Source organism: Ursus arctos, unplaced genomic scaffold, assembly GCF_023065955.2.
Source record: "Ursus arctos isolate Adak ecotype North America unplaced genomic scaffold, UrsArc2.0 scaffold_10, whole genome shotgun sequence".
NCBI classification, from domain to species: Eukaryota; Metazoa; Chordata; class Mammalia; order Carnivora; family Ursidae; genus Ursus; species Ursus arctos.
The window spans coordinates 62,170,238-62,242,326 of NW_026622764.1; the positions used below are offsets into that span (position 1 = coordinate 62,170,238).

At 34.0% G+C, this 72,089-nt stretch overlaps 1 protein-coding gene across 12 annotated transcripts; it reads left to right on the forward strand.

Moving 5' to 3' along the window:
• Positions 1-1,230: 1,230 nt before the first annotated feature.
• POSTN (periostin) lies at positions 1,231-35,101 on the forward strand. 12 transcript variants are annotated; one of them, XM_026493161.4, is made up of 23 exons: positions 1,297-1,474; positions 2,786-2,884; positions 7,538-7,602; positions 9,268-9,425; positions 11,004-11,168; positions 12,043-12,189; positions 12,693-12,834; positions 13,970-14,182; positions 14,994-15,128; positions 16,267-16,415; positions 17,528-17,664; positions 18,474-18,604; positions 19,109-19,239; positions 19,343-19,445; positions 19,551-19,618; positions 20,277-20,322; positions 23,504-23,584; positions 26,553-26,642; positions 27,367-27,456; positions 28,168-28,245; positions 28,627-28,710; positions 33,252-33,293; positions 34,331-35,101. In XM_026493161.4, exons 1-23 carry the CDS (start codon positions 1,356-1,358, stop codon positions 34,366-34,368), a joined length of 2,511 nt encoding a protein of 836 aa, XP_026348946.2. In that variant the 5' UTR covers positions 1,297-1,355; the 3' UTR covers positions 34,369-35,101. The 12 variants fall into 12 exon arrangements, with proteins under 12 accessions (XP_026348949.2, XP_026348946.2, XP_026348948.2 ...); XM_026493163.4 differs by lacking the exon at positions 28,627-28,710; XM_057309112.1 differs by lacking the exon at positions 27,367-27,456.
• The last annotated feature ends 36,988 nt before the right edge of the window (positions 35,102-72,089 follow it).

The window sequence follows — 72,089 nt, forward strand, 5'->3', positions numbered from 1 at the left end:
TTTTGGTGCCCCAAAGCAAAATTCTATAACAAGTTTAACATAACTCTCCTGATACCTGGAATCATCTCAGGCCCATCCGGCCTCCCCTAAAAGCCCTTGCAAGAGAACATGGTGAGGCAGTATCAAATTTCTCTATATCGCCAGTGGGGAAACAATACCAATGTGCTATTACAGAGGGAACACTTTGTGACAAGACGGGTTGGAATTACACTTCTATTTTAGGATAGTGAGCAACTTATGTTTTCAAGAAGACTCATCGCAGGTTATCGTTTCGGCTTATTGTTGACGTCTGACATTCAGATGTCTTTTACCTGGCGTTCCGACCATTTGACGTACCATGTGCGGAGAGGTAAGAGCTCATATTCTTTCGGATTGGAATCGCATGGTGTAACATTGAGACTTTGGTTACTTTTGATAAAAAGCAGAAGAAGACTTCTGGCAATGCTCTTTTTTCTTAATATGTCTTTAATCTATTACAGCTAGATTAGTAATACTTGTTTCCAACAGGGGCTGCTTTTGTCCAGTGGTTGTGAGATGTGCCGCCTAGACAAGTTCATCATCATGTGAAGTATGTAATGAAAAAACAATAAAGCACAAATGTTTTTCTTTTCTGCTTCATTTCAAGAGTTAGGAAAACTTGCCAGAAGTAGATTTATGTTAACTCTGTCTATTCCTTGATATTTAAAAAGAGAAGTGAAATGGGAAGTATCTCTCCAGTTTACTAGTATTTCAAGGAACATGTGGTCTCTCCTATATTTTCCCTCAGCAATTAAAGTTCTTATTTCATATTTTGTACAAGTTTTAGATCTATCCAACATCTGCTTTTAATCAACAGCCATTACTGCCTTATGATTATCAAACTTACATTTGCTTTCTGGTGAAAAATAATAACCTTTCAGTTCTGATGTGAACTAAATGTAAGAGATGTGATAAGATCAAACAATGATCTCATTGAGCACGGGGACATATACTCTGCAAGGGATGGATTGCAGACTAGTCCTTCAAACCCAAACAAAACCATTTTCCATAAACCCCTCCAAAGTACAAAAGAATAAAACTGAAATATGAACATGCAAAGAGTGAGTTATTAAGGAGGAATATAAATAATTTAACAATAAAAATAAATATCTTCTTCAGAATGAGATGTAAAAGAGGCTCAATGTGTTCAGTAAACATCGCTAACAAAAGTGCACGTTAGCTGCCAACTTGAAGTTGCTGATGTTTTTTGGAGAGAGCTCAGATTCCCAGGTTATACAGTGCTCCCTCCCACGACTCTGACATGTATATAAACTCTGAGCTCTCCAAAGCCCACTGCCAGTTCTCTTCGTGGACTAACTGCAACGGAGAGACTAAAGATGATTCCTTTCTTACCCATATTTTCTCTACTCTTGCTGGTTGTTGTTAACCCCGCAAACGCCAATGGCCATTATGACAAGATCTTGGCTCATAGCCGAATCAGGGGCCGGGATCAGGGGTAAGTCAGTGGTTAGGTTTTATAAATCTTTTTTTCCCCCCTTAGCTTGCTATATGTATAAGTATCTCTAAAGTTCCTTAAATACACCAGGGGTTTTTTCTACTTATTAGAAAGTAGTAAGAAAAAGGAAAAAAGGAGTATTCTGTGATTTATATGTGTGTTTTAAACTTTAAAAATCACTGTCAAAATAATTTGCATGTAATTGCTTTTTCTGAAGCATTATATAATTTTAATCTAGTTGACAGCATTTAACAGGGCATTTCTTTATTATTTCATTTATTCGTATTTTTATTTCCTTCCAAAAATCTGAAAAGAGGTTTTCAAAATTAAAAATATACGGTTAGGGCTTTCATTATGTAAACAGCTTTGAAATATCTCACATGATGTTAGGGACATTTTCATTTTAGTTATGTATGAAAATTAAATAATGATTAATGTAACTAGTTCTTTGAATATTTTAAAGCATTTAAGAATGCTTTTAAATCCTGTATTCTGTAAAATTTGCAAACATAACATATTTCTTGGAATAAATTCAACTACAACTTAGCATTTTTAAAGTTAATAGGCATAATTTAGTAACTTAACCAACTATTTATAATTTTTTTTTTGAAATGGATCTTGGCACTTCTTCTAATGTCTCAGAGGGATTTTCACAGAGCTCAAAATTTCCTTTGCTTTACAGTGCAAATAAGACTTCCTATCTTTTTAAGAGAGAAAGACACTTAAAATTCTGGCAGAGGATGTTCTGATCTACTATTTCCATTCAAAGAAATAGATTTTCCTTTGTGCAGCCCTATTAATCAGTTAATTTTAGCACTCATTTACTTCTGTGATTACTTACCTGGAAAATTACAGCCTATTGTGTCTTTGGACCTAGTAAAACCTGTCTCTTTCCCTCTCTTGATTCCTCCTTGTTCCAGAGTCCGGTGTTGCAGATTAGAGTCCAAAACGAGCACATGTTTGGTTTAAAAAGGGTCAGTAGATTGTCTTGCTATTAAAAGTAACAAGAATGAAAACAAAATTAAGTTGAATTTAATGCTGCTTGAATATTCCTACTAGATTAACTTTTGAAACACTGGAGTTCTCCTTTCAAGGATGTATAATTTCCTCTCTCTTTTTCTCTCCCGTAGACTTTAGTTTTTCTGATGATTCAGTGTGCTTGGATCAAGAGGCAGATTTGTGCAAGACTAAAATCACATCTTTGAAAACTGAGTCCACATGTTAACTTTTTTTTCTGAACCATCTGACCTGAAAATATGAAAAACTCATTGTCATTAGGACACTAACTTTCTTTTCTTCTCTGTCTTCCAGCCCAAATGTTTGCGCCCTTCAACAGATTTTAGGCACCAAAAAGAAATACTTCAGCACTTGTAGGAACTGGTACCAAGGTGCCATCTGTGGAAAGAAAACGTAAGTCTCATCTTTTTCTTAATGTGCCAATCCCAAAGATGTCTATGTCTTTCCTTGGACATATACACCATTTTTCTTGAAAATATTCTCCCAGATTGCAAGCTTTAAAACAAAAATTGGATCATAAACGTGAATAAAGGAATTCTCCCTGCATTTCTCCCTCTGCTAGTGGACCTCTCATGAGCCCTGAATTTATCTGTCGTGGAGATCCAAAGGAAAAAATCATATGGCGATGCATAGAATCAGTGTGAGACTGTGTCATTTCTACCCTTGGCTTCGTTCTCTTTTTTGGGCGAGACACTTAATCTCTATGCCTCATTTTATACAAATGGTTTCCTCGGTTTCCTCATTTTATTAAAAAAAAGAACAAATTGATCTAAAATATCAGGATTTTTGTAGCACAAACTAATGTTCGTCTACACTCATGTGGAAATTATCTGAAATACTCCAGTTTACCGCAAAATTTTCATCAAAGCTTGAAGTTGGAAAGAACTTAAGCTTCACCTCTTCATTTAATCCAGTTATTCCATCCCAAACTACCAGATTCGCAAGGGTCCACAAAGGTGATAAAGACCATCATTACATATACCATTTTAATAGCCAAAAAGACAATTACTCTTTACTTAGTTATATATTTCACTGATTAACTTAAAATCAGAAAGTATTTTTTATTACTTGATAGAAATATGTATTGGTTTAATCTCTCAATAAATGTTGGTAGGAAAATACAATCCTGAGCATATAAAAGTTGAGAATTACTCATGTGGTCCAAGTTCTTCATTTTAAAGTGAAGAAGCTGAGTCATAGAATAAGTTACTATATCAAAAAAATTAGAGATACCATTGCTGGTCAAGAAAACAGTGCTTCCCATTAATTTGGACTCACTCTCAATGAAAGATGCCTTGAGAATCAAATACCTGAATGAGAACCTGCTTAGTACATCATCATTAAACTTTAGTTACCCTAAATAGGTGGAAGGATTGGGGGATTGTTAAAAACTTATTCTTAACTTAATAATGTTGGTACAAATATTAAATATAGCGTCACTGAACTTGGAGCCTTCATTTCTTTACCTGTGAAATGTGGATTTTATAGTTACAGTTTCTGGGGGTAAAATGATTTGATGAATGTGAAATTGCTAAGTAAATCACAATATCAATTGTTCTTAAATTGAAAGTGCTTAAACAAATGGGTATATATGGGTGGGAAAAGGAGTTGTGACCACACGCCTATCTAAAATGCATAAGACACATGTTGTGATGAGCACTGGGTGTTAACTAATGAATCATTGAACACCACATCAAACACTAATGAAAATAAATAAAATAAATAAAATGCATAAGATTGTCTTTATTTCCAGATAAAAATCATGTATTCAATGCATATAACCTTAGCTGGACTCTACTTCTCCATGGTCACTAAACCTAGAACACCACAGAACTTTGCTGCTTGTTCCTGTTCATTTGCTTAATAGAGTTTCAACTGATGATACTTTTTGGCCTGGACCTTATTCTTATTAGTTTGCAGACATCTGCTAGACTTGTGAGTCATTCATACAATTACAATGTAAGTCAGTGGTTGCAATGATCTTGGCCATGATGCAGGCTGGGCCCCATTTGGGAACTCCAAGGCTCTAGATTCTCCTCCCTTTTTTCTTCATATTCGTGGTTGCCATGAGGCATATTTGAAATGCACACCAACTGCATAAGGACCTGCTCTCTGAATTATTCAGGGGATATATTTATTACATCCTTCCTGGAAGTTAGGAAAGTATGATATAATCTCACTTTAACCATCTAAATATATTGGAGATGCCAAGGCTTGTACAAAGGTTACGCCAACATTCTTTCTTGTTCTCCACTAGAAAAAAAAAAATCCTGCTTTGAAGCCTGGCTTTTTACCAGAAACATAACAGTGTCTCCTTTGTTAAATTATATTAGCTTATTTCCCCCAAGTAGCTTCATTTTCACAAACACATTTACATCTGCTCTCTGAAATAAATGTAAAGGCTAGATGCTAGTTTCAAATAATCAAATAAATCAATAACATTGACAAGAGGGATGCCTGTTTTGCCATCTGCTTGCAGCTGCTAAAATTTCCAGAGATATCGTTAGGACTTTGTATCAGTTGACAGAAATGTTCGTCTTTTGGTTGAACAGTTGCTTTGTGGATTTGAAGGAAGTAATTGGGCAGGTCTAATGATAAACACGAATTTCCTAAGTTTAAGATATTTCCTACAACATATATTGGCCGAATAATACAGTATTTTGTAGACTTCCTATCAGCTTGCATTTTCATGAGATTTTAGATAACTAATCAGAAAATGAAGATAAATTTTTCACTTTCAGAGGTGTGCATGGTAATGATTTTTTCTTTACTCTTGTTTTATCCTACTAACCATATGGGAAATTTAAGTTTGGTGTAGAATAAGTGTTTTCCTGAAGAAACCTACAGTTTGTTTTCAAAATATCAACTCAGATAACCATATTGTTCAACTATTAGCTGAAATTGCAACTGTTTTGGAATTTCATTCCATCTGGCGTACTAATTGTCTACATTAAGGCTAATCCTTGGGTCATATTAGCATGTGTTAAAGAAATTTTTGTTACATTAACAATTTCCTCTTCTATTCATTCTTTTACTTCAAGTCAGTACTATCAATACTGGACCAATAAACATGTATCTCACTTTTTTAATTGTTTACAATATATGCTAAAGCTAATGTGGAAGAAATTCTGAATCAATCCTTTGGCATCCAAATATTCAAATTTATTTATATGGGGATCTAAGTAAATAAATTGTTTCAGGGGCCATTTTAGGATTTGTATAAGGGTCCCATATAGTTTCCATATGTTCCTAATACCAACTATTCTTGAAGTTATTTTAAAATTGACGAACAATTTGAAATTACCATTTTCCACTTAATTTTGTCCATGTTTATTTTTATCTATCAACTATCTTTAAGTCAGTTTTCTATGCCAGAAATTTTTCTTCTCATTCACCTTTTATACTGTACTGCATACATGTATATGCATAAATAATGTTACATTGTACTTTTTAAATTGACATCAAGAAAATAGAGAAATAAGAATCTAAGATCACAAACAAGACCACAAATCATGGATAATCAATTAATGGACCTGGCTTTAATTTGAAAAGCTTATTTACTTTTTTTTTTTTTAAAGATTTTTTATTTATTTATTTGACAGAGATAGAGACAGCCAGCGAGAGAGGGAACACAAGCAGGGGGAGTGGGAGAGGAAGAAGCAGGCTCAGAGAGGAGGAGCCTGATGTGGGGCTCGATCCCGGAACGCCGGGATCACTCCCTGAGCCGAAGGCAGACGCTTTAACCGCTGTGCCACCCAGGCGCCCCTACTTTTTAAACTATAGAAGACCATTTCTTACATCATTAATAATTCTACTTTTTATAAACTTGCTATTATTGTAAATTTTTTCATACTAAGAAAACATTTTTTATTCTTATAGTGATCTTTTTCTTAAATATATCCAAATACTCTCATTCATTCGTACTCTTTGAATACAATTATCACTAGAAAAAAAAACAGAAATAAATAATATCTGAACTAGTTAATGCATGTTTAATTATTAAATTACAAGATAATCAGTCTTAAGTAATTATCTTAAATTGCATGACATGGAATTTATCAATTAAAAATTACAAAATGGTTTGTATTTCCTCTTTACTTATAATATTCCCCCATTTACAATTTTTGTTTTCTACATTCACCTTCATATTTCTATTGAGAGGAAACAGAGCATTATGTAAAATTTTAATTAAAAATACTACCTATGCTACATTTTGAAGACCAGAAAATATCAAATGGAATTTGATAAAATGAAGCTCAGGATTATATTTTTAATAAAGTAAGAAATAAAAGCAATTATATAGATGATTTCAGGATACTATTTTCCCACAAAATAGAGTAATTTAAACAAACTTATTTTGGATATATCTTTGTTTGCTGAATTTTCTGGTTTGTTGCCTTAATTATGCCTTTATATAACTTAATACACTTTGTGAACTTTGAACAAAATAGTATTTCCTTGAATATTGTATTGTAGAAGATTTTTCTCAAGATTGTATTTAAAATGATCAAACTAATAACTCTACTGGCAATTCAAACCTAAAATATTATTTTAGTTAGCAGTGGAACAGCTTTTATTGATTGGAACGAGTTAATATATTTACTGATGTTTCTCGTTTCTAATAACCTTATACTGATAAACATTTCTAACTATTTATATTTCACAAAATGATTTCCGAAGTATCCTTTTATTTGGGACTCACAACTAGCCTGTGAGTAGGTACCATAGCTACCACATCCATGTTAAATAGGTGGAGAAACTGAGACTCAAATTTGTTAAATGACTTGCTCAAGATCACACATCTGCCAAGGATAGAACTGGGAACCGAACCTCAGTCATCTGCCTCAAGATCCTGGAACTTTTCTACAATGTCATGACATTATATAGAGAAATCAAACTAATATCGATAACTTGGTATCAGGAAAAAAATCCAATTCTAGAGTCTCAGAAATCGTGGCAATAAGTGGTATATTTTTTGCTAAGATTATATGGAAATGAATTCTACGTAGTTCCTCATTTTAATATTGATTTTCTTCCAATATACAGGACTGTGTTATATGAATGTTGCCCTGGTTATATGAGAATGGAAGGAATGAAAGGCTGCCCAGCAGGTAAAATTTCAATTACTGAAATAAATGAGGAAGTTGTCTTGTGTGAGGAAAAAGATTTGAGGTAGCTCAACTTGTAGAGAAGCTGTGTGTGTGTGTGTGTGTGTGTGTGTGTGTGTGTGTGTTTAGCACCATGATAAATCCTAAAATATACCACCATCTTTGTGTTAATCGTGACTTTGTCATGGTGACAAAGTATTAAAACATACTGCTCATGCACTGAATGTTGAACCATCTAACAGAAGCTTGATTATAAATTTAAATTAGTTCAACTTTTCCTTCAAGAATGAAAATCCTCTCTACAAAATCCATCTTTAAATTTGTCTACAAACATGGAGTGGACTAGTCAGGAAGGCATAATCTTCTGTAATTGAACAGCTCTGATTTTATAACATCCTTCTTATTGAAAATTGTTTTTCTAAAATTGCCAACTAGAGAAAAAATAGTTAATCCAGTTCCTCTTTGAAATAACAGCCATTCAGATATTCAACACCAATCATCACATACTTCCTCTGCCTATCCTCTCTTTCTCAACAGAATTCTCTTCTCTGAGGTAATCATCCCCAGTTCTTCTAATAAACATAAACTTTGGGGCCCTCACCATCATGGACACCAATGCACAAAAAGCCTCTAACCCAGTCATCTTCTTTCTGAATGTGATTCTAGACTGGTGTCTGCATTCTCTGTGGGTCCCAGCAGCTGAGAGAATAAAATCAAGACAAATACTTCCCTTTGGGGGGGGCCCTGAACTTTGGTTAATGTCATAGATAACCATGTCCTATCATTAGCTCATAATGAATTCATGATTAATTAAAATTAATTACAGGTCTTTCTATCAAGTCAGGCCTTTCTCTAGGATTTATTTTTTTCAACTTGGGTGTAAGGACATACATGGATCTCTGTTAATTTTGACTTGTTTTTCTCATCTTTTTGGGGTCTTTTTAAATCCTGATTTTGTAATTTAATTTATTAATTGTGTCACCTCATCTTTATATATTCACAAATGTAATAACCATTTCTCTCATGATATTATCCAAATCATATGAGTTTTCAAAAAAGATAGGGTCAAAAAATGAATAAATTAGCTGCATCAACTTTCAGGTTGACATTCATATATTAATATTGCTTCTGAAGTTCAAGAGAAACATTCTGGAAGCGTCAGATACTTCCATCCTTTTCCTTCCTGAAGTTAAGCTGAGAAGAAGTAGTTTCCTTTCGAAACCTAAATCTATAAAAATTAATATCATTAATTATACCATTTAGGAGTTTAGGCCAACATGAAAGAAAATAGTATCTTTGCCATCCTCAGTGAGAAGTGAGGAGCATCTTTTTTTTTTCAGTGAGTCAGAAAAATTTACGGATAATTATGATTGAACAATTACTGACATAGCAGGAGTCATATCTACATATGCTAATTGTTGACCAGGATGATAATTTATAATTCATTTTCCCTCAGCACAAAGGATATATGAAATAATAGTTTTCAATGGTAGTTTATTATTTAGCCCTCAAAAGACAACTTTTGTATAAAATTGATAATTCATAGAATTTTATTGCTAAAATTATCAGTTAAATGTATTGAGGAACGTAGAGTAAAGCTTAAATGATTGTGAAATAATATTCTTGAAATATTATCCTAAGTAATTCTTCATTTCTTGATTATTTCAGTTTTGCCAATTGACCATGTTTATGGCACTCTGGGCATCGTGGGAGCCACCACAACACAACGCTATTCTGATGTCTCCAGACTGAGGGAAGAGATTGAAGGAAAGGGATCATTCACTTACTTTGCGCCGAGTAATGAGGCTTGGGACAACTTGGATTCTGTAATTCATCATTTTTATTAATATAATTATTTTATTGTCATTTTAATTGATTTGTTAACTTGGAAATTAATAGAAATTTTATATCTTTTATTATACATATATGAGGATACATAAAAGAATGAGTTATTAAGTGTAAGGATGAAAGCGTTTTGATACATCCATAAATGGAGTAACTCCCCAGCAGATTCATAGAATTATTTTAAAAAGGCGGACCAAGAGTGGACTGAACTGGTGTTTATTATTATTCTATTTTACTCTTTTCCTCTCTCCTTTTTGATTGGGAAGAAACATATTGAATTTTAGATGACATATCTAATAGAAAGGTAAGTTAAGAAGCCTAGTGGAATTTAAAATTTATTATAAGGCATATTATAAAGATACAATTAATTATTTTTAATTATATGGGAATATATTTAGCTCAGATATTGACATATTTATAAATGTGTATAGATGTTTAAATAAAGTATTATAAACAATGCATTTGATTTTCAGACTTTTTGTGCATAGTCTGTAATACGCTAAATTTCCAATCTGTAACACTGGTATAGAAATATATTCCTACTTTCTACTTGATATGACGGTGAATCGATATTTACTACTAGAGTCAAATAATATTTAGTAAAACTTAGGCAGATTCCTCTAGATATGATCTTGTTACATTAATTGTGTGGTTAATTGCTTGCATTACGGAACTCTCTCTGCTGGACGTCCTTGACCGTGTCTCTTAACCACCTTTCTGGTTCCTTTTGCTGACTCCCTCTTCTTCCTTCACTTAAGAATGAGTCTTACTAAAGTCTCTTCTGGGAATTAGACTCTGCTCTTTATGTACACTTCTAATGGCTTTAGCTATCACTTTAGTGCATATAACCATGAAATCTGTTTCTGTAGCTGTTCTTCTTGGAAACTCAGGAGAATATTTCTAATGTCCATTTCAATGTTTCTCCTTAGACACAGCACTGCATCTTTAAACAAAAACTTATCTAAAACATGTGCCATTTTCTTTCTCCCCACAAACAATTGCTTTTCTGTTGCCTTTTTTTCCCATAATTGGCAGTACCCATCTTAAGTGTTTAGACTTCAAAATGGTGAGTCATCCCACTTCTGCTTTAATTCTTACAAACTGTTGTTAGTCATCAAGGTCTCATGTTTCATCCTCTTCACTAATACTCTCATTTTAGCTATGCTTTATCACCAGATTAACCTTCCCAAAGCCCAGACTAATCATGATATTCCAATGCCACAAAATCTTCAGTGGCTCCTTGTTGCCAGTTTACTCAGGCATTAAAGCCTTCCACATTATTGTGCTCCACACTTTTTCGAAAATTCTTTCTTAACATTATCTAAGAAACATGAAAGTATGTGCTAGCCAAACTGAACAATATCTGCCCTCCCAACATTCATCCCTGTGTCAGCAACTGGACTTAGAATGATCACTACTATTCCTACCTTATCTACCCTTTAAGGCCTATCCCCAAGCCTTGAAGAGCTGCCTTTCCTCATTTGATCCATAGTGTGATTATAAGTATTTTAATGATGAACTGAAATAAAATAAACTGCTATCATTTCAATTTTTCCTAGGATATCCGGAGAGGCTTGGAGAGCAACGTAAATGTTGAATTATTGAACGCTTTACATAGCCATATGGTTAATAACAGAATGTTGACCAAAGACTTAAAAAATGGCATGATTATTCCTTCAATGTATAACAATTTGGGGCTTTTCATTAACCATTATCCTAATGGGGTAAGTTTCATGAATAAAAGGTACATTTCTGAGTAATATTGCTTTTAATTTTTTCTATACCTTTTATATCATGTTCACAGAAATAGTAAAATGTTAGTGAATATAAGTACTAGATTATGCCTTTTCCCCACAGTGGCTGACTTCTACAAGAGAGTGATTGGGAAGAGGAAATTAAATTCACAGTTCTTTGACAGTAGACTTAGATGTCCTAAAAAAAGGAAATTTTAGTAGTTGTGTTTGAAAAAAAATAACCAAAGAAAAAATAGTAAATAAGAATTTATCAAAGAATAATCAGACAATGTATTCCTTTATTTATCCTTTAGCTACTATACTGATTTAGGTTTTTGTGTGTATAGATAAGTCTTTGTGGGAAACTTCCAACTGGGTCACAGGGCTCTTTCAATAAATTTCCAGGGATGAAAAGGGTCAGTGGTAAGGCAATAATTGGGAAATCACTGGAAAAGGACTGATTATATTTGTGCAATAACTATTTCTCTCTCTCAGAACTCACTTAAGGACGGATAGACTTTTTCATGTAATTCATTGACCTATAGCTGAAATAGTTTATGACTATCTCTATAAAGGGAAGAGAAGGAAAAAAAGCAATAACTCAAATGAAAAAAAATGCTTTTTTGCCTTAGTTTCTAGATCTCTTAAGTGTAACTGGATTGGGTTTTCAACTGGTCCTATTTTCTCTTAGTTTCTTTTTTAGACAGAGTGATATATGTCTTTATCCTCAACATTTACATTTAGAATGTTGACTCCTTCATGTTACATTTACTAGTAGAAATGAAAAATAGATAATGGCCTTGCAGTCTCAGTGATCAATGGATGGCTCTGATTTCGGCACTTTAATTCTCCCAAATAATTATAGGTTGTCACTGTTAACTGCGCTCGAATCATCCATGGGAACCAGATTGCAACAAATGGTGTTGTACATGTCATTGACCGTGTCCTTACACAAATTGGTACCTCAGTTCAAGACTTCATTGAAGCAGAAGATGACCTCTCATCTTTTAGGGTAAGTACAAGAAATAACAGCGGATTGTCTTGGATCATTGAAATTTCTTTTTCTGTGTCAGAATCTAACAATAAAAATGCTATTTAAAAAATCTGGCAGAAATGTAACAAATATGTTTCTTGAAATGAAAAGAGTTTTATTTTACACTGAAGAAGTCATCCCATATGACATAATAATACTTGTGTGGACATGATAGGTACAGAATGGTTAGTTATGTGCCTGTAGTGTATTTACTGCATTTAGCATGTGTCCATCTCAGTTATATGTACTGCTGGATATTGCTACAGTCACACAAATACGGTCAGAATTCCCATTCTCACAAACAGGTTTGAGGAAAGTTGGAAAGGTTGTGCCAAAAAATAATCTTTTAAAGATCTAACAAGAACAAACTTCTATAATTTTCTATAGAATCAACTCCCTCATGACAGCCTAGGTTAAGTGTGTTGTAATTTTCTTTTGGATTTGCAATGTGCAAGCCTCTTAAAAGCACATTTGTGTTTCAGGCAGCTGCTATCACATCTGATATACTGGAGTCCCTTGGAAGAGACGGTCACTTCACACTCTTTGCTCCCACCAATGAGGCTTTTGAGAAACTTCCACGAGGTGTCCTAGAAAGGATAATGGGAGATAAAGTGGCTTCTGAAGGTACTAAAATGTCCTCCTCTATGAGAAGCCTCCCAGAATTCCAAGAAGAAAAGAAAATTTTAAAAAAAGTTTAAGTCATGCCAGTATTATCAGCTTTGATAAGCAAAGGCAAAGAAAAACTTTTGTTCTGAATTGGACTACAAAAATTAAAAAAAAAAAAACAAAACACACCAAAGCCCTTGAAAGAGTCAGCAGAGTAATTAAATAATTAATAATTAATTTAAAAATAAGAACATCATAAAGATCACATTCTTTTTTACTGCTTTCAAGTAAATAAGTAGCAGGCATTAAAAAGGATTTAGCCATTGTTGAAAAGAAATATTAGATCATCAAATTTTAATATCATATATGTGTTATGTAATGCTTTTAATTCTAAATTTATGCTAAAAGGTATAATTAAGTTGAGAAAATTGCATGGTTCTCTTGGGCTATTACTTATTTATAAACAAAATTTGGCTTTGTTCTAGTCTCCCTTTCCATTTTCAAATAGATTTTACATTGTGAGTAGTGCATTTAATTTACTCAGTCTCTCCCAAAATACATTTAACCAATTTAAAATGAGAAATTTTGATGATACAGATATAGACATAATACAGCTGAGGAATAGATACCTTCAGATATCTTCCAAGAAATCGTCTTTATTTTGTCTGCTCTCCAGATGTTTTCTGTAGGGGATTATTTGTCTTACCCTCCTCCTCTATTAATCTCTTTACAAATCATATGCAGTTATTCTGTTATGAGCAGCTAATGCAAGATGCTGCTTGGGTGTTTTGGAATAGGTATCTCTAATAAATACAGGAACCCTTCTCCTTGCTTTTCCATCAGAAAATACTTTCTTATGATAGTGGGAAGTTGCTCTAACACATTTTCTAAGTACTACACAAATCATTTCATGCAACTGACCTTCTCTTCTTACTTCCTACTGAACTGAGCTATTTCTATTGTGTAGTTCTTATAGTTAATTGAAGAAGTGTTCCTAGAAAATAAACAATTTAAACACCCTCGGTCAATACTTAGGTCTTATATTGTATTTTATTTCTTAGAAATACTTAGGTCCTCAGTGAAACATGTCTTTTAAGGGTTAAGTGCAATTTCCCTTGATCTCAAAACGTGCTGTTTTTAATTTGTCTTCCAGCTCTCATGAAGTACCACCTTTTGAACACCCTCCAGTGTTCTGAAGCTATCATGGGAGGAGCAGTCTTTGAGACTCTGGAAGGAAACACCATCGAGATAGGATGTGATGGTGACAGCATAACAGTGAATGGAATCAAAATGGTGAACAAAAAAGATATCGTGACAAATAATGGTGTCATCCATTTGATTGATCAGGTCCTAATTCCTGATTCTGGTGAGCAACAGTTTCAGATTCTTCCACCTACTACTGTTTACCATTTATGATGCCTCAAGACTAAATCCATGAAAAATGAATGTGTAGTATAAGGAAAGGCATGGGAAGCACAAATACAGCACAGTGAACGGACTACTAAGTAGCCTGTGTAGTCATGGGCTCTCCACGCACAGAACTTCCGCTTTCCAGGGCTTCTAACACTTACTATTTATTTATTTGTTTATTTATTTATTTATTTATTTTTAAATATTTTATTTATTTATTTGACAGAGAGACAGCCAGTGAGAGAGGGAACACAAGCAGGGGGAGTGGGAGAGGAAGAAGCAGGCTCATAGCGGAGGAGCCTGATGTGGGGCTCGATCCCATAACGCCGGGATCACGCCCTGAGCCGAAGGCAGACGCTTAATGACTGCGCTACCCACGCGCCCCTAACACTTAAAATTTATAAAGGTTCTCACAGTACCACAGTTTTGCTTGAAAATGAAAGGCAAGATATAGCCAAATGGTCAGTTTTGGATAAATGAAAGAGCTATGGCACTCACAAGAGCAGAGAGAGGCGGGAGGCGAGCAACAGAGAATTAAAGACAATGAAAATAAGAAGCCGGAAAAATATTTTCTTTCTGAAATCCTCTGTGGTTATCGACCCCCCCAAAAAGCAATCTGGAACTCTTACTAGGGAAGAGCAGGATATCTTATCACATTGTCATTGCAGCAAATAGCTTATAGAGAACAGCCAAAAATTGATTTACTAATAACAAAGATGATAATAACAAAGATGACATTGTTGGGATGGTGATGGTTTACTTTACAGCCAAACAAGTTATTGAGCTGGCTGGAAATCAGCAAACCACTTTCACAGACCTCGTGGCCCAATTAGGCTTGGCATCTGCTCTGCGGCCAGATGGAGAATACACTTTGCTGGCACCTGTGAATAATGCATTTTCAGGTATGTACTGGACACTGTCATGCCTACTCTACATTCCCAACCAACCCTCACACACCTTTTTTCTTCACCATGATTGTTTGCATTAAGGAATAACAAACGTTTTACGAAGTGTTAATTATTTCTTCATTGGCTACACAGCGTTAGCACCATGTTGTCTCTATCAAAATGTCCTTCATTTCCAAACATTTCATTATAATAGGTAATAGCCTACAGGGAGTGAAAGTTTGTGATAAGGAGTGGTCAGTTATTCTGACTCTAATCATATTTCCAGCACACATAAGGAATGTATTAATAGATCTTAAGAAAAATTAAACTGATTCATTTATTTAACACTGACATAATATTTAAGAATAAATAGCTTCATTTTTCATCTCAAAATTTGATATAAGGTGTCAAATTATAAATAAATAAAAGCAGACTATTTTATTATAACTTCTGTATTATGATGTAAACTATTGTTGTAAGTATTTTATCTAGTAGCTGCTCCTCAAGGATGGTGTTTAAATTAATGTAACCTGTCATTTTTTTCAGAAAAGTGATTTCACAAAACATATTTAAATTGTAAAGCAAATTTTACTAATTAAAACATAAGTACTATTTTAAAAATGTTTTTCTAAATGCTAAATTGTGATACATAAAATTATTAATAAAAATTCAAATTCCTAGAAATGCTGTTATTCCTTTTTGTAATAACTATATTCAGATGTGTTGACATTAACCCACCTTTAGGACGGTGGATGTGCTTTGAATTTCTTTTCAGAAGTAAAGATAAATTTACAAATGACTTGTCAGTAGTGTTTCATGTGACCAATGTATATCAAATTCTCAGAAAAAATCTTGGCCAATATTAGAGTTTAACTTTTGCCAATGACACCATAAAACTATGTAGCCCTTACATAGATGGAATCCATTGTTTGGACTCCATAGAATGTCACAGTCATTTGATGGAAGAGCTCAGAGTTCCTAATTGGTGCATGGAATTCATAGCCTTGAGGCTTTAGTTGACTCATATATTTTATGAGTGTAGAAGCCATAATATCCATAGTATTAGGGATTATCCATTTTCATGATTTTCTCTTACCAGGAGGAATTTTAATGCTTTCTAAATAATCCTTTTTTCTCATGAATTTATTTATAGATGATACTCTGAGCATGGATCAGCGGCTTCTTAAATTAATTCTGCAGAATCACATATTGAAAGTAAAAGTTGGCCTTAATGAGCTTTACAATGGACAAAAGCTTGAAACCATTGGAGGCAAACAGCTCAGAGTCTTTGTCTATCGTACAGTAAGTCAATACAATCAGAAAAAGATAAAATATCCACATTGGCTTAAATGTCAAATGACATGTCCTTGTCTAAAAATATTGTTACAACGAATGTTTCCAGAATTTTGTGAATGAGCTTTTAGTAATAGTAAATATTCATAGGAGGATCAGGGAACTGAGTAATGTATGAAAAGCCCATGAGGAAAGGACACAAAAAGAGCTGAGTATTAATAATTCAGATAATTTGCATTTGTTTCATTATAAATAACTTTCTGTTCTAAAGCATTACTTATTTCAATTCTAGAAATTACTACAACTCCTCTAAAATAAGCTTTTGATATATGGAGTCCTATAAGTTTACAAGGTAATTTTTTTATAGACACGTAAAGATCTCTGAAGTCTACAAAATGGTTGTAACATACATTATCTGAGGGAATATTTCTAGAAAATATTGCTTATGAAAATTACAATTCAAGTAGTGGTGCTGTTCAATTTCTGTCTAGGGAACAGATGCATCCAGAGCTCAAAGATTTCACAAGAAGTCAAGCATTACCTGATACAACACACAGCAGCTGCTCATGATGGTTCGACAATCCCAAGGCACACATTTTACAGGATTCAGAAAATGGGCCACATACACATATATTTGTTCAAAAACAGTATAACAAAATCAATAATGTGGCATAATTGATAGAACCTTATAGTCAGGAAAATATAGTTAATATCTGTGAAGATCAAAAAAGGCACTGAAGTCAGGAAACTTTTTGGTTAAAGAGGGTCCTAAGGAGTTAAAGAGTGAAAGTTTCTTAAAGAAGGTGTGGAAGAATGGTTCAAACCTGGAGAAGAATGACGAAAAATATAGACATGGAATTCTATGGAATTTTTGTTATTTACGGATGAAACTACCTGCCTGACACATAAGGTAGCTTAACCAGTAGTAGAAAACCTGACTGAATAAGAAGTGTGAAGTCAGATTGTGCCAGACCTTAAAAACAGAAGTGAGATGCTATTTCCTCTGGTCAGAGAATCAGGAGACCTCTTAGAAGAGTCAATCCATTAGCTCAACTGTGCATCTACTTCCACATAGGACATTTCAAGTAAGGAAATAGTTGTATCTTTCCCTTCTTTGCTAGGCCGTCTGCATTGAAAATTCATGCATGGTGAGAGGAAGCAAACAAGGAAGAAATGGTGCCATTCACATCTTCCGAGAGATCATCAAACCAGCAGAGAAATCCCTCCATGAAAAATTAAAACAAGATAAGCGCTTTAGGTAAGCTTATTGGTTTCATCCCCACAAAAACAAAAACAAAAACAAAATCACTGTGAGAACCATTGATATAGTTTTGTTTCCCAGTTAGTATTCCAAAAGGCACTCAATATTCAGTATTACTGAACACAGAATTTAGAATAAGAAGTCCATGCAAATGTTTTCAAAACTGAAATATGTTCTTAACACTATTTTGCTTCTTAGTGCACCATAACATGATTTGGTGAGTGAAACAATCTAATAGATTGACCTACTCCTTATAATTTTTTAATATTTAAGTTTTTGAAAAATGACAGTAAATACCAGCAAAGACTATTTTGTGGAATATTAAATGAAAAACACACACTTCTATTTTGTTATGAAGTATGACCTTGTCAAGTTTTATAAGATAAAAACTGAGTTTAGGAAATTTAAAAACCATATGTATATTTAAATAATTTCCTCATGATAAAACTTTCTTAACAGGTAAATTACATTTGAAACATGAAAATGCATGAACAGGGGGGCCTGGGTTGCAGAGTCAGTTAAGTGTCCAACTCTTAGTTTAGACTCAGGTTGTGATCTCAGGGTCGTGAGATCGAGCCCGGTGATGGGCTTCTCGCTCAGCACAGAGTCTGCTTGGGATTCTCTCTCTTCCTTTTCCTCTGACCCTCCCCCAACCCCTCAAATAGATAAATAAAACTTAAAAACAACAACAACAAAGAAAATGCATGAACAATTTCTCATGCTTTCCACCATAAATGGATTCTATTCTATTCCACGCATACCTAAACCTAAATCTAACAGAATAAACGTGTGTCTTTCCTGCTTAGCATCTTCCTCAGCCTACTGGAGGCTGCAGACTTGAAAGAGCTCCTGACACAACCTGGGGATTGGACTTTATTTGTTCCAACCAATGATGCCTTTAAGGGAATGACAAATGAAGAAAAAGAAATTCTGATTCGTGAGTAGAAGTGAATACCAGATATTTGCCCCTAGAGTTCAGGATCTCATTTCTTCCTCAAGCATTCCTGCCCAGAAGAAGTCAGCCTCCAAAATGTCCCCTCTTTAATATTCATGTCTAGCCTTTGTTTCCTTTAATTCCACTTGGAATATGTGGAGGGTCACTCTAATGTTCTTCATTAACTGCTTGCTGTCGTGGTTGTTGACCTAGATGTTCACTTATGCTATTTCTATTGAAGTCCACACAATTGGGTGACAAAGAAAGAAGTCACAATCCCAAAAATAATTTGATTTTTGTCCTCCCAGTACATTGGCTAATATTTTGATTGAACAGACTGAAGTGACTGTTTTGACATGGCATTGGTAGCAACTTGAGAGAACAATGATATGATGAGAAACTACAGTGCGGAAAAAACAAAGACAAAGAAATATTTCTATCCTTAGTCTTTCCAGCATCAAAATATCAAAAAAATATGACATGTTATAAATATATATTTTCCCCCAGGAGACAAAAATGCCCTTCAAAACATCATCCTTTATCACCTAACACCGGGAGTTTTCATTGGAAAAGGATTTGAACCTGGTGTTACTAACATCCTGAAGACCACACAAGGAAGCAAGATCTATCTGAAAGGAGTAAGTTCTCTAGAATGAATTTATGATAGCATTCATCCATTGTTCAATTACCTTAATGTTAACTTTTCATTAATTTCTCATTGACATTATCCTGTTTTGATAGGTAAATGATACACTTCTGGTGAACGAAGTGAAATCAAAAGAATCTGACATCATGACAACAAATGGTGTCATTCATGTTGTAGATAAACTCCTCTACCCAGCAGGTTGGTAATTATTGAACTCATTAGTGAATTAATCTTTTTCAATAGAAACCTAGACTTTTATTTCACACTTTCTTGCCAATACTCATTTAATATTCCTCTTCATAGACACACCTGTTGGAAATGATCAGCTGCTGGAAATACTTAATAAACTGATCAAATACATTCAAATTAAGGTACAGAACATTATTGGATTTGTTTGTACTGTGCTGAACAGATATGGCAATTTTAACATAAAAGACTAGAAATGTATACATTAATAGGTAGATGTACACTGGACTTGGACTGATCTTTGTTGATTATGTACCACTGGCCCACCTGTGAATAAATGACGTAATTTCTTTATGGTTTTATTCAACAAATACCTATTAAAAGCTACTTGGGTCCAAGCAGTATATTAAGTGTAATGGGAAATATAACTGGAATCAGAGATGGAAATTTATTTAAAAACTTACAGTCCAATTGGAAAGAAAAGACATGATGATAAAAAAACTATAATCTTTCTATCATTAAATACCTTTGCTACAGAATATAAGGTAAAGTATTTACTTGTAAAAAACTGTCACTAATCAGAGTGGTTAAAGGCAAAAAAGTGTTTTGCTCCTTTGTCTTTGTAGGGTCAAAGTATCAGAAAACATATGAAACACTATTTAAAAACCTATTTAATTTTAGATTAATATTTTATAATTTTTAAGACTCTGAGTAACAAGTCCCATAGTTTTTATGCCATCTGGCCCAATAGTAGGAGATTGCAAAATGAATTAAAGTGGTGCCATCATTTTGTTAATAAAACTATTAATTTCACATTACTAAATAACAAATATTTATTTTCAGTTTGTTCGTGGTAGCACCTTCAAAGAAATCCCCATGACTGTCTACAGTAAGTACATAATGAATATTCGTCACATACCAGTGGCAAGATGTAAAAAAAAGAAAACACAATAAGTTTCTTTGTACTTGGAAGCAGAAACTATTGATAATCTGGTATTTAGAATTCCAAACAATGGCAAATTTCATCCCTCTTGAAGCAAGTTAAGGTATGGATAAGACCTCTCAGCCAGGGCCATACTCTTCAGCTCCTGTGAACCCCTTACCCATTCATCAAAAAAACAGGAATGATAAGATATGAGAATAGCAGTAAAATATAATAGCTAGCATGGAAAAGAGGCAGGGAAAAAAAGACATACAAACATACGAAGAGGAGAGACAGTTAAAAGGCCCTCCAGAGTTATCTGAAAATTCAGATGTGTGGACACAGAAATAACACTGCTGAAGGATTTGCAGCTCATTCTACCCTCAAGCCGTCCCCTAAGGACAGGGTGGGCCGTGGTGTGCCAAAGAATCCTAATGTTTATGAATTGGCAGTTCAAAAACTCTCCCCATCCAAAATTGGATGAAGAAACAAAGAATTTGCCAGGCAATAAACCTAAGGTTTCTAGATGCCAAGGTTCTTTTATCCCTGACTCTACCAGATTATCAAAATTAAACCTCTACTACTTAACAACGGTAAAGGGTATTCTATTCTCATAAATGTATCTTGTAGTATTCCTTTTTCAACGTGGCTTTTTCTTCATTTGTCTTTTTTCTTTCTTTCTCCGTAGCTTTCAAAGCAGAAATTCTTTTCATTTTGTTTTGACTCTACAATTAAACACTTAAAATGTACCAGTAGCAAAAGCATTACTTCAATTCCCACTCTTATCCTGGCTAGAAAATAATTCTGTTTTATACTCTGAGCATTCTGTTACTGAATTTAAAAAATTTGCCTTAGGATTTACACTAGATATGGAAAAAGAATGACGACAATGGAAGGAGCAAAACAAAATGTCTGCTGCTCTTACTGATTTCAATTATGTAATAATAAGATACGCAAATCCAGTATCAGGCCAGCTTAGCACTATTTTAAAGATGTAGCTGGACTAGCTATGAATCAACATGGTATAAATTCCAGTGTGGAAGTATACAATCTTGTATATATTTTAAAATAAATTAAAGAACCATTATGGGCTCTATTCATCAGAAATGTTATGTCATCTTTCTCATTAACGTTGTATATCTGCACCACTTTTCTTTACCTTTCCTACTTTACCCATGATAGGTCCACTACTTTCTATATATGCCAATGAAATATTTTGCTTACAATGAGCCAAAATGTTATAATTCCTCTATTTTCCTCTATTAAAATTGAATCCGCACTCACAGAAAAGAAGTTACATTTTATGAAATTATGCAGATCTAATAAACCTTGTCTATGTACTCAAAGAACTTGAAACAGCTCTGAGATTTACATTCCGATGCACGATGTTTAACTCCTGCCCAGACAGGCATGCTGCTATTTAGAAGTGTACTTCAAATAGAGGTAGAGAGTAATTAAACCTAAGATTACATTTTTACATTCCTTCATTGACTTGTCTCTAAAATTCTTTAATTTCCTTGTTACATATTACTGTTGTTCCCCAAATATCATACATTTTGATTGTATGGGGGGGAATGCTCTGTATTATACATTACCAAATATGTAACCTTTGAAGTAGAGCAGAACAAAATCAGTATGTAATCCTCAGTCCGGGACCTGTCAAAACTCTAATTCTTCAGGCAAGCAAGACTGAAACAAAATTACCAACCAACTAAACATGTACACTTCAAGTTCCTTAATAAAAAGTAAAGATTTAAGCTAAAAGTAATTAACTCATTTTGATAGTAGCAGCAGAGACCTCTGTGGATTTGCCTTCGTGGAAAGGTTCCTCCTCTGTGGCAAGACCACTTGTGGGATCAGTCATTGGCTGCCTAGATTTGATATATTTTAGAGCTTCATAATTTAAGATTTCAAAATAAAAAATTTGATACGACAGAAACAGTCACAATTAAGATCTCGAACCCATATGAATTTTAAAAAGTTGACATTTCAGAAGCTTGATGTGAGACTGTGACAGACACCCAAACTGTGCTAAATCTTACCTCTATTGTGTCGACACAATCTATTGTGATTGCACGGTTAGCTCTAGTGCAGCCCCACTATCTAATGGAGCTATGTTTTAAGGCTTCTAATTAGAAATGACAAAAAGCCAGTAGCCCTGGCTGAAGGCTCCAGAGGCACATTTCCAGTTAATCTGTACCACCAAAAGCCAAACAAATAGTTTGCTATTTTAAATAAATTTTGCATATTACTGTTTTAGTTGGGTGAATGACACACATTTAAAATACAAACTTTTAAATTTTAAAGAAATGATCGTGATAGGGGGCGCCTGGGTGGCTCAGTTGGTTAAGTGTCTGCCTTCGGCTCAGGTCCTGATCTCAGGGTCCTGGGATCAAGCCCCCTGTCGGCTCCCTGCTCCAGGAGAGTCTGCTTCTTCCTCTCTCCTTGCCCCTCCCCCTGCTTGTGCTCTCTCTCTCTCTCTCTCTCACTCTCAAATAAATTAATAAAATCTTAAAAAATGATCATATATTAAAGCTGAAAATTAAAGACATTTTAGTTGATAACTTAAATACTGATCATACCATGTTTGTTGCATAGAGCTCATATTTGGCTGGCTGAAATTTATTTTTACGTTTAATTATTCTGAACTATTTTTCATATTTTCCTTTCTATATCACTGTTATCAGATGCATGAAAAAAATATCCTGTCTTTGTCTTTCAATTTTTTCTTTTGAGAAAGAATCCAACAATGCAATTTAAGATATTATGAATTGCATGAAATTAATCATGTTTATTTGTCTTCTGTTGCTATGCAGCCAATATTTTCAAGAAGTACAAAAGAAGGTAAAGAGCTTTAGTGGTGCAGTTCAAAATTACAGATTTCTAGATAGCATTCCTCACTTAGTGTGTATATATTTCACTGGAACAAACCCAAGTCACTGGAATTCAGAGTACACCATCTGGACATGAGAAGATAAATAGATAACGTTCCATGAATATTTCCTGTATCTGACTGCCTGAACACATTACCACAACTTATACCTCAGTACACAACAAAGATTAAAAAAAAAAAAAAAAAAAAGAGGACAATTTTGTTCAGGTTGTTTTTATGTAAACATCATTTATGTTCCACTTTCTATACTTTCAGCAACTAAAATTATAACCAAAGTTGTGGAACCAAAAATTAAAGTGATTGAAGGCAGTCTTCAGCCTATTATCAAAACGGAAGGTAAAAATCAATGTTATACATGGTTCCTTTTATTGTGAAAAAAAAAATTCAAATAATAGACTGATTTCTATGAATGTATCTACATTCTTTTTGAAACTAACATGCTAAATATTTCTATATCAATGGCATGCTCATGTAATTGCAGAATGCAGAATGTAAATTATTTAGCAGAGTAGATGGTGCATTCCTAATACTTTCAGTACATTTGCTTGTACTTGATTTCATTTGAACCTAATTGGCCATTGCATTCGCACTAGTACCCAGATAAATAAGTAAACAAACGAACAAACAAATAAATAAATCTCGAGCTTTTTTTACTGCAGTTAGACTCCCTCATAGTATTTTTTGGTAGGTTTATCTCCAATCTCCCCACATGGTATCTTATTATAAGAAGCTCTTCCAAAAAGTACAGGCATTTTTCATTCAAGGACCTAAGAGGGCCCTGAAGCTATACATTGTTGAAAGCTTTTAAAATTATAACCACATATGACATATTTTTAAATTAGAACACCAGAAACAGAAGAGGGAATAAGTAGCTGGTGCAGTGAGGCAAACCTTAGCATTCTTAATTGCAGTCCTGAACTTCTCCCCTTACTGTCTGTCTATTTTAGCCAATTCCACCCAACATCTTTAATGCCACCTTCGTTTCATGTATTTTAATTATTACCAAGGGTCAGACCTTAAGAATGATTTGTTTTTATGTCCAAGCATCTTAATGGGGTGACTTGCCAAAGAGAAAAGTCTAAGTTTTCTTCTTTATTCTGTAAGAAGGTTACCAACGGTTTTCCAAAAAAGGAAAAAATCATGTTTTCAGTTGAATCTCAAAAAAACTCTTAATTTAATTTTCTTTGTTTTTGATATTTCTTCTCATTCTCTTAACTGAGATGGCAATTTCTTGAATATTTTTGTCTATTCCTTTAAAGGCAAGCTATGATTTACATCTAGATATTGGAACTATGTATGCAAAAGTTTATTTCCTAGCTGATTAGTTATCTATATTTTTATTTCTTCTTGAGACCTAAAATCGACGTAGTCTTTGAAATTTCTGCTTGTTAAAAAAATACGTATGGTCATTTGATTGTTTTTATATTTTGATGAGAATTTCGTGTCTTAAGAAATTAAATCATAGAAATTTTTTGTTGACAAAATGCTTCTTGATCATTTTAACAAAAAATGATCAAATGATCCTTGGTACTACACTCGATTTTAACATTTTTGTACTGTTTTTAAAATTAGATCCCCTAAAACTTTGTATGATCATTTGTACACAGCTTCTATAATCAAAATCATTCACATGTGCTGTTCTTATTTTCAAAGATTCCTACCTTTTCTTTCAAGCTTCTTCATTCAACCCATTTATCTTCCCAATCTTTGTCAGTGGGAATCTACTGTATTAATCTTTCTTCAATTAGGAACACAGTGAAGCATCAACTTTACCTGGATTCTTCCTATAAAGGGAACAAGGATGAGAAATGGGGTCATGTCACCTATGTGTTAAAAACTCTTCAGTTCAGAAATTCAGAAATTTTACTTCTGTATAACATACTGAAGGAAACAAATAATTATTGTGGCAGCCATTTACAATTGTCCAGCTCTAAGATCACTACTGGTGTTTCCTTCTCATTGAACATTTGCAGGTTCACTGATGGATTCTTGAATTCCTTCTAAATGTATTAGGCTCCAAAACACAATTTTAAGATGTTTCTTATAAAAGGTACTTAACCAAATTATAGAATTAAGAAAAAATCAACCGAAATTCATTTCAACAAATATTTACTGAGCATCTTATTATTGTGCTGGGGACTCTTCTAGGTGCAGGAAGTAAATATGAAAAAAAGATTTGATAAAAATCCCTGCCTTCATAGAGCATAATGATAGAGGGTGTTTCTGCAATTTCAGTTTAGGCTCTTCCAAAGAAATACCAGTTTGGATATTTTATTAACTCATTTCTTGTTCTTAAACTCCTTAAGTGTATTTTCCTTTTGAAATTTCTAGACTTAAAAACCTGGGCTTGCATTTGATACTCAATATCCCTTGACCCAGTAAACCAAATATTATGGTATGAAGCACTCCTTATTTGAAAGAATAATTGTTTTCACTATTTTATAGTAGTTTTAGACTAATTCTGGGTAATGGTGTACATTAACAATTTCTGGGTAAGCAAATAAATCCTCTCAAAGATCAAATATAGTGATATTCAACTGTTGAAGGGTGTTACAGTATGAGTTAAATGTACTGAACTTTACTTTTCTTCTCTATGAAATAGTCTTAGTTAACTAATGTAGTAATCAGCTTTCTAACATTCAAAATGATTTTCTCTGGGAGTGAAATCATTTTGTAAGTCAAATGCAACACTTATTTAACTCTTGCATTTGAAGGACTATTTAATTATTAATTAGTAAATTTTTGCATCATTTTCACATATAAGGTAAGTACTCAAATCCATTTTCCCATAAAACCTGAAATTCAGTGTCTTAAATATAGGCATAAAGTTGAGATTTTTTTAATGTTCAGTCTTATGCCCATCTGATAAAAAGTATACAATACTGAGTAATTAAAAATTAAATTTAATTTAATAAGGAAAGAGTAATCAATGATACTAGTATAGTAAAAGTAAGATCTACACTAGTTATCATTAGAGCAACTCAATTTCATACATACTATATGATTCACAAAGCACGTAATACCTTGTGTGATCCTACTTTACGACTACAAATAAATGGATGGACTTATGCTAAATGCTAAAACAGATGAAAGTAATTTTAGCAGCACACCAATAGACTGAATCATTTGTTCTCATAAATACTGCCTAATTTGAAGACAATGGGAAATGTTTAAAACCAATTTCATAAAGCCTGAAACCACTCTGATGTTTGAATAACACCAAATGTTGAAATAAATTTCCTGTTCTGCTAAAGTTAAAGAACTGCTTTAACATGATAATTTGTCTCCTAAAACAATGCCTCAGGACCCACAATAACAAAGGTCAAAATTGAAGGTGAACCTGAGTTCAGACTGATTAAAGAAGGTGAAACAGTAACTGAAGTGATCCATGGAGGTGCGTTATATGTATTTCCTAAAGCCTAGTTAGGATCACTGTGATTATTTTGAAACAGTTGGTTAAATATATTGGACATCTGATATTTTCTCTTGGCTTTTGTTTTATATAAATTGTGGGAATATTCATCTCACGGGCTCTTCCTGTTAGGTGTTTTTTTTAATTTTTTAATTTTTAATTTTTTTCCAATCATATAAAATGCAAATTACCTTTAATGAAGTTAAAGTAATTTAGCTACTTGGAATTAATTTGCCCATTAAGTCACCAGATCCAACAAAACCATCATGGCTGTGCAAACGCCAGTGATGATTATGATGTCAATACAAAGTTATCTATTGGACTTAGAAGGAAAAATGGTCATTGTGTTAAGATTGACTAATAAATCACTGTTGAGACTGATGATAGGGCTCCCACTCTAATGATGCAGAATTCCCTGGGTTGTCACCAAAGACTCTAAATACTCATTCCACAGTTAGAAAACAAGTGTGACAGTAGGACATGGAGAGTTAACTTGCCAGCTGGCTCTCTCCTTCACCCAAGATTCAGGACATAACTCTACCATTTAGACATTTGTTGATCTGAATCTATTTGAGATATGTCCCCAGAACGATTATGATTGAATTCTAAGTGGTATTGCTTTGAGAAATATACTTAATCATTAAAATGTCTAGCTTATGTATCCATAAGGGGATACATCAAATGCGTTTTTCTTCCCTTATTTTAGAGCCAATTATTAAAAAATACACTAAAATCATTGATGGAGTGCCTGTGGAAATAACTGAAAAAGAGACAAGGGAAGAACGAATCATTACAGGTAATCTTTGATTCCATACATGGAACAATGCCTGAATTATAAAGGTAAAACCATATTAAATCTTAAAATCTCTCTCTCTATAAGAATCATGAGAGAAACTAAGTCATTTTCATGGTGATTACTGAAGTTATTTCTTTTTGGCAGAAATAATATTATTCTAAATATATAATCCACGTTTTTCTCTGAATTGGAATTTGTGGACAAATCTATAAGCATGTGTTTTTATTATGCAGATTCATACATATTATATAATATTTTCACTTTGCTACTTATGAGTTAATAAATCCTAGAAGAAAAACCATTCCGTCCTTTGATTTTCTATTTAGCTTAAGGTTTACACATCTACATACCAGAATATACGCAAGTTTGTATAAGACAACTGACATTTAATTTTAGTAAACCACTGTGTTAGTCTCCCACTAATGAATTAGCCTAAAATTCTGAATTCAGCTATTTTACAAGTATTTGTTTAAGTGAGCAGTCAGCAACTATGGTCTGTGCCACCTATGTATGTAAAGTTCTATCAGAACCCAATGTGACCATCACTTCATATAATGTCTATAACTGTTTCTACCCTACAGTGACTATTTGAATAGCTTCAACACAAGTCATATGGCTAGAAAGTCTAAAATACTTACTCTCTGGCCCTTCAGAGTGGAAGTTCGTCTACCGCTATTTTAGACCTGTTTTAAAAATTGTCTTTCTTTTCAGGTCCTGAAATAAAATATACTAGGATTTCTACTGGTGGTGGAGAAACAGAAGAAACTCTGAAGAAATTGTTGCAAGAAGGTCAGCATGTCTAGAAAAATAAGAATGTGACTTTACCTAAGCTGTTTCAAAGTCTTCAAAGTAATCTTTGAGGCTTTTTACATATTTTCTACTGTATCTCATTCCTTTGTTCAAATTCCATGCCAACATATGAAAAAATGTCCAAAGATAGAGAATGAAACTCAAATGACAGTCATGTTGATTGTTTTGTTATGTATTTGTTATATATTATTCAATAGCTTTATAAGAAATTTGGCTCATCAAAAACAGCACTAAAACTGGAGGAAAAATCAAGTGTTGGTCTGGACTTCATTGTTAGTCAGATGTCATTATGTATCACATCAAGTGTCCTGTGTTTTTATTGCATAAACCAATTTCTGCTATAAACATGTATCCTCTCAGAGGTCACCAAGGTCACCAAATTCATTGAAGGTGGTGATGGTCATTTATTTGAAGATGAAGAAATTAAAAGACTGCTTCAGGGAGGTTAGTAAAAGGGAAACAACTAACCCGCTTACCAGGCTCTGGAGACTGAGTTCTTCAACTTTTTAAAGACTGAGCGTTCAAGTTTTTCTTTTTTTAAGGTTGACAGAGACAACATGGTGTGTTGTCTTAAGAGATTGATTTGTTCAATAATAATCATGAAGAAATGATTACTAGTTTAAACAGTCTTTAAAAAGTTCTATGGTATAAAACTTGGGGAGCAATGAATATTTTTTTTCTTTGATACAGATAATTGTAAGGATGTTTTAAGTATCTGACAGGAGAATACGTTTTTAAATTGGTAGCTGTTTAAAGAAGCCCAAATTGACATACTTTTTATATTTAAAAAAATGTATTCACTGCCCCCAAAACAATAATAAAAGGCATGTTTATGGATTTTTTAAGTGCATAGATCTAGCAAAAAAAAAAAAACAACAAACAGTGCATTTAGTGATTTTCTTTTCCGAACTACATTCTTGAGAATGGATATCTGTTTCTTCTAACAGTTTGTGTGATAATCTATACCTGGAGATGTAAATTATTTTGCATATGAAATTAATCTTTAAAGTATGGAATGTTCTCTGTCTCTGGCATTAAAAGAACCTACTTTTAAAAGCAAAGGAGAAAAAAAAAAGAATTCAAAATCTTACACAAACTCTAAAGGATAATTATTTGAAGAAACAGTAAATGCTAATAAGATATAATGTGGGTAATTGGCATTTGAATAAATGAACTTTTAGTTCATTTTACTACCAACAAAGTATTTAGATGACAAATTGCTTTAGAGAAACAAATATTTAAATTATTCAGAAAAGTCAAATATGCCTCCTGAAATATACTATGAATTGAGAAACACAACTGCAGTTTGGTAGTCATCCCAAATTTCATCCAAGATGGCTTTTCTGCTTTAATTGTATCCCTATGTTCAAAAAGATATAAATTCTCTTGGAACCATATATATTATAGGCAATTGTTTCTTTATTCTTTTTTTAACCCAAGTGAAATCTCTTTATATAGCGTTGAGACTATTCAGCGATAGTAAAAATAAATAATTTTTATTGAACCAATGATTGAATTTCCCCTCAATAGAAAAATATGTGTCTGAAAAATACAAGATTTCCTTTCAGACTGCAGGGAGTGTGTGACACAGCCAAACCCATAAAAGAATCAAGGTTTTCTGTATGATTTAATACAGAATTCACTCATCTACCCACAAACGTTTAACTGTCTGCTAGGAAAACAGGGATTTGTGGGAAGAGGTGAAGATATTATGAAGATTAAATTGAATTCTTTTTTTTTTTAAGTCCTTACCATAGTAAGCAGCTTTGTAGAATGGCAGTGCTTTCTAGAGAATGAATCATTTAGTAGCTGTACCTATATATACATTGCTTTACTTTTATTTAGGCTTAAACTTCAGGTAAGTATGTTTTCTTCTCCTTTAATAAGCCCCACTTAACAAGTTGATTATAAACAATGAGCTAAGTACATAACAATAACTTCAGGCAAAAGAAAATATCTGCTATAAGAATACGATATTCTAATTTTAGTTAATGAAATCTTTAACTCCTGTTTCTTTTATCCCAGGGGACTGGTTCCTTTAGTTCTCAATATTTGGTTTCTCTACATATCTATAAAGCATTAATGTCCACAATTCACATCATAATTTTTTATCAAAACATTTCTAAGGTTTTTTTTTTCACATAATACAGACAATATAAGCAGTGTAGTTATTAGTATCTGAACACTAATTGGACATGGTAGGTTTTCTTTCTAGCCCTGTAAAATCAGTGGGTTATCACTGAGTTACAAGTGTCTAGATCCTGACATACGTATTTACAAAGAAGTTGCTGTGAATAAAGATTACATCATACAAGACTGGCCTTTGTTCTTTCAGAATATAGATAATTGATCCTTATCCCAACTATAGTCTTCATCTCAAAGTTTGGAGTTTTCAACCTAGACTGTTCATAGTGGTACACAGAGTACATTTTGATGAATTGAGTGTATTCCTCAATTATTTTAGTCATGACTAGTAACGTGGCTAAGTGGTCCTTTTGGTACCGATATTGTGATTCGTCACTGAAGTACTGCAGAGCCCTTAACTCAAAAAATCTTCCCATGAAATGTGTAGAATTTCACACTTATCTTAGGCAAAGCTACATTTACTGAAACTACTAAAGTAATTAAGGGAGAATATCAACTTATAGAGAAAGGAACAAAAAAGATGTTATTTTGGATGGTTTTGACAAATCTGCCAATACAACATGTAAAGCCTGTGTAGAGAATAGGGATCAGCCTGTAGATCTGGCTTTTGATCTGGGCTCCAACTCAAACTACTTAAGTAAATTGATTCTTTTCTGCTTTGATTTCTTCATCTGAAAATGAGGATGGTAATGTTACCTACATCTTAATGAGTTCATGTATGAAAAGCACCTGGAATAATGCTTGGCAAATACAAGCTCCAGGTAATGTCAACTATCATTAGTATCATGGCCAATTATACTTACATAATAAACTTACATAATATAAACTCAAGAAAGTAATATTTTATACCTAATTTAAATTTCTGAGAGGCACAGCCATATAAATATGCAAAAGTCATAAATAATTGGGCTGGAGCACTTTGCATGTTTCATGAAACGTGGTAGAGAGCGGCATTTGTGTGGGATCATTCATATGATTGGTTTATCTTCCCACATTTTGCTTCTCCAAGCATGACTTGATACGACTCTTATTCATTTTGAGGTAGCAGAGAGCCACTGGGAACAAATCTGATTTTCTGCACTTTATTCAGGCTTTCTTCTAAAGATTTTTTTTGCCACAATTAATACTTCTTATTTTACTAGTACCATAGCAAAATAGTAATAAGTTAACAAATTACTTAATTGGATGTTCATTAAGTGGATGCTGTCAAGTGTATGAAAGAAAATCTGAGTATAAGTGCTTTTTTAGAAATGTAATGCTGTAATACTTCTGTGACCTTGTTTTAAATTATACAATAACTGTTACTTGGAGTTTAATAAGTCCACTATAGGGGCACCTGGGTGGTTCAGCCAGTTAAACGTCTGCCTTCAGCTCAGGTCATGATCCTGGAATCCTGGGATTGAGCCCTGGCATCAGCATCTGGCTCCCTGCTCAGCAGGGAGTCTGCTTCTCCCTCTACTTCTGCCCCTCCCCCTTCTCCTTCTCTCTCTCTCCCTTTCAAATAAATAAATAAAATCTTTAAGAAATTAAAAAATAAGTCCATTATAAACAATGGTCTTAGTCACTGATTAAAGATTGGATCCATCTTTTCTTGACTATATTTTATAAGCCATTATTTTGTTACCAAATAAACCTGAAGTTAATGAAAATATATCAATTGGAGCATATTCCATAATAATACTGTCTCAAACTTTCCTCTATTATCCAATCTAATGAGGTTTTCTACAGTTCTGTATTATAGTATTAGCATGATATTATAAATGGTTATACATCTTACATTTTGTGGGAAAAAAACATATTGGAAATGTGCCACATAGAAACAAACTTATTCAAACACTTTAAAAATGTTTCTTGGTGACATACAGCCAACATTACTGTTGGTGGTAGTTTCTTGCATTACTGTTTAACGGAATTTCACAGAATTGAAAACATATATATAATAGAAAAATTTTGACCTGATTATTGGGTATAGATAATATATAAAAGCAAGAAGTCAAAATTTAGAGAAAAAAACATTTTTAAAGGTAAGCAGAAAAATGAAGTCACTGTAGGAACCACATTTTCTCTTTGATCTTAAGCATCGGATAGCAGAGTGAAAATATGAATTAGGTCTTGCTGATGAGTTAAAGAAAAACAAGGACTTGGGAAATAGTTTGCAACTATAAAACAAAAAACTGCATAGTTATGAAACACTTGAAATTCTTAAATATGAAAGCTTTTATTATTTTTAACTAGTATTTATACTAGTTTATATATACTAGTTTATACCATTTATAAATGGTCTTGTAGGATTAGAGATAAATTTGGGAGTATGTTGGCTCACATTTCCTGAATTGCTTAATATTATATTTCTAGAGTTATTAGGCCAATGCTATTTGTTGTCTTCATGTTTGATAAGGTAATCATGAATTAATTTACAAGGAGAATTTTACAGAGGCAGAAGTCTGATACATCACAAATAGGAATGACTGGAGAAATGACTGGATATCTCTGAAATAAAAGTTCTGCTTAACTTTATATATAAACATCCCTTTATCATAAAGCAATGCTTTTCATAGAAGAGGTGAAAAAGTCATGTAAGTCACTTACTCTACAAAAAAATAACACATTATACGGGGCTCCAAATGCCATCATGAAACAATGTTTTGGAAATAGCAAGCATTATAATATGTGGAAAACAAATGTCTGTGGCCAATGAAAAAGTCTCACTGTTCCAAAAGAAAATCTACATGTTTAAGTGATGCTTACTTTAAAACTTTATACTTTTCTTTACTTATGGTCTCCTGTATGATGTTAACCATGATTTCAAAGTGTTTCTAACTACAGCTATTTAATTTTAGACACACCCGTGAGGAAGATACAAGCCAACAAAAGAGTTCAAGGTAAATGTGTTGATAGTAATGTGCATATGGGACACATGTTTTGTTATGTTAAGAGAAGCCAAAGGGTAGGGTTTTAATATATTTTATTGGACTTTGTTGTCTTTTAGGGAGAAAAGTCAGTAAATTTGAGGCAAAGTATTTTGATGATAAAAATCAGAAAATAAGTTATTCATGCTCTGCTCTATTAGTAAAATCTAAGGATAACAAATGTTAAAGGAAAGGCAATTATACTCACGTGAACTGCTAGATTTTTTGAAGCACTGGGGTAGACTTAAGTAGAGTTGAGTTGAAAAGAAATCTGTGAATATGACCCAAGCAAAAGTTGGTTGCTACCTGAACTCTCTAAAAATGTTATTATTTGAGATCAGGCTATGGTTTGAAACATAAGTAAATTAAAAACTATACACATATAGAAAGGTATTCATATAACTTTGTACAAAATTTTGATATAATGTGTAGATTATACACATATACGTATCACCCATGCACTATAATATTTTTCATAACTATACTTAACGTGCTTTTTCTAAACTTTCACTTAGGTTACCTTGCATTCTGATACATTAAATAATCAAAGACTTTCCATGTAGAACTTAGAATAAATTACAAGTTTGAAATTTCTAAAATAATTACATATTAATAGTCAAAAGAAATTGCAGGGCTTAAAAAATGCATTATAGGTATATCTGATTTTAAGCCAATCCAACACAGACATTTGAAATTAAAAATCAATTGCATGAATCATTTCTAACTGAAGGTTTTATCAGGGATTTCTTCTAAGCATCCTAATCCAACCAAATTTTTAAAGAACTAAAATCCTCAAATTTTAAATTGCTATTTTCATATACTTTCAATCAAAAGATAACCTTGATTTCATCATCATAAACAGAGGATATGACTGAGAAAACATAATCTTATGTTTATTTTGATAAGAAATAATGGTCTTTATAGATATAGTCATGCACAGAACATCACATTGTTAAATCCTAAAGTTTCATCACATTTACAATCTATGCATTCTCCCTTCTTCCTATCAGGGTCTAGAAGACGATCAAGAGAAGGTCGTTCTCAGTGAAAATCCAGCAACCAGACAGCAAAGTGTATACAACCCTAAATGAATAACCTGATCTTAAAGGAAAATTATGAGGGCCACATTGACTTCAGGAAATGAACCAGCAGCACAAAAAAGCAATCATTGAACACTTCTGAATACAAATTTCATCTTTTTTTTCTCTGAATGAAATTGTGGGATTAGTCTCCTGTGGGATAGGAACTGAAGGAAATCGAACACCTTACATACAGGTTTTTACATCTTGACATGAAAAATTCTGGCTAACTTTGGGATCCATCAAAGAAAATTCTTGTCAACGGATTTATTACAATTTAAATCTCACATTCCATTGAGAAGATTGAGTCTTGAATCTAAGAGATAGATAAAACGAATGCAAGCAGGTACCTCTCCATGGGAAGCTAAGTTATAAAAATGGGTGCTCACTATTAAAAAATAACAAAACTTCTACTTCAAAAAGCTTTGCACATTTCTAATACAATGTGGGTTTACCAGTAAATTATGTTATTTCTACAACTAATTTTGTACTCTTGAAATGTTTGTCATATGCTTTTTGCAATACATATTGTTATCTCAAACATTTCAATAAAACATTTTTCTTTCAGTTATAAACAGAATTACTTTAAATTGGGTAGTTCAGAAAACTCAAGGTTTAAATTAATAAGTGGTTTGGACTTGGGAACAGGACTTTTATACCTCTTTTTTTATAACAAATACTCATTAAAGGAAATTGAATAAATTTAGTGTTTCTTGAATTTTTAAAACTATTGTGTTACATAAAGAATCATTACACACCGAAGCAATCATTAAGCCTCAACTGAGTACCTATTATAACCCCAGGACCGTGCAAGGTTGTGAGGATCCAAAACATGAATCAGACAGTTACTGTCCTCAGAGCGTAAAGAGACAAATCACCAATAATTCACAATTCACCATGAGCTATCGTAGAAGAATAAACAGTACTACACAAACACCAAGACATCAATCAATTTTTTCCTAGGCTTTTGCTAGATACAGGAAAAGCCACAGCGGTGCCCTTAACTAAGAGTGAAGTGATGTGAAGAGTCCATTGCATGGCAAAAGAGGGGAGGAAAATTTTTGTTTGCAGAGAATGGTAAAGAGATCAGTTGATCCAGTCAGATCTCAACAAATATCATCCTCACTTGGTCTAATTGAAATGAAAGCAATCAGGGAGCAAAATCCGTACTGATGAGAAACTGAGAGGTAATAAAATTGTACCATGCTTATAAAACTGAGGAACACCAAACTGAAGATACCAGTCTGGATCAGAGATGTCCAGCTTGGATTAGAGACCTGGGACAAAGGTATCACTAAAGGATCTGGAAATTTTTTTGACTAGGTGAAAGCATGGGGTCGTTGAGATGCAATTGGGATGAAGAAGTAAAATAGAAAATTCTGGCAGTGACTCTTACTGAGGAAGTACTGAATAGCCTTGCTTTCCAGAATGCTTTCTGGTCTGGGACAGTGGTGAGATTTATGTAAAGCATTTAAAGCCCTTGCCGGGAAGCAAAATGCCCCAGCAGCTCCGTACTCATCTAGAGAATTTGGAACTTCAATCTCAACTGGACGGAGTGTGGCCACGATCACCCCAAAGTGATTCAGAGGGGGTGGTCATAGAAGGTGGTACAGGTAGAATATACTAAACCATCATCAACAAAGATGAGTATTCCAGACAGCATGTTGTTCATGATCGTCCAGAAGATCCCAAGATAATTACATAGAACAAATAGTAGGTCGGCTTATTCATTTAGCCCTCTTCGGGGTTTTCATTTGATGATGAGCCAGGTGTTCCAGAGGTGGACTTTGAATATGGTAATCCGTGACAATAGGAATGAGGTTAAAGGCTTTTTAAAGACTGCTAATTTTAATGCCCTACTTTTTTTTTTTTTTAAGATTTTTTTTTATTTATGTGACAGAGAGACAGCCAGCGAGAGAGGGAAAACAGCAGGGGAGTGGGAGAGGAAGAAGCAGGCTCCCAGCGGAGGAGCCCGATGTGGGACTCGATCCCGGAACGCCAGGATCACGCCCTGAGCCGAAGGCAGACGCTTAACAACTGCGCTACCCAGGCGCCCCCCTACTTTTTTTTTTTTTTAACTCAAACCAAAGGAGAAAAAATAAATTGGTTTTGGTTAGTACACACACAAAAATCTAGCATAACTCTGTGGTGAAGGACAGAGTCTTTCAAATGACACGTATGTAAATATATTTAAAGATCAAATTTAAAGAATTATTAATAAAATATAAAGACAATACAAATAAAAAACAAGATTTAAAACATATGAAAATAAAAAATAATTTTAAACCCCCAAATAAGAATTTTAAAGTAGATAAATAAATAAATAAATAATATAAATAAATCCTATTCAAACACATTCTATAAATTGAAGAGGCAGAGCAGTATGCATTTTTACATGCAATATTTAATCCTTTAAAAATTCTGAAGTTTTATCATCTCCAGTTTTATATGAAAAAATGAGGCTCAATTAGTTTACATAAATTTTTTTGCCTTGTAATCTTAAAACAAGCCATCAATCAACTTACCACATGTTCATTACTCAACAAGTACAAACTTGGGTATAGCAAACATGTTTGTTTTCACAATTGTGCTGACTCTGTACTACCTGATTTCAGCTCTTTCTAATCGTCCTCTGAATAAACAGCATATAGGTTTCAGCACACTGAATTTAAGACTGCAGTTTCAAATAAGCCTTCTGAAGTCTTCAAGAAACCACTGATCTACTTTCCGTCACTCTAAATAATTGCATTTTCTAGACTTTTTTTTTTTAAAGATTTTATTTATTTATTTGACAGAGAGAGAGACAGCCAGCGAGAGAGGGAACACAGGCAGGGGAGTGGGAGAGGAGGAAGCAGGCTCATAGCGGAGGAGCCTGATGTGGGGCTCGATCCCATAACGCCAGGATCACGCCCTGAGCCGAAGGCAGACGCTTAATGACTGAGCCACCCAGGCACCCCTGGCATTTTCTAGACTTTTATATAAATTTAGTCATACAGTGTGCCTGGCTTCTTCTTTGCCTGGCGTTCCATTCTTTGGTATTCTATGTAGGAGTGGAATGACAGGAAGGACCACACAGAAGGTATACGATTAATGTTTTAGGAAACTGCCAAACAATACTCCAAAGGAGTTCTACTATTTTAAATTCCCACCAGAAGTATACGGGGGCTCCAATTTCTCTTGCCAACACTTTCTATGGACAATGTTTTCATTTTACCTATTCTACTAGGTGTGTAGTGGTATCTCATTGTGGTTTAAATTGGCATCTCCCTGATGTATGCTTTTCATGTGCTTATTTGACATTTGTATATATTCTCTGAAGTGTCTGTTCAAATCTTTTGCTGATTTTTATTTAGTTTTTTATTATTGAGTACTGAGAGTTCCATATATATATAGTTTATATAGCTCTATTAGCTATATAAGATGCAAATATTTTCTCCCAGTATGTAGCTTATCTTTTCATTCTCTTGGCAGTGTTTTTGAAGATAACAAAATTGAATTTATCTTAATTTTTTTTATGGATTATGCTTTTGGTATCAAATCTAAGGAATCTTTTATTAACCACGGTTCACAAAAAAATTCTGATCTGTTTTCTTTTAGAAGCTGTATTAGATTTAGGTTTTACACTAAAGTATATAATTCACTTTGAATTCATTTTTGTTTACGGCACAGGTATGAATCAAAGATAGCCAATTATGCTAGCTCCATTCTCTAAAAAGACAAGAATAGTCTATTGATATAACTTTACAACTTTGTCAAAATTCCATATATCTACGAATCTATTTCTGTTTCTCTTCTTTCTATTCTGTTCTATTATTCTATTTCTCTATCTTAATTGAAACACCATATTGACTAGATTAGTGTAGTTTTAAATACATCATGAAGTCAGGTTGGGTTAGTCAATTTTGCTCATATTTTTTCAAAGTTGATCTGGGTATTTTAAGTTATTTGCATCTCCACATGAATTTTTAAATCAGCTTGGCAATTCCTCCAAAAAGTTAAGGTATCTTCTTAACTTTGAATTGAGATTGTAATGAATATATGGGCCGATTTGAGGATAATTAAAATCTTTACATACTGAGTCTTCAAACCATGAACAAAATACATCTCTCAGTTTATACAGCTCTTCCTTAATTACATTACCAATGTTTTGTTATTTTGAGTGTACAGGTCTTGCACCTCTTTTGTAGATTCTCCGTAAGTGCTTAATATTTAATTTTTATGGTATTACCAGTGACATTGATTTTATTTCAATTGCTTATGGTTTATTTTCTGTGTATTGATCTTGTATTCAGCAACCTTGTTAAACTCACTTATTAGTTCTAGTAATTTTTTATAGATTGCATCATATTTTCTACATTGACAGTCATGTTGCGTGCAAATGAAGACAATTTAGTTCTTTTGCAATCTGAATGCATTTGATGTTTTCTTGTCTAATTTCACTGGTTAATATTGAATAGTAGTGTAATGTTGGATAGAAGTGGCAAGAGTGACCATTCTCTTTCTTCATGATCTTAAAGGGAAAACATTCATCCGGTCTTTTAATGTTAAGTATGATGTTTAATTTGATGTTAGCAACATTGTCTTCTGTTTCTCATAGATATCCATTACCAGGTTGATGAAAGCACTTTCTATTCCAAATTTCCTGAAACCTTTTTTATCAAGAATGAATTTCAGATTTTACCAAATGCTTTTTCTGTATCTTTTGATATGATCATGTGGGTTTTCTTTTTTAGTTTGTTAATATGGTGAATTATATGGATTTAATTTTGAATATTAAATCCTCATCCCATTTATCTTATTCATTCTGGGATGAATTCCACTTAGCCATGACATACTCAGTTTGTGAAATTGTGTTAAGCATTTTTACGTGTATGCTCATGAAAGATACTTGTCTATCATTTTCTTTTTGTAGATTACATCATATTTTCTACATTGACAATCAAGTTGCAGTCTCTTTGTCTGACTTTGGTATCATGGCAATGCAGGCCTCACAAGATGAGTTGGGAAGAATTCTCTTCAGTTTCTAGAAAGTGTCTGTGTAGAACTGATAATTTTATTCCTCCTTAAATGTTTGATAGAATTCACCAGTGAAGACATCTACTCTTAGAATTTTCTTTGAAGAATGATTTTTAGGTACAAGTTCAATTTCTTTAATACATATAGGGCTATTTGGATTATCTATTTCCGCTTGAATGGGATTTGGTGCTTTGTATCTTTCAGGGAGCTTGTCCACTTCAATACTTTTAAAATTTATTGGCATAATATTGTTCAAAATATTCCATTTTTATCCTTTAAAAAGTGTTGTCACCTCTCTCAAGCCTGATTTTTGTAATTTTTTTTCTTCTCTTTTTCCTAACAAATCTAGCTAGCCATCAATCAATTGTATTGGTTTTCTCAAAGAACATGCTTTTAGTTCCATTGATTTTCTGTACTGTGTTTCTGTTTTCTATGTCATTGATTTTCACTCTTTATTATTGTCTTCTGCTTTATTTAATTTTAATTTGATCTTCATTTTCTAGTCTTGTTTAAGGTGAAAGCTGAAATCATTGATTTAAGAACTTTTTTCTCTCTAATACCAGAGTTTAGTGGTATAAATTCCTCTACCAAGTATTACTTAGTGGTATCTCACAGATTTTTTTATGTATTTTAATTTTCATTCACTTCGAAGTGCTTTCTAATTTTCTTTCTAAATATGTTTAAAAAGTCAGTTATTTTTTAAAGAAATTTAAATAATAAAAATATTATCTATTTACATATGTAGTAACTATTTTTTGGGCTCTTTCTTCCTTTGGTAGATCCATATTTCCATCTGGTATCATTTTTTCTTTTCCTAACGTATCTTTTAGTGCAAATCTGGTAATAAATTTTTCGGTCTAAAAAAGATCACTATTTTGCTTTTGTTATTTCAAAATATCTTTGTTGGATATGTAAGTGTAGGTTGACAATTTTTATTTATGCTATTTTTAAAGATGTTATCTCACTGATACTTTTGCTTGTCTTGTTTCTTATTTGCTCTGTGTACGTCCTTTTTTCCTTCTTCATCATTGCTTTAGAATTTTCTTTTTATCATTGGTTTTGAAAAATTTGATTATTATGTATAATGGGGTGATTTTCCTCATGTTTCTTGTTCCTAGGATGTATTGAATTTGTTGGACCTGTGAGTTTAGAATTTTTATTATATTTGATATTTTTTAGTCATCAATGATTTATTCTGTCCCCTTCTTTACATATATATTAGGGTGCTCTTAAATTGTAATACAGCTCACTGTTGCTTTTTCATTTTTTTTAATTCTTATTTTATTTGTGTGACTTACATTTTAGAAAGTTTCTATTTTTGTGTCTTCATAGTCACTAACCCTTTCTTCTGTAACATAATTTGACCCTTAGCCCATACTTCATTTTTCATTTCAGACATAGTTTTCCTCTCTAGAAACTTTATTTGGATATTTTTATATCTTGCATGTCTCTCTTTAACTTTTTGAACATACGGAATATAATTACAGTAAATCTTTCAATAACCTCTGCTATTGTAACAATTGTGCCAGTTCTGGGTCAATTCAATTGATTTTTCTTCTCGTTATTCACCAAATAGTCCTGTTGTTACTTTGCATACCTGGTCATCTTTGATTGGTTGCCAGAGATTGTAAATTTTGCCTTCTTGGGTGCTGGATATTTTGTATTCCTATGAATATTCTTGAACTTTGTTCTAGAATGTAGTTAATTGGAAACAGTTTGATCCATTGGGTTCTTGCTTTTAAGGTTTGTTAGGCAGGGCCAGATCTAGGTGTTGCTGGGGCTAATTACTCCCTGCTCTTTAGGCATGGCTCTCCTGAGTACTATTCCCAATTTCCAGTGAATTATGAGATTTTCCCATCTGCCTGGTGGGAACAGGTGTTAGTTATTCCAGGCCCTGTGTGAGTGTTAGGTTCTGTCCCCCTTAATCCTTTCAGGTGGCTCTTTCTCTGGCCTCTATTAGTTTCCGTAAGTGCCTGTGTTCATCAGCACTCTGCTGAATACTCAAGGGGGCCTTCTGCAAATCTCTGGAGTTCTCTCTCTGTGCAGCTCTCTCCTCCCTGGGCCTTTGTCCTGTGAACTCAAGCCTTCTTGGTCTCCCTTCACCACCCTGTGAGTGTGCAGGACTCCATCTGGATTCTTACGCACTGCAGCACAGACTGGAAAGTCTCTCCAGTGCTGAGACAGTCATAGAGCTTTCCTCATTTGTATCCTGCAGCTCAGGCATCACTGTTGTTTGTTGCCAGTGTCTTCAAAATCATTCCTTGGATATTTTTTTAATTGTTTCAGTCAGCAGAGTAAATCTGGTTTCTACTATTCCATTTTCCCGGAAGTGAAAGTTCCTCTCTCATTTAGTTTAGTTATATTAACTCCTTTTCATAATAATGAATTGTAACTTTATTTTTTTTTACTTATTTATTCCTTTATTTTTTAAAATTTTAATTCCAGTACAGTTAACATAGAGTGTTATATTAAGTTCAGATGTATAACACAGTGATTCAACAATTCCATGCATCATCCAGTGCTCATCACAAGTGCACTCCTTAATCCCCATCCCCTATTTAACCCATCCCCCAGCCCTCTCCCCTATGGTATCCATCAGTTTGTTCTCTATAGTTAAGAATCTGTTTCTTGGTTTCTCTCTCTCTCTCTCTCTCTCTCTCTGTCTCTTTTGCTTATTTTGTGTCTTAAATTCCACATATGAGTGAAATCATATGGTATCTGTCATTCTCTGACTTATTTCACTTAGCATTAAACTCTCCAGCTCCATCCATGTTGTTGCAAATAGCAAGATTTCATTCTTTTTTGTGGCTGAATAATACTCAATTGAATATATATACCACTTCTACTTTATCAATTTATCTATTGATGGACCCCTGGGCTCTTCCATAGTTTGGCTATTATTAATAATGCTGCTATAAACATAGAGGTGCATGTATCCCTTCGAATTAATGTTTTTGTATTTTTTGGGTAAATATCCAGTAGTATAATTACTAGATAGTAGGGAAGTTACATTTTTAACTTTTCCAGGAATTTTCATACTGTTTTCCACAATGGCTGCACCAATTTGCATTCCTACCAAAAGTGCAAGAGGTTCCTCTTTTCTCCACATTCTTGCCAATGTTTGCTGTTTCTTTTTTAGCCATACTGTCAAGTGTGAGGTGATATCTCCTTGTAGTTTGATCTGTATTTCCCTGATGATGAGTGATGTTGAGCATCTTTTCATGTTTCTATTGGCCATGTGATGTCTTCTTTGGAAGAATGTCTGTTCATCTGCCCATTTTTAATTGGATTATTTGTTTTTTGTGTGTGTTGGGTTGTATAAGTTCTTTACATATTTTGGATACTAACCCTTTATCAGATATGTCATGTGCAAATAGCTTCTCCCATTTTGTATGTTGCCTTTTAGTTTTGTTGATTGTTTCCTTCATTGTGCAAAAGCCTTTTATCTTGGTGTAGTCCCAATAGTTCATTTTGACTTTTATTTCACTTGCCTCAGGAGACATATCTAGAAAAATATTGCTATGGCCGATGTCAGAGACATTGCTGCCTGTGCTCTCTTCTAGGATTTTTCATGATTAAAGCCCTCAAAAACGTAGGTTTAGAAGGAACATACTTCAACATAATAAAGGCCATGTATGAAAAACCACAGCTAACATCATCCTTCATGGGGAAAAACTGAGAGCTTTTCCCATAAGCTCAGTAATAAGACAAGGATGTCCATTCTCATAACTTTTATTCAACACCTACTAGAAGCCTAGCCACAGTACTCAGAAGACATAAAGAAATAAAAGTCATCTAAACTGGTAAGAAAGAAGTAAAACTTTGACTACTTGCAGATGACATGATACTATATGTAGAAAGCCTGAAAGATACAACCAAAAACTACTTGAACTAACAAATGAATTCAGTAAAGTCACAGGATACAAAATCAATGTGCAGAAATCTGTTGCATTTCTATACACTAATAATAGAGCAGCAAAAAGAGAAATTAAGAAAATAATTCCATTGTTTTCAAATTGCACCAAAAATAATAAGATACCTAGGAATAAACCTAACCAAAGAGGTAAAAGATCTGTACTCTGAAAACTATAAAACATTGATGAAAGAAGTTGAAGATGACACAAAGAAATGTAAAGACATTCCGTGCTAATAGATTGGAAGAACAAATATTGCTAAAAAGTCTATACTACCCAATCTATAGATTTAATGCAATCCCTACCAAAATACAAACTCCAACTTTAAATAGAAGCAACCTACTGGAAGATGTTCATCACAAGAATAGCCAGATGGGAAAATGCTGATGGGACGCACACAGGTCTATCAAAGTAACAGAAAAGGATTTTAGGATAAAATATCTTAGAGCTAGTATCATTGCTACATAATTGTGCACATGTACTCACACATAAACCAATAAGAAATGATAGAAAGGAAATAGCAGTTGAATTTTATTTACTGTGTTTCTTTTGTATTTATCTGAACAGATACTTCTTTTCATCCATAAACACTGAAAATAATAGTTCTTAAAATTTTAAGCATATCCATTTTTCTTGAAAATAGGCTCATTGTCTTCACTTCTGTGGGGGTCTTTTGAAGGTTTTACATAACATCTAATAAATATTCATTGATTTCTACAGTGTGATGGGAAAAAAATGGTAATTTTCTAACCAACCTAAGTTCCAAAAACAATAGTTGGAAAATTAAACCACATGTGAACAAGGCTGTTAGATGACTTTCATTTTTAGTACTAATACAATTAACTAATGCATTTCCTAAACTTTTATGAAGTCTCACAAAAAACTATGGAAACACGGAAAAATATGAAAAATAAAGAGTAATTATAGAACTCCATGAAAGACAAATCAAGCAATTCCATAACTATAAGTTTCAAGTGATTGACAAGAACACTTAACTTGAAAATATAAGCAAAGTAAAAATAAAAATGAACAGAAATAGGATCAATAAACAATGTATAAATTAAGTATCCAGTTCAATTAAAACAATTTTAACAAGTGTTTCCCGAATTAATTATTTCTGAAAAATAGTCCCAACTTAATTTGGTTAAACTTCAGAAACTATTTATTAGGCTAAAGTTTTAATATAAAAATCAATCTAGATTTTTTCTTAATATGGCAAAACAAGACATTTGGTTTAAAAAAAAATACTGAAACTCACTAATTTATCCTGCTCTAAGAGATCTCAATTTTTCCTAAAGTTCATTAAATGCCACCAATAGTTGAATTTCGCACACTTAAGCCACAACTTCTGTTTGCTTCTTTTGCTACAATAAAATGATCATCTCTCACACCCTTGAGATTGATAGTGTGCGTGTACACAGCCATCAGAGACCGCGAGTGGCCGCTGGAACTGTACATAACTACGCTGTTATCACTGTGAACCCAAAGCTACTCTCCCATATTCCCCACTTTCTTAGCTGCAATAAAAAATAGATCTTCAGAAAAACAAGCATAAAGAGAAAATAAACCCATGGATTTTGTTTTACTAAGACAATTTTCTCTGGCTTCTTGGCCAAACACAGGAAATACCTTGGAAAAATTAATGTAGCTAAAAGACTGAAGAGAAAATTAACACCACTTACGCTACAATACTCTTTGAATATTTCAAATACTTTTTATGCATGTGTTATTTAGGTAATTTCCTCAGTCCTTTATTATCTTTGTGTTTATAGGTATGCCTTTACATAGGTCAGAGAAATAAGACAGTTAACTCATAGCATTTCCTTAAATGCAAAAGTGATACAATCTTGAATATAATTACAGGAGTTCTACTAAACAAACAGACAAACAAAATAGCTTAATGTAGTTAGAGTGCAGATGAAAGGGTAGGCGAAATATGGCCAAATCCAGCCCACTACCTGTTTTTGTAAATAAATTTTTATTGAAACAAATAAGACGTAAGTATTTGTGTCTGTACTGTCTCCGGCCTCTTTCATGCTGCAAGGACTGAGTTGAAGAACTGTGACAGAGACAGTATGGCCCATGAACCTAAAATACTTACTGCTTGGCTCTTTATAGAAAAAAAAGTGCCAATCTCTGTTATAGATCTCAAATCGGGGAATCTTTCTATAATTTTGTGCTTAACTCACATCCTGAATTCATACTTTTGCACCAGGTTGGAACTAAATATTATGTAAAAATCAGTCCCTTTTACACAAATGTAAGTAAGCCCTGCTTTAAAGAGATTTGTGTGTTAGTTGATGACTTCATATTAATTTCTAGTAATTCAGAATTTTTACATGCTTTCAGCAGTAGAAAAAGAATGCCAATGTATGAAGTAAAGTAAGATAAATTCTATATAATTTGCGTATAATCAGTAAGACATAGGAAATGATAATTCATTTCTTTATGGACACTATTTTCTAGCATTGGCTATGTCAGTGATGGGGGCTGAGGGAGCAGTCTTCTTCAGGTATCTGCACCTTCAGAACTGTGGCCAAATTTGAAACATCATTTTTTTTAAAGATTTATTTTTTTATTTTAGAGAGAGAGCATGTGCGCATGAGAGTGAGGAGGGGCAAAGGGAGAGAGAATCCTCAAGCAGACGCCCTGCTGAGTGCTGAGCTGGATACAGGGCTCGATCCCAGGACCCTGAGATCATGACCTGAATCGAAAGAAGAGTCAAACACTTGACCAACTGAGCCATCCATGTGTCCCAGAACATCATTTCTAAAGGAGGTATTGCTTGTAGGAAGTTTTAAAGCCTCCAACTCAGGTCTCCAAGAAATAGAATTTATTTCTTATTGATGAATTAACTTAGTCTCTGTTTCTAGCCACATTCTGTATGATGGCAGAAAACTGAATCTTGGTCAATTCCAAGTATTCTGAAGACATTTAGATTTGAATGCAGATGTTTTTCTTCCACTTACTTCCTCAATGTCCAGCATAGTCTCTAGTTCCAGGTGGCATTTGCAGTAATTTCAAGGTTGGAGGGAAGGTATGGAATTGCTTGTGTATGCATGGAAATTGGAGACAACTGTTACTTAGATGTAGTTGGGACTCTTTGCTGCTCAGCCCTTTTCAGTTGTTCACACTGGCATGTTCTGAGGTGTACGCATTCCCACCTCGTCTCTAACTAGTTTGGCCCATGCTGGGGTACTATTCCATTTGCCCTTCTTAGGAACAACGTTCTATATTCATGCTCACAACTCTGTGGCAGCAGGAAACTCAGATTTTGTCAGTCCCATTCTGCCAAAACCCAAAACCCCTATACCACCATCCCAAGAGGGCAAACATTTAAAATATAATACTTGGGCAAAACTTAAAACAGTAACACTAAATTTTGGTGAAAATGGAAGGACAAGGGGGTACTGTTGGCACATTTTCTTCTCTCTACCCCCCCTTCCCACTACACAAACCATATACCATATATATATTTCATGTTCTTACTTCTCTTACTTATTCCACAGTTTGCATTACATAAAACAGTGATGTCTCCTTATCAAGACAAAGATGTATGTTTTTGTCACATGTGTGCCCCCATTGCCTTACACAGGGCTGTCAGAAACAATATCGTTACAAAAGAGCATAAATTAGGGGTGATGACTTGAAGTGTAACTTCCCTAAGTGGATCTGTACTTTCAACTTGGAGCCTGTGCATCCTTAAAGATGGTAGACATGCCCTTGAATAAGAATTGAACTTCAAAAAGGAAAAATTCAACATCTACTTCTAATTCTTACACTTAGCTTCCCTAAATGCGCTACGTCATCTGCACTGGACAAATCCTTTACCTCCTTCTTCTAGGTTCCCTGGTCATCTGCTTTCTGTCTCCTCCACTGTTCCATCATCACCTGTGCCTTTGTTCTAATAAATCTGTCCATCTTTCTTATCACTTGGTTATATTTAATATATAAGTTTTTTTCACAATGACCTCACACTGGGAAACAGCTTTCCTAGGACTCTCCTTCTCACGCTTATAAGCAATCACCACTCAGACCATTTGACATTTCCAGTGGAACTCAGAAATTATAAAATAAGAATGATTTTTAAAATCGATAAATCTATTAGGTGCTTATCATATGACAGGACCTATTAAGCACTTTGTATGAATCCTCCTGACAATTCTATGAGGTAGGTGTAATTTTTATCTATTTTAGAGAAAAGGAATCTGGATCACAGACAGTTTAAGTAGCTTGGCCAAATTAGCCAAAAGAAGAAAGAGAATTTGAATCCACATAGCATGGCTTTATAGTCTGAGCTCTTAATTACATGATAGGCTACTTAAAAAAATTAATGCTTTGAGCAAAAGAGCCAAATTCTGACAACAGAATTAACAGAATTAAGGTAAGTAGTGGATGGAAGGATGTTCCCAGGCATCAGGGGGGTTTTCCTTTCCAGGAGACATCACTATACATGGAATCAGAGGTGGACCCTGAATATAAGGGAAAGATGCTTTACTGGATTTTATCTACTTTATACTCAGAGAAACTACTTTGAAAATGATAGTACAATGTAAATACAAAGATAAAAATTTGCATATTTACTTATTTTCAGAACTACATGAGTGTTATTTTTATTTGACACATGAGTTATTAAAGGCCATGAACTTCACTGTAACACTGATGGTGCCCTGCACAGCCACATGGATTCATATCAAATATAATTATTAATATTATGTACTAATGCATGGCTTCTAATAAATAGAAGTGGAAAGGCAACACCTTTACAAATGCTAACTCATCTCAATTTTTAACTAGTAAGATCAGTTCCTTAATATGTTAAAATTGTTCAACTTCTGTGCATCAGAAAACAAAACTAAAAGCACCTATTTACTCTATAATCTAGAATTTCAACACATCAGTATGTGACGGAACATATAACTTTTTCTTTTTACTCTTATTATAAATACCATCTTAAACATGAATATCTTGATTGGTGATTTCATGTTACCTTATACATTGCTCTTTTTTTTTTTTTCTTAATGAAGAGTTCAAGTTTTATTTTCAGGTCCCTCTTGACACACTTGGACTTCCAACTAGAAAAGTGCTGATATCAACAGACAAAAATACTATACTTTTAATTGTCTAGTTTTGGTATATAAATTTTGGTTTTCATTATTATTTTTCTTGTTTAAATCTATTCTCTTCCTAAATTAGTTCTTTTTAGTAGAAATGTGGCTGAAAAGTCTGGTAGTATTATTAACACATGGGTACACGTAAAGGCTTTTAGGCTGTCTTAATGGCAAGACTAATTTCAAGCCCTGTCCTCAAGTTTGCTCAATCTCTTTTCTCAGTTTTCCCTGAATCTGACCTGGAGTCTAGTTAGTATTGTTTGGATCTTTATGATTCATTTTCTAGACTATAGCAACAATTTCCCAACTGGGCATCATTCTTCTTGGGTCTCTCTCTTTGTCCTATTTCATGTGTAAAAAATCAACTCATTTTTATTCCTAAAACCCAGCTCTGATAGCATCACTCCATTGCTCAGCAACTTTGAACACTTTCACTTAACTCTAGAAGAAAGACTAAACTTCTGTTCAGGCATACAAGACGCCCTTCAACATGAACTTAACCTCACACTAACTTGACAAATCCTGAATATACACCTAACTGTGTTACTCTTGACTTCCCAGGTCTGATATTTATCACATCTCTTTCCTCTTCTTGCTGTGAAGGCTCAGCTCAATCCATGACACATCATCCGTAACACCCACATTGATTTCTCCAGTCAACCATCCTCTCCTCTTCTGATCTCACATGCTGCTTTGGTGGAACCTCTCTACTGTCACACATTATAGCTGATCTTAATTTCTCCCGTGTTAATTTATTCAGCAAACATAAAGCTATATATTCATGCCCTTTTTCTTACAATATTTTAGATTTTAGAGAACGTGCTAGATTTTGTCCTCTTAATATCCCTATAGCTCCTAATCAGCTGTGTTTTACATAGATTATACTTAATGAATGATGATTGATATAAATACTTGAGTTTGTTCAAGATTTATTGAATACTTTTCAGCAATTTCTCCTGAATCAGAGTTGTAGTGTTTCCATTTGTGAATCAGTCCGATTTGTCTCCATTTTTAGCAGTCATTCCTCAACAATAAGGCTGTAAACAAGACATTTGTGGGAAAAACGTGGTCTCAGAATCTTCTCAAGCTGTTGTTCATCTGTACACATCTGTTGGTCATTATTGGTCACAGGAAAATGTCTGAGAGTTACAAGTTTTATTTAAATTCTCCTTCATAGTCTCTTTATATGAGCCAACCATCATTAGATCCTGCGTATACTAGCCCTTCCCATGTACAAAAACTTGGCTTCCTGCTCTGAGTCTTTCTGCTCATTTTCTATATTGGTAAACTGTAAAAGCCCATAATCAGTATCGGGTTGAACATAGTTCTGGGAACTCCAGATGCCCTTTTTCTTTCCTTCAGAAAGAAGAACAATTCACACAGAAATATTACTTCGAAATCACTACATATTTTTACCATTTTGAAGTTTTGAGAGATTATTTGGTTCTTAAGGTTGTTTTTTTTTTTAAGATTTTATTTACTCATTTGACAGAGAGAGCAGGAGTGGTGGGGTGAGGCAGAGGGAGAGAGAGAAGCAGACTCCCCGCTGAGCAGGGAGCCCTACATGGGGCTTAATCGCAGGACACTAGGATCATGACCTGAGCCAAAGACAGCGGCTTAACCATCTGAGCCACCCAGGCACCCTGAGATTATTTGGTTCTTAACAGTGTGTTGTTAATGAGCAATTGCATTTGGCAGAAATGATAGCCCCATTATGAAACCGATCTCACTAACACAGACCCGATCACAAATATAAGCTCCTGAAAATTCATAAACCTGTAGAATTTCATTCTACAAATACTAAAATTGTTATTTATTCATAAGCATAATGGTAAATACTTGTCAGGTCTGTGCACAGAGCATATACAAATGCCTGGACACAGAATTCAGAAACATGCTAAGTGATTTGTTAAGGAAAAGCTTTCATTATAATTTTTGTTACTGAAAATAGTCAGCAAAAAGAAATTAATATAAATTATAAGTATTATATAAAGCAAGATGTTTTACATTACAAACAGTTAATGAAAATTTTCTAGGAGATAACTTAAAAATGTATCTAAAAGAACTTTTAAAATCTTCTATACATCCAGTTGAGATAAACATAGATTCAGTATTTTCTTTCTGTCACCACTTCTTCATTACCCCCTTATGATATTAATTTTTCTACCATATATTTCATTTTGCCCTATTTCATGTGTAAAAAGTAGCCTCTCACTGCCTCTAGCTTTATTATCAGTAATCTTTCAAAATCTCAAAATGATTATGTATCACTATTAAGGCCAAATCTAAAGTTTTCAGGATAAAGGCTGAACTCCTTACTTTAAACCATTAAATCAGCCCCTACCTACTAAACATCTCCCACCCTTTCATTCATCATGCACCATTTACCCAAACTACAATGATGTACTCAATACATTCTGACTCCCTCCTTCATACTGTTGCATATGCTTAGAATACACATTTTCTTAGAATGTTCTCTGCAATAATCCCAATACTCAAATCATACCTGTAAATACACACAGCCTTTCCCATTAAAACCCCTTTTACATTTACTCATCTCTCAACTCAAATATCACCTCTTCTGGCAAGCTTTCCTTAGTCTGTTAGTTTGTTTTAGACTCTGATTCCATAAAGTACATTTTACGAATCACAGCACTCATCTCACTGTATTCTATCATTGGTTTTCTTGTCGGAATTGGAAGGAAACAGAAGGTCCTTGAAAGCAAGAGTAAAGGTTCGTGAGTCTTGTGGCACCTGGACAAAGCATAATGCTTGGCAATTGTTCTTAACGTTGGGTATAGCAAAAGAGCTGGAAGGAAGCTAGAAAGGCTATCAGGGGGAGGAAAGAAGGATTTACAATCTATAGACATTCCCCAGATGAGTCTTAATTTCAATACGAGAACTATCTGAGAACTACTGATCTGGATGAACATCCATTCCTGGGAAGCAAAAGGAAAAAATTACTTCACTGTTTTGTTTATGGGTCTGAAATCATACCTAATTAAAAGAACACGTTGTTTTTCTTAACATAGCATATACTTAGAATTGCAGATGTCAAATTCTGGCACATTTGCAATATCTTACCAAACAAAAATTTTAAATTCACTACTTGAACCAGATAGAAGATTGGAGGAAAATAAAAAGTCACATTAATAATAACCATATTTTCTTCAAAATAGGCTGCATATTTTTTGAAGAAAAGTTTTATTTCTTATTATTTGGCTAATCCAAGTAGAATGATCACTGCAATTTTTGATGTGGCATATTTTTGATGTTACTATTAAAACAAAACAAAACAAAATGTTTAAAGGTTCTTCAACCCTTAAATAATACGGTAAAATAACAACAAAAATATCCTTTGGCACAGGCTTACGTATATGTTTTCAAAATTGATTAGGCCTTTAAGATATGTATTCTGTTCACCTCCATTTCCCTACTCAAGTTCTCTTTTCAGACCTTCTGTTCTCTGCAAATGAACAACAGGTGACAACCCAATCTGCCTGCTGCAAATACACTCAGAATTTGTTTTTTACGCTCAGATTGTCATGAAAGGGGGAAGGAAAAGAAAGTAAATTCAACTTCTTATTCTCTTCTGATTACTTTATAGGTGCCAAACATAGAGAGCTTGCTTGTCATTTTGAGGATTATTTATCATAATGATATGTGGGCTGAGTAGTTGGTTTTTAAAAGGACCCATCATCTTGCCATAGGAAAGCTTCGAATAAACCATAGTAAAACACGAGTTTTAGCACCTCTCGGATAACACAGTTCTAGAGCTGCAGTTATTAACATGAAGCCAATTGATTTATAGGTCTCCTGCCTTCTCACTTCTGACATGTCTGGATGAATCCATCTGATTCCCTCCACATCCTTGAGGCCATCTTCTTTATTTGCCCATGACTCCCTCCACCTCCCTAATCTCTAAGCCTGCACTTCACCTCATTCTCACAGCATATACTCAGTTCTCATCCTGTTCCTAAGCCAGGTTCGTGGATCAATGAGAAATGAACTGAGGAACCTAACTTCTGATTGTCCTCAAAACAGCTGTGTCATCTTGTTTACATTCAAGACCCACAATGAGATTACATTATTTTATAAACAACAACAAATAAAGCTTCCCTCCAAGAATGTGATTTGCATGTCAAGAAATATAGTAAACATATAGAAATAAGTTTTTTATACTGAATTAAATAAAGTTTTTTTTTTAAGATGTTATTTATTTATTCGACAGAGATAGAGACAGCCAGCGAGAGAGGGAACACAAGCAGGGCGAGTGGGAGAGGAAGAAGCAGGCTCATAGCAGAAGAGCCTGATGTGGGGCTCGATCCCAGAACGCCGGGATCACGCCCTGAGCCAAAGGCAGACGCTTAACCGCTGTGCTACCCAGGCGCCCCTAAAGAAAGTTTTCTATACTGAATTAAAGAAAATGAAAAGTATTAAAATTGTATTTAGAAAAAATAATTTTTCTAAAACAATTTTCTCTACTCAGGTATGCATTTTTAAATATTTGCTTTAGATATGTGGTGTTCTTTTATTTCTTTTTTATGCTTGATGTTTAGTTTTTGACATTATTCTATATATGGTCAGGGTCATTTGGGGCAGACAAGATCTTCATTTGGACAATTCTGGCAAATGCAAAAATTTGTGAAACTAAATTACCCAACACCCTGATTTTTAAAAAATACCTTTTTTCTGATCAAAAATTATTCTAAATCTTTCCTGTGGCACTTAATACAATGAAGTAAAATTTAACAACTGGATTTATTATATTAAAAAATCAAGATTAAATTCAGGTTTATGTGTCATTGGTACTACAAGTGCAAGCAGGAAGTAGGGAGAAAAAAAAAAAACAGAGGAAAATGCATTAAAGAAAAGAACATTTCTTTCCACTACCTGTAATAAGTTCTATAAAGCGTTTCCAAACTATAATTTTTTTCTATATGCAGAAACAATATCTAGACTCTCAAGTTTGATCCCTTTTCATTTCTCTAAAAATTAACCCCATAGCTGTTGAACATCCACAAAGCTTCATGAGCCATCATCCAAAAAATCATTACATTCTGAGATCTTCCTTTTGGGATTCAAGACAATCAAAACATCACTTGATTACCATCTGTACAAGCTTATGTATTGATTGCTTCCAATTTTCAAAGGCTATGGAGTAGTCTACTCAAGCCAAAGCTAAGAACATAGACAAGACTTTATCATCAGTCATCAGTGCTTTGAAGATACACAAATGAGGAAAAAAAAAAAAGTGAAGTCTAGGAACTATGTCAAGAAGGCTTTAACACACAATAAGGAAACAGAACCTGGTAAGAGTTTACAATGCAAAGATACATAAGTTACTTCAGTATAAAGAATGTGTCTCTTCCATATTCCATTTTTAAAGAAAAACAGGTATTTGTGTAATAGTCTATTATTTGTAACTACCAAAATGAAAAGGCCAGAATATTCTTTATGATATAAAGTAAATTCATCTATTATCATGGGTTTAAAGGGAAAGGGATTGGTAAAAATGTTGGTCAAAGGAGAACAGAAGTTTAGAATAATCACAGGGAAAAAAAAAAAGGAAGTTTTCAATTCCTTAATACTGCCAAAATTTTAAAACCTTTCAGCTCTGCTGTCTTATACTTCGAAATTTTTCATTAGAGTTGTCAGGCATTTTAATTCCACACATAATATTGGCATAACAATAATTACTTGTAAAGTCAATATTCACTTACGTTTACATGTTTACTATCTTGTTCTTTATTCCCTCCTGCTCTTTCATATTTTTAGCTTTTTAATTTTATGCCTGAAGAAAAAGCCCTTTAGTTTTTTTCTTCAATTAGGGCTCGATATTGGCATATCCCGTCTGTCTGAAATGCTTTATGTCACCTTCATTTTTGAAAGCTATCTTGGCAGGGTATGGAATAATAATTTGGTAATCACGTTCTTCCAGCAACTAAATGTGTCATTATATTATTTTCTGGTTTTCAACATTTCTGGTGAGAAGTTAGTAATTTTTGCTCCTTTGATAGTAATATGCTTTTTTTTCTTCTAATTGCTTTTAAGATCTTCTCTACCTTTGGTTTTCAGCAACTTGATTATGTGATATCTTTCTCTTTTATTTTTTCTTTTTTTGGTTTCAGGAGTAGAATGTAGTGATTCATTCCTTACATATAACACCCAGTGCTCATCACAAGGACCCTTCTTATTTTTTTTAATAATAATTTTTTATTATGTTATCTTAGTCACCATACGGTCCATCCTTACTTTTTAATGTAGTGTTCCATGATTCATTATGCGTATAACACCCAGTGCTCCATGCAATATGTGCCTTCCTTAACCCATCACCAGGCTATCCCAATCCCCCACTCCCCTCCCCTCTGAAGCCCTCAGTTTGTTTCCCAGACTCCATAGTCTCTCGTGGTTCATTCCCCCTTCTGTTTACCCCCCCCCTTCATTCTTCCCTTCCTTCTCTTAACCATCTCCATGCTATTTCTTATGTTACATAATTGAGTGAAACCATATGATAATTGTCTTTCTCTGCTTGACTTATTTCACTTAGCATAATCTCCCCCAGTCCTGTCCATGTTGCTGCAAATGTTGGGTAATCATTCTTTCTGATTGCTGAGTAATATTCCATTGTATATATGGACCACATCTTCTTAATCTATTCGTCTGTTGAAGGGCATCTCGGCTCTTTCCATAATTTAGCTATTGTGGACAATGCTGCTATGAACATTGGGGTGCGTGTGGCCCTTCTCTTCACTACGTCTGTATTTTGGGGTAAATACCCAGTAGTGCAATTGCTGGATCATAGGGTAGCATATTTTTAACTTTTTTTTTTCTTAAAGATTTTATTTATTCATTCAACAGAGAGAGAGACAGCCAGCGAGAGAGGGAACACAAGCAGGGGGAGTGGGAGGGGAAGAAGCAGGCTCCCAGTGGAAGAGCCTGACGTGGGGCTCAATCCCAGAATGCCAGTATCACGCCCTGAGCCAAAGGCAGATGCTTAACGACTGAGCCACCCAGGCGCCCCTATTTTTAACTTTTTAAGGGAACTCCACACTGTTTTCCAAAGTGGCTGTACCAACTTGCATTCCCACCAAGAATGTAAGAAGGAGCCCCTTTCTCCACATCCTCTCCAACATTTGTTGTTTCTTGCCTTGTCAATTTTGCCATTCTAACTGGCGTTAAGATGGTATCTCAAGGTGGTTTTGATTTGAATTTCCCTGATGGCTAATGATTTTTAACATCTTTTCATGTGTCTGTTAGCCATTTGTATGTCTTCATTGGAAAAGTGTCTGTTCATATCTTCTGCCCATTTTTTGATTTGATTATCTGTTTCTCGTGTATTGAGTTTGAGAAGTTCTTTGTAGATCTTGGATACGTCTTTTATCTGTAGTGTCATTTGCAAATATATTCTCCCATTCCGTGGGCTGCCTCTTAGTTTGACTGTTTCCTTGGCTGTGCAGAAGCTTTTTATCTTGATGAAGTCCCACAAGTTCATTTTTTCTTTTGTTTCTCTTGCCTTTGGAGATGTGTCATGAAAAACGTTGCTGTGGCCAATGTCAAAGAGGTTACAGCCTATATTCTCTTTTATGATTTTGATGGATTCCTGTCTCACATCGAGGTCTTTCATCCATTTGGAGTTTATCTTTGTGTATGGCGTGAGAGAGTAGTCAAGTATCATTCTTTTGCATGTAGCTGTCCAATTTTCCCAGCTCCATTTATTGAAGAGACTGTCTTTTTTTCTACTGGATGTTTTTTCCTGCTTTGTCAAAGATTAGTTGCCCATAGAGCCGAGGGTCCATTTCTGGGGTCTCTGTTCTGTTCCATTGGTCTATGTGTCTGTTTTTGTGCCAGTACCATGCTGTCTTGGTGATCACAGCTTTGTAGTATAGCTTGAAATCAAGCAATGTGATGCCCCCAGCTTTGTTTTTCCTTTTCAACAATTCCTTGGCGATTCGGGGCCTTTACTGGTTCCACACAAATTTAAGGGCTGTTTGTTCCAGCTCTTTGAAAAATGTCATTGGTATTTTGATCGGGATGGCATTGAAAGCATAGATTGCTCTGGGTAGCAAGACATTTTAACTATGTTTATTCCTCCGATCCATGATCATGGAATGTTTTTCCATCTTTTTGTGTTTTCTTCAATGTCTTTCAAGAGTGATCTGTAGTTTCCCGAGTATAGATCCTTTACCTCTCTGGGTAAGTTAATTCCAAGATATCATATGATTTTTGGTGCTATTGTAAATGGAATTGATTCCCTAATTTCTCTTTCTTCAGTCTCATTGTTTGTGTATAGAAATGCAACTGATTTCTGAGCATTGATTTTGTATCCTGCCACATTACTGAATTGCTCTATAAATTCTAGTAATTTGGGGGTGGAGTCTTTTGGGTTTTCCACATAGAGTAACATGTCATCTTCGAGAGAGACACTTTGACTTCTTCTTTGCCGATTTGGATACCTTTTATCCCTTTTTGTTGTCTGATTGCTGTTGCAAGGACTTCTAGTAGTATGATTGAATAATAATGGCGAGAGTGGGCATCCTTGTTGTGTTCCTGATCTTAAGGGAAAAGCTTTCAGCTTTTCCCCATTGAGAATGATATTCGCCATAAGCTTTTCATAGATGGTTTTTATGAAATTGAGGTATGTACCCTCTATCCCTCACTCTGAAGGGTTTTAATCAGGAAAGGATGCTGTATTTTGTCAAATGCACAATGTTCATCACCCCCTTATCCCATACCTCCATCCACCTCCTCTCCAGAAACCCTGTTTGTTTTCTATAGTTAAGAGTCTTTTATGGTTTGCCTTCCTGTCTGTTTTTATCTTATTTTATTTTTCCTTCCTGTACCCTATGTTCATCTGTTTTGTTTCTTAAATTCCACAGGAGTGATATTATATGGTATTTGTCTTTCTGTGACTGACTTATTTCACTTAGCATAATACACTCTAGTTCCATCCACGTTGTTGAAAATGGCAAGAATTCATTCTTTTTGATGGCTGAGTAATATTCCATGGTGTGTGTGTGTGTATACCACATCTTCTTTATTCATTCATCAATCGATGGACATTTGGGCTCTTTCCATGATTTGGCTATTGTTGATAATGCTGCTATAAACATTGGGGTGCATGTACTCCTTTGAATTTGTGTTTTTGTATTCTTTGGATAAATACCTAGTAGTGCAATTGCTGAATCATAGGGTAGCTCTGTTTTTAACTTTTTGAGGAAACTCCATACTGTTTTCCACAGTGGCCACACTAATTTGCATGCCCACCAACAGTGTAAGAGGGTTCCACTTTCTCCACACCCTCACCAACATCTGTTGTTTCCTGTGTTGTTAATTTTAGCCATTCTGACCAGTGTGAGGTGGTATCTCATTGTGGTTTTGATTTGTATTTCCCTGATGATGAGTGATGATGAGCATCTTTTCATGTGTCTGTTAGCCATTCATATGTCTTCTTTGGAAAAATATATATTCATGTCTTCTGCCCATTTCTTAAGTAGATTATTTGGTTTTTAGATGTTGAGTTTGATAAGTTCTTTATAGATTTTGGATACTAACCCTTTCTCAGATGCCATTTGCAAATATCTTCTCTCATTCCATGGGTTGCCTTTTAGTTTTGTTGATTGTTTCCTTCGCTGTTATTAGCTCTGGGTTCTCTGGTCTTTTTGAACAAGTGTGTTGTATCTTTCATTGGCTTTTAAAATTTTCTTGATTCAATATTGTTTGTTCCTTATTCTTTCTCCCTTTTTCTGAGACTTCAATTAAATGTATGTTATGTTATTCTAGCATGACAGATACGTCTGCTCTGTCCAGTGGTTTCTATGCTTTTTACTCCGTGCATCAGTTCAGATATATTCTATTGGTGTCTTTTCCACTTTACTAATCGTGTCTTCTAATGCATCAAATTTACTGGTAAACTCATCTATTGAATTGTTAATCTTAGATATCACATTTTTTTCAAGTGTAGAATATCAATATGATCCATTCTATAATTTTCTGATATCATTTTTGTACTTTCATCTATTTTGTCCAACTTTTAATCTATTTTTAAAGTTTTATTTATTTAAGTAATCTCTACACCCAACATGGGACTCAAACTCACAACCCCAAGATCAAGAGTTGCACACTCTTCCAACTGAGCCAGTCAGGTGCTCCAACTTTTGTCTGTTTTCTTGAATATCATAATCAAGTTATTTCAAAGTACAATATCTGGATTAACTATGCCTTTATTGTCGGTTATTTTTTAAATTTTCATTTGTAGTCATATTTTTTAAAATTTCTGATTGTTATAAATATTTGATTGCAGGATGAATACCATCCATATACAAAAGAAAACCTAAGACCGCAGATAATATCTTCCACCAGAGTGTTGCCCTTTTCCTCTGTTAGGCAAATGATCTAAGTTGCTGTCCATATCAATTAAGTCTGAGAATAAGCTTGCTCTGTATTTCCTTAGAGATTTCGTTTGAATCTATCTACTTCTGGGTCAATTCTGTTTTTCTCGCATATATGTCCTTGGCTTAAGATTGAAAACACCTGGAAGATAACTATCTCATCAGTCTTCAAATTCTGCATTTAAAATATTAAATATTAAAAACAATAATTAATATTTGAATTTGAAATTCAATGCCTATTAAAGATTTCCAGCCAAGCTTTCCAACTTCTTGCCAATATGACTTCAAAATCTGGCAGATATCTTGAGGTGGAGATTGGCAATGAGATGCAGCTGGCCTCTTCCCACTTGTAGGGCTGGCTTCCTAAACAGATGTAAAACTGTCAGAGATTCATTCTGTCTTTTTGGAAGACTGATCCTAGCTCCCCAGCTTCTATAGAGCCCCAGAGTCATCAAATGTTCCCTGTTTTGTCTCAACTTTCCAAATTGTCACTGTGGCTTAGCATGACCACTAAGAGTGCTACTTTAGCTTCCAGTTCCCAACAAAAATTTTCTGTCAAGATTAAGTCCAATCTTTAGTTTTCCCAAAGAATCAGAAAATGTCCCTAGGGTTGAAGGAACAGAAAGGTTCTCTTCTCCCTGGAACATTATCTCATCTAGTACTCATTCTTTCTAAAGCTCCCTATGAAATATGATTTATGTAACTTCTCCAGCTTTTTCTTGTTTTTATGGAAACCCTTGTCTGCAATTAACTGCTTCTTACCCAGAAATAAGAAGTTATCTCTACCTGTTTTATAAGCTTTAAAATTTTGTTGAACTTGATTCTTTGATTTGTATTACTAAAACAAGGTAATAAAAATTTGTGATTTTTTTTTACTGTTCTGAATATTGAATTACATGTTATTAAATATGCCACACCAGCTTTCAAGATACCTATAAGGATGCCCCACATACCCTGTATTGTTGATCACTTTCCAATTTAGACCACATCTTTATCCTGGAAATGATCCTAAAGATATTGTGATTTTCCTCATCAGCTCTTAACAGCCAGAAGGAGGTATAAGAAAGTGTTACTATGTAATGTTAGGGATCAAGATAGCAGGAACAAGAGAAAATTTGTGGGTATGAGAGTTAACAGTGCTAGAGAAGCAAAGTTAAATATTCTATGGAATTAATATAAAACTAAGAGCTACATGAGAAACTAGATTTTTAAAAAGGAGGTCCTAATGAGGGTTCAGAAGAGTGAGTGAGAGAGCGGGAAGAATTAACAATTTGGCATAAATTTGAAGAGTGTGTACAAAATATAGAATAAAAGGTAATTCTTTAGAATATTCAGTTCAACTCAACTGAATATTCTAAAGAACTAACTGACTATAGCCTCTTGGGTCCTATGAAGGAGAAAAAAGAAATCATGAAGTTGAAAGAGTAGATTTGTTAAAATAGAGTCTCTACTGTATGGGACCAGCTGCTCCAAATTGCAGTATGTTAAAGTTCAAATAAACACCTGATCTGACTGCATTTCACTTTAATGATCTTTAAAATTTTAATTTTTTGTTTGGATTTTTATCTTTTACTGAGTCTAATTTGGGTTATACATAAATAATTCAGAAATAGTAAATAAAATGTTTGCCAAAAGTAAGTGTGATTGCTTAAAACTCTTAAAAAACAGAACACCAAGCATCAAAAAACAACGTTTTCACTATGTAATAATAATAGCAAAGCCTGTAAAACATGGAAATACTGACCACTTCTTTGTGCAACATAACACCTGTAAGACGATTATAAACTAATTAGGTGATTAATTTACTGATTTTTGTATATAGGCTCTGACATCAGCTGGAACAAAACAAAAACCTATTGTGAATCCAAAGCACCTTCATTAACTGAATCCATCGTCTTTCCATATACTTGACTCTATCACCCCTACCATGCACGACTGGTCACAGACACTAATTAACATGTATTTGAAAAACAGAACAGAAGAAACCAATAAAAGTGATTTATGAAAGGCTGTGCCCTGAGCGACAATATGACAAAATGGAAAGAAGGCAACTTCATTAGGAATCAAGGTTTAAATATTTGAATCAAGGGTTCATAGGTTTGATTTTGTTCTTAGGGTCCTAAATTGTACAGTCCAGAGTATTGTTTTCTTTTTTTCAAAATATATTTTGGTGGAGGTAATAAATATATACGGCATGAAATACAAAATATAGACGACCATATTTTTAAAAAGGAAATCTCCTTCTTTGCCCTAGCCATTCTCTCCAATTTTCTGTATTCTCTTCAAAAAATATATTGTGCAAATAGGAGCATATCTATCTATCTGCTTCTCTATTTATTCATTCTGTACATCAAAGATAGCATATTTAACCTATTTCCTGTGCCTATCTTTTTTTAAAAAATCGTACTATATTGTAAAGATCTTCCATATTGGTATATAGAGAGCTATTGTATTCTTTTCAAAGCCTCCTAAGTTTTGTAGAAGCGTTCTTCTTTGATACAAGCTGGTCTCATAGTTTGTCAGTTAATATAAATCGTTATTAAAGAAGGAAGTAAAAAGATAAACTCATTTAGCTCTTGGTCAATATCTTAAATCTTCCATAACTAACTTCCTTTCATGTTTACCATAGATGATAAAAAAAATACATTTTCAAAATTGGCATAATTTACTTTAGTTGTACTTTATTAATTCAAAATTTTGAGAATCATGATTTCAAATAATATATGGTTGGCTTCCAGTTTTGAATGTACTGTGCTTTTAGAGGACTTGGGAGAAATCTGGAGAAGTAATTATTGGGTTAAAACTGACATACATCCAGAAAGCCAGTTCCCCAACTGAGAGGCTGCTATAAATTTCACATTCATTAACTCGGAGAGACTTTACAAATATCATTTACATGTGTGCAGTCTCACGGGGATTTGGTCACTGACTTGACCGGTTTGGGAAGCTGACAAGCACAGATTCTTTCAGAAAAGAGCATCCAATCTAAACTGTAATCTTTCCAAACTAGTCATCCACTTTACAAAAATGGCCAAATCTCCAGTCCTTGTGTTGGAATAGGAAAATGCCGTCATTTAAAAAGCCTTGAACTGTATTCTGCTAACTACATGAATAACCTGAAATTGTGTGAAGTATCAGTTATCTAAACAAATAAAAATCAGAAGCAAGTTAGTTAATATCTTTTCCTCTCTAGTTCAGAGAAGTATAAAATAATAATTACTTGCATTTGCATGGTGTATTTTAGGATTACAAGTACATTCATAAATACTGATTCATTTAAATATTTGGAACTTTGTGTACTTAACATGCATTACCACAAAAAGAATTCAGCAATTTGTACATTAACATAACACTGTATGTTCACCCAGACCTCTATCCAAGACTGAAGTTAACACCTTTAAGAAAATGATTTACTAGGCAGTAAATGGAAGGAAGTGGAAGGAGATAGGCTGTTTCTGAGATATTGATAATGTTCTGTTTCCCGGTTTGGGCATTGCGTACATGGGTGTACTCAATTTATGAAGAGGCATCAAGCTGTTCATTTATGATTTGCACACATTTGTATACTCTATTATATCTCAGTTAAAAAGTTCAAAATGGTAGAAAAAGTACAGAGTAATACATGCTCCAAATATTAGAAGAAAAATCTTGAAACATCAACCATAAATTTATCCAACTGTTCAGGGTTAACACATTTTTTGGTCTATATATTTTTGATTTTTTCTATTTATATGTTATATATGTATTTCAACAAAGTAAATATTCAGAATGTAGCACTTTAAAAATTTTTTTTTCAGTTATGGTATATTGTGAACAAACATCTTTCCCTAATAATAATACCTCTAAAATAGCATTTTAATTATTTCTCTATATGGTGACACCATGATTTATTTTGGGTTGTTGTCATTTTCTTCTTCACAGAACATTGAAATATATCACAAATGAATTGGCACCTTTACCTGTTCTGTTAGTGCCCTTGTGACCTCCGCTGAAAATCTATTTTGATCCCCGTTTTTACTCTGAGCATCTAATTGATTCTTTCCAGAATTTTGCCAGATCATTAAATTTAGCTAGCAATAATTTGAATGTGATCCTTCTATGATTATTACTGTTCTAAAAAGGATTTTATAAAGAGGAAAAGTTTTGATGTCCTAAAAGAATGGAATAATAACAGAGGAAAAATAGGTGCTGCTACTGATATCCTGGGGCAATGGAATTGGCCTGGGCCATTGCTGGTCCTCCAGTGCAAGGACTGGCCTTGTTCTTATTCAAGATAGATTATGAATCTCTCCCAAGTAGACTGTGAAATCACATATGACATTAAACATGATATATTAATTTCCTTTGTATCCCTAACTCCTAGAAGAGAACATGGCACGTAGTAGATGCTCGATAAATTTTGGAATAATGAATAGATGATAATTAAGTGAGTATAGGTATTAATAAACTAATGAATAAATAACTGACTCTTTTCAAGATATCACAGATCCCTTCTTAACTCATAATGATATAGTAAAATAAAGACAGTAACTTTTTCTCTATAATTGTGGTTTTGTATGTATTCAACTCAAAGTCATAATTCGAAGTATACCCAAACACTTTCCTTTACCATTATGAGAGGTAGTGGTTTACACAAGTTACCGCTGCTGTTTCCCTTGAAAAGTTACACTGCCTGCTTCTCACTGCCTGCTTCTCAGTCTATATGCTCTACTTTACCCCAAACCCCTTTTCAGTTACTCTCACCTTGAAGGCAGAGAGCACCATCTTTATATGAATCTTTGTTTACTACTCCCCAATGCCTAGCATAATGGTTTGCAAACCATGGCTCTACATTAAGTATGAGTAATATGTACTTGCCAAAAGCATTTGATATATTCAATATTTGGATATACCCCAAGAATGCTCATCAAATGGAAACACGACATATCAAATAAATCTGCCCACAGATTTAGGTTGGTATCTAACGTGACAAAGCAACTTCATCCCACTAATTTCTATTTCCAGACTACAATGTTATAAGTGATCCAAAACAGGGAGAAAAAGTAACCTCTGCTCTCATGTGTTATCTAACTGGGGAAAGAAGTTACATGCATATGATTTTCCTGCTTTGTGTATGTTAAGAAAGATCAAAACAATATACAAATACTGACTGGGTACTGCTAAGATGCCATGATGAAGAAATATGCATGGAGTTTGGAGATGATTGAAGAAACTTTGGAGAAAGTTAATTTTGAAGATAATGTCTATACTGTAAGGTAGGAAATTATAATTACATTTGTAGTCATGATGTAATTACAGTTAAAATCACTGAATGGAAACTATCATCCATACTAAAGTCCTTTTCCATTTAGCTGTATATATGATTCATGGTTTCAAAGTAGACTAGTAAATATTGGCATATATCAGATCCGGAGAGCCTTTAACTAATTACCTTATTGGAAAGTTTTTCCAAAGAGAGAGATTTTTTTGATAAGTTTGTTTATTGAGGCAGATATCTGGGCAGTGTGGCAATTTAGAAACATTTAAACTAAAGGCTGAGAGATTGAAGAGAAAACATATGTATATACACATACACGTATATCTCCAAACCCATGTTAAAGGAAAAAGATCTGGTTGAGAGACTTATATCTGTGCTATACTTATGATGCCCTTTTTGTCATTCTGTAATTATAAATATGGGTTTCAATGTTATTTTAAGTCTTCGATCTATAGTCTTCTGAATTCTAAATAGTTCATGTTATCTCTTAAGGAATGTGACAGTCAATCTCCAAGTATGTCAGTTAATTGTTTTTTAATCTTCAGCTGTTACTTCTGTTATGTAAATATGTAAATTTCATTACAGAATAGGTTTCAGATTAATATTATTTCTTTCTTTTCCCATAGGCCAATAATAAAATAAATAATATAATAAATGCAATACATAATTTACTATATTACTTAATATAAAATATAAATAAAATTTGAGTATAAATACATTAAAATAATGAAGTGACTTTAATTTTACAATTAGTAGTAAGTCGTAATTATAAGCAATGTAGAAAAAAATCCTACTCTTATTTTTTTTCATAATTAAGGAAATACAACAAATAGCCAAGCAATTATCCTCATAATTTAATTCCTTTTAGGAAACTCAAACCACATGAAATATTCAAGCATTTAAACATTAAAGCCTAAGTTACTAACTTGAGTTGTCCAGGACAATTTCACTATACTTTTGTGAACAGTCATTTTTCTTGCTCTATAGGTCACAACACATTGTGGTGGGCAGAAAACAAGCAGAACCTAAAGTCTGCCTATTTACTTTATCAAAATGGCCATTGGAAGGAGAAATATTCCCTTCCACTCCTCCCAGTCTTCCACTGTCTTGATGGAAGTTTTTGGGAAAAAGCTTTTATCTCCCCACAAGTTATTCATTTCTTCCCACAAAAGAAATATGACATAAGATTGGAAAATGAGCACCATTAATACTTGACTACATCCCTTGGTTCTACAACAACCTTGCCGTCCCCTCCTCTCCCACTCCCTTACATTTGATTAGCTCACAGCGGCAGGGCTTCCCCATAGTGGCACTAGAAACTCTCTAGCTGCTCTACCGCTTCTGGCAGGATGGGCCATAGTATGCACCAATTTTCATTACTGGTCCAAGCCACATTCTCCAATCAAGCTTTACCATTGCTAAAGCTGTATTCTTATCCCAATCTCACTTTATGGTCCATTCTCAATTTATCTGAAACCTGAAAAATAGGGACATAATTTACCTCCTCCAACCCCAATTCTTACAACACAACAACAACAAACAAATACGGCCTAAATACGTGGTCATAGGGTAGCTTTACGTTCCCTCAAATGATCTGGAAACATTCGATTTCTAATTTTTCTTTAGCAGTCACATAATTCCCCAAAACATTTTTTTCCCAAAACATTTTTAGAAGCAAGATAATTTATATTTCTACTATTAGGAAGTAGATTTATATGTACCATTGTTTAATAAGCATTTTTCTGAATAAGCAAGAGTATTTTGCTTGTTTGAAAACAAATAAACAAGAACAAATTTGTAAGAAATGTAAAAATCCATTGTGCAGCAATATTAAAAAGAGTAAATATTTTCTACAGGCAAAATCTATCCTATAGCTCTCTACCTGCTATATTATTTGAAAGCCTAAAAAGCATTGCCTTTAAGAAAGTGTATTATTGGATTATATTGTTCTGCTATAAATCCATGTCAATATGTTCTCCATATTTTCTTGGAATGTATTTACCAGGACTACCAACAGTTTATGTATATATAGTAAGTAGTAATGAGGGACTCCACCAAGGACTAGCTGATTCTAGCTTAATGTCTTACAAATTGCATATGCCAAATAAATGATTGTTAGGTAAATGTATAATTTCAAAATAAAAATATTGAGATGATTTTTCTGCCAGTCATAAAGATAATCAGGAAAATTATGACGAAGGAGTTATATGCCAAGCAAATTATACAGCACCAAATCAAAAATCGTTAGATATAATAAGAAGCAGCAAAAGGCAACTTGTTACCAAAAAATAATCAGTCGATAGAACCAGATCCCGAAGTAAAAGCAAAGGACTAGCAAAATTTACTTGAGGATTTAAAAGAAAAAATAAATATGAGAGAAATGGAAAATATTCAAAAATGAAAGAATAAAAACCAAATGTCAATTAATAGAGAATTCCAGGATAAAATAAACAGCAGATTAGATAATGCAGAAAAAGAAAAGATAAGTGAATTTGAACATAAAGCAACAGAAATTAACAAAATTGAAACAGGGAGAGAAAAAAATAGATAGAGCCTCAGTGACGAGCTGGAAGATATGAAGTGGTCTAACATTCAGGTAACTAGCATCTCAGAAAATTTGTGTATGTGTCAGTGTGGGGGAAAGTACAGAAAAATGTTTGAATAAATAATAATAACAGTAATTTTCTAAATATTTTGAAAACTATAAACCCACAGACCCAATAAGCTCAATGAACCTCAAGCAGAATACATAATATTATTCATACCAGGGTTGTCATGAGCACGCTATGAAGGCACACACAGGAGTTGTGTCTTTCCACAGTGTCAGCTTTATTCAATCATAAAGCAAAGTTAAATCACAATGATAAATTCAGGATTCCAGACTCAATGACATTTCCCCATGTAATTAAACTTGGCTTCTTACACAGCACACGGAGCAGGACAGAAGATGAGCTACACAACAAAGGAGATAACAGAAGAGTGCACAAGTTAACAAACCAAACGCGAAGTCAGTCTGTGGGCACGCAGTTGAGATAAGGCCTCCGTCTGGTCCAGGTAAGCCCTCGGCGCTTACTGCTTCTTCTATTCCAGGAGCAAAGGATCTCGGTTCTGGTTGGAAATCAATTGGGCAGAGCCTTTGGGGCTCTTTTTTAAGTGGTTTGCCTTTTTTAAGTGGTCAGACACAGAGGAGTCAGGTCTGAAGAGTCTGAGAGTTTGCTGCCCAAATCCTTCCCTTTTTAAAGGGACTTAATCAGTTTTGGGTCTCTGCAGACATCTTCTGGTTCTGCTCATTATCACTTCTGGGACGTCAGCTGACGTTGGTTCTGCCCTCCTAACTGCAGTACCTTAACTGCTCGCGTCATTGCCTGACACAGGCCCCTGCTTGACATGAGAGATGCTATTTTGCTCTCTACAAGGACATACCACAATCAAACTGCTAGAAACCATTGGTAATAATGGATTCCTAAAACCAGAAGAATAAAAAGCAGACTGTTTCAAAGAGTGATCAGAATTAAAAATCACTATAAAGTTTCTGTTAGAAATTACGGAAGCCAGAAGAAAATAAAGAAAACTGAGAACTAAAATTGTGTAGCCAAACAAATATGCCTGAAAAATAAAGATAAAATAGAGATTTTTCAGACCAATGAAAGCTAGGATCTTTGTTGCCAGAATACTTACACTAAAATAAATCATAAAGCAGTTTTACAGGCAAAAGGAAAATGACTCCTGTTAGAAACTTGGACCTAGATTTAAAAAAAATTAAAGGTGCTAAAAATGATTAATAAATGTACAAGTGTCACAGACTTATTTTCTCATTTTAAAAATTCTTTAATATATAACTGATGGCTTAATGAAACCACACTGGATTTTGTTGCTCACAAGATATGAAGAAGTAGGGGTGCCTGGGTGGCTCAGTCGTTAAGCGTCTGCCTTTGGCTCACTGGGATCAAGCCCCACATCAGGCTCCTCTGCTGGGAGCCTGCTTCTTCTTCTCCCACTCCTCCTGCTTGTCTCTTTGTCTCACTGGTTGTCTCTCTCACTGGCTGTCTCTGTGTCAAATAAATAAATAAAATCTTTTAAAAAAAGATATGAAGAAGTAAAATACATAATAATAGCAAAGGATGAGAGGATGAAAGAAGTATACTATCAAAAGGTTCTTTTTTTTTTAAAGATTTTATTTATTTATTTGACAGAGAGAGACAGCCAGCGACAGAGGGAACACAAGCAGGGGGAGTGGGAGAGGAAGAAGCAGGCTCCTAGCAGAGGAGGCCGATGTGGGGCTCGATCCCAGAACGCCGGGATCATGCCCTGAGCCAAAGGCAGATGCCTAACAACTGCGCCACCCAGGCGCCCCTATCAAAAGGTTCTTACAACATGCGTGTAAACTATTTTTAAAAATTCAAATGTAATTAACATACTTTCATATGGAGGTATACAGCAATAAGTTAAAGATGAAAATTGTAAATCCTAGAATGTCTATGGTGATATAAAAGCAAGACCCAAGTATTTGCTATCTCTATAACTGTGATATAAAAATAAACTCCAAGTGTAATATAAGTATGAACCTTAGTTCTGTGTATATGCTCATAGAACCAGGTTAAAATACGGGGATACAATCAGTTACAAGTTGCAAATACTAAGAAGAAGAAAGCTACAGTGGCTGTATTAATATATATAAAGTAAAGAAAATACAGGGATAAAATACATCAGTGATAAGGGGATATTTCATAGTGGTAGAGATATGAAATCATCAAGGTCAAACTGAAGTGAATATTCACTCAAAACATAAGTATAGACAACTGATTTTTGACAAAAATGAAGTTATTTCAATAGAAAAATATCTTTTAAATAGATAAGACTGGACCCATTGCCAGAGGAAAACATGAGAGAATATATGTATAAAAACCAAAAAGTACGATTAATAAAAGAAAAAATAATAGTAAATTGAACCTTATCAAAATTAAAAAGTTCTTATCTCTGACAGAAATTGAAAAGAAAAACCAAAAATTTCCAAGAAATGTTTGCAAAACACATTTATAATCAAGGACTTGTAGTTAAATATATAAAGAAGTTTCAAACTCGATAAGAAAATAAGCAATCCAATAAACATATAGGCAAAAGATTTAGAACAGACACTTCACCAAAGATACATAAACAGGCAATAAGCACAAGAAAAAAATGCTTAACATCATTAGCCATCAGGGAAATGCAAATTAAAATGACAATGAGTAGAACTACTCACTATTAGAATAGCCAAAATTGAAAAGACTAACAATAAATGCATGAATGTAGAGCAACTGGAAATTTCGTATACTGCCAATGGGAATGTACAATGGCAAAATGACCAGAAAACTGCCAGTTTCTTAAAAAGTTAAAGATACACCTACCATACAGTTCAGCCATCTCACTCAGGTATTTACCCAAAAGGAATGAAAATATATGTCCACACAAAGACATGTACATAAATATTCATAACAATCTGATTTTGAATAATAAAAAACCCCCTAACGCCCATCAGCAAATTAGTGGATAAACAAAATGTGGTATATCCATACAACAGAACACTACCCATTAATAAAAGAAACAGATTATTGATACATGCAGCAGTATAAATAAATCTCAAAACATTATGTTGAGTGAAAGAAGTCATATTTTTAAAAAGAGTATATTTATATTGCCTTTGTTAAGAATGCAAACTAATTTAGAGTGACAAAAAGCAGATTAGTGTGTGCCTGTAAATGGAGGTGGGGGGAATGAACTGAATAAGAGCACAGGAAATTTTTCAATGTGTTAAATATTATCTTGATTTGTAGTGTATACATTACCTTGATTGGAGTATATATTTATGTCAAAAATCATGAAGCTGTGCTAAAATGTTAAAGTGTATGACAGTCTAGGTGGGAAATAAAATATGAAAATCTACTAAATATAAGAGAGAGTTCATAATTAAATGCTAAATTCATCAGCAGCATCAGCTAGAACAGGCGAGAATGAGAAAGAACAATTTAGTTACCATTATCAGGACAGGTTATATGAAAAGTGTACTCAGAAAAAAGAAGATATTCCTCACAAGGAAACAACAGAGCTAAAGGGAGAAATGATATGTCCTATATAAACTTTAAGTGAAGAGACCTGAGTTCCAGCTTTTGTTTAATAATGAACAAAGCTTAATATCTTGGGCGATTGGCCCTGTTCTTACCCGAAACAGAAACAAAAACAAAAACAAAAAACAGCCACAAAACATTCTAAAACTAATCTCCAGGACAAGGTTGACCTACACCTCTGTGAAAGAAGTGAAACTCTGCAGGTATGAAATACTCGAGCTTCTTGCACATATGAGGGCTGCCATAAATGCCCCAAAGCGGAAAATTGCGTAGATTAGAGAGTAATTTGGTAAGGACCATGGTAAAAGCTTATCTACAACAGTATAATTTGACCAAATAGGGAACATGCATTTTAGGTGTTTTTTTTTTTAATTGACATATACTTGCCTTATAACATTAGTTTCAGGTGTACATACAACATAATGATTTAATATTTGTATATATTGCAAAATGAGCACCACAATAAGTCTATTTAACATCTATCACCATACATATTTAAATTGTTTTCTTTGTAATGGGAACTTTAAAAATTCTCTTAGCAACTTTCAAATATGCAATGTAGTTTTGTTAACTATAGTTGCCATGTTATACATTATATTCCCATGACTTATTTATTTCATAACTGGAAGTTTATATTTTTTGACCCCTTTCACGCATTTTATCCACCCCCGAACACCTCCTTTGGCAATTACCAATCTATGGTCTGTTCTTTGTATCTGTAAGTTCTTTTTTTTTAATTCCATATGTAAGTGAGGTTATAAGGTCTTCCTCTGTCTGGCTTATTTCACAAAGCCATGATTCCCTCAAGGTCCACCCACGTTGTCAAAAACGGCAGGATTTCCTTCTTTTTATGACCAAATAATATTCCATAGTGTGATTTGTGTGTGTGTGTGTGTGTGTGTGTGTATTGATTTATTTATATCACTTTTTCTGTATCTATTCATCCATCAATGGACACTTAGGTTTGCTTCCATGTCTTGGCTATTGTAAATAACGATATAATGAACATGAAGGTTGCGGGTGTCTTTTTAAGTTAGTGGGTTTTTTTCCTTCAGATAAGTACCCAGAAGTGGAATTGCTGGATCATACTGATGTAGGCAGGCTGGGTCAGAGGACCCAGAGAAGGTTCCCACAGGTACAGACAAGAGGCTTCCTGGCTACATGCAGGATAGAAATCAAACACAAGCCAGCAGGAGGTGGGAGCAGAGTTTATTGAAGGTATAAAGAATGTGAAGAACAGACAGACTGTCTGGGAGAATCAGAAAGGAAAGGAGAGGGAGTCTCGTCTTTGCTTGACGTCTGGAGTTTTTATTGAGGATTGTGGTCTGATGTATGTCCTCTCAGGCATCCAGGGACTGGTTAGAACAAAATGAGTGCCCAGGTGTCTTTCATAAGTCAATTAATCCTTGGAGCCTGGGGGTCTTGGCATAGAGATGTCTAGCTCTAGTGATTTGGAACGAGTATATGATGGCTTTGTCCAATCATTCTCCCTTGGTCCTTCCTTAGATGTTATCTATTCTAAAGAAATCATTAACTTCTTGTCAGTTACAAGGAGGACATACACTGTGTGCATTATGAGGCATATGCAAAGTGGGGGTGCAGGTCCTAGCAAGAATAGAAGCAGAAAAGAGAAAAAAAGATTTTTATGGAGTCCTTCAGTTCCCCTATCTCAGTATGGTTAGATTGTTGAAAAGAAGTTGTGTTAAAAAAATAGTTTTTAAAAGCCTCATGGAATAATAATGAAATGAATTGGACATTAAAATCTGACAGCCTGGTTTCAATTCTGAATCCATGTCTATTTCTCTGTTTCCTTAATCTTGATAATCTTCTATGGGCTGAGTTCCTTCATCTTTGATGTGAGATAATGTCACGTGTAGAGGCTGCTTTTACGCAAACA

Excerpts from the sequence above, each read along its gene's own strand:
- POSTN (XM_026493161.4), top strand. The coding sequence starts at position 1,356 with ATGATTCCTTTCTTACCCATATTTTCTCTACTCTTGCTGGTTGTTGTT. Across the intron at positions 12,190-12,692 it reads ATGACCTCTCATCTTTTAGG|GCAGCTGCTATCACATCTGA; the intron begins GTAAGTACAAGA and ends TTTGTGTTTCAG. Across the intron at positions 15,129-16,266 it reads TGTGAATAATGCATTTTCAG|ATGATACTCTGAGCATGGAT; the intron begins GTATGTACTGGA and ends ATTTATTTATAG.